We start from the raw sequence: 72,089 nt of genomic DNA on the forward strand, positions 1-72,089 counted from the left end.
TTTCAGCACTAAAAAATGTGCTGTTTTTCCAAACGGTTCCAAACCTTCCCAAATGATCTTGTAACTCCCAAAACACATTATTGTGGTTAAAATCATATCTCTAACAACCATATCACATATGACTTTATGAAATTCATCTCAATATTGTGTAACAACAAATTCACACAATAAAGGGTAATATTTGGAAGTTATAAATTTGTAACACCAAATATGTTACATTATTTGGATATATATCATATATCTAAATATTGTAACTCTCTATTATATGTACAATATGTGACACACTTTGTCACATTTATTTAATCTAAAACATTACATTATATTATAAAATAATATAACCATTTGTAGAGTCCATTATTGAGGGAACCCTTTAGAAGTATTTGCTTCGAAGTCTTGTCCTTGATAAGACAGCACACAGAGTCAAATTCAAGAACAACATTGTTATCCTTAGTGAATTGAGAAATACTTAACAGATTTTTGGTTATACTCGGGACATGAAGGATATCTTTTAGAAGTAATGATTTGGTTGGGATATAGGTGGGAACACTGTTAGAACCAACATGTAAAATAGAGAGAGAAGCACCATTACCTACAACCACTTTTGCTTTGCCTTTGTAGTCAACTGTGTTGGTGAGATTTTGATCATCTGTGGTTAGATGATTCGTGGCTCCTGTGTCAAGGTACCAAGTTCCAGGAGATTCTTGAAGAACCGATGACTCAATGAGATTAGCTTGAGGATCCTCTAGAGAAGGAGAGAAGCTAGAAGCACCAGGGGAGTGTGGTCCAATGTAGGTGATATCAAAGCGGTGATAACATTTAGAAGCTGTGTGACCAGCACGTCCACAGAGTTGACAAATTGGCTTATTTCCTCTACCACCATGATTGAAGTAAGATCCTCTGCTTCCTCGATATCCACCTCTGTAGCCACGACCACGATTATTTCCATTTGGAGAAAGATTGGAAACATTTGCTTGAACATTAGCCAGTGCGGTAGATGAAAATTGTTGGAGACGCATCTCATGACTGTGAAGCATAAACTGGATTTCTTGAAGCGTGAGAGGTTCAGATCTGGAGGTCAGGTTGACAACCACAGCTTTGTACTCGAATCCGAGACCGCCAAGAATGTATAGAGCAAGATCTTCAACAGAAAGATGTTGGCCAGCCGCAGCAAGAGTATCAGCGTAGCCTTTCATCTTTAGAATGTAATCATCAACAGTGGACAAACCTTTCTTTGTTGATTGTAGGAGACCACGAACTTGCAGTGATCTTGCTCTAGAAGTGGTGGCAAAGAGATGAGCAAAGACATTCCAGATCTCCGATGATGTGCGACAATTTATCACATAACCAAGCATGTGTTCAGTAATCGAGTTCATCATCCGGTGCATCAAGAATTGATCTAAACATAGCCATTGAAGAAAAGCAGGATTAGGAACATCACCTGCAAGAAATTGAACTGGTGGAGGGTTGGTCCCGAGTATATGTCCATCAAGATTGTAAGCTCGAACTGCTGCTAAGACAAGTGAACACCAGAATGTGTAGTTTGATCGATCGAGGCGAAGATTGAGGGGAAGAAGATTATTATTGGAAAGAGCTGCCGGTGGAGCTTCATGACCGGCGATTGGAGCTCCTGGATTGTCATTTTGAGAAGAGGACACTGTGTCGTTAGACACCATTTTTACCGAAGGCTCTTGATACCATATCACAATTCATGATCAAGAAGAAAACTGGATAAAAGAGAGATGTGAAAATGAATGAAGCTCTCCCTCTGAACATGAAGGCTTAGCCTTTATATAGAGATATCGATTACATATACACGAAAGGAAGTTACAACTGTCTTATAACAGACTCATAAACAGTTGTAACCACCTGCTAACAACTAACAGAAAAATAACAAAAATGTAGAGGCCTAAGTTATTTCTGAGTATCTCTAACATTGACCAAATATATGCTTCTTTGACATACTGTAATTTTTCAATATGCCAACCTTAATAATTCTTACACTTATATACCCCCAACCATCCTTTAAAAATCTAGAATATGCTGTAATTATAATACGTGAATAGGCTATTTAATATTATATATTGTTAAAGAAAGAAGTCAAGGACAAAAAAATTGAGAAGGAAATAGGTTTGTAACATCTCAGTTCGAAAATATTATTTCTTCCTAGTTTCTAATATTATTAAGAAAAAAAAGTATAATAGATACTTTAGAAATGTGAAAATATTGCTAAAATTAACATGTTGAAAGTATATATAGTGTAGACATTTATGTTTTTAGACTTTCAACATCATCTATATCTCAACATACGATGACAGTTTTTTCATTCTGTTAAGTTAGTTAGGTAGTCACCCTTATAAATACCCATTTAACCATTTTATTTGTAACATAACACAATTTTGTTTTACAATCTAGAAAGAGAGTTAATTGTTAGAAAGATAAACTTCTCAATGCTGTGCGTTGAAGATTGAGAGCTTGAGTGTACTTGGAGTCAGGGATGGTCCGTAGGTAGTGGAGGCTTAAGACGAAGTAAAATTATAGGACTTTCTATATAAGTATGTATTTATTTTGATATATTATAAAAATGATTGTTTTCTAAAGTGTATATAAAAATGATATTTTAAAAAGTGGGGACACCATTTAGATGGGGACCCAAGGCCATCGCCTCCTCTGCCTATAGCAAGGGCCGACTTTGCTTGGAGTTTTGGAAAAAGAGAGATGAAGAGGTAGAAGAGGAAGATGACAAACTCAAAATAATAATAATACAAGTAAATAAGAAAAAAAAGAACAAAAGAATGAAGAAAACAATAATAAGAACACAAACTCTCACATAACCAAAGTGTAGAGTAGTGGAGATCACCAACTTGAACAAGGTTCAAAATCTTTATCCAAAAGCTTATTTCTCCCTATTCTCTAAGCACTGAGTGATCTCTCAAGGAAATAGCTCTTTGGAATTATCAAGCCTCTATGGAGTATTTTTCAGCCAAGTGTTTTGTGGATAGAAAATAATGTAGTCATACAAGTGAACATTAGGCTCCTATTTATAGAGTTTTGAGACACCATTTGAATTTCAAATTCCACCAACCCCCATAACTGTTACCAATGATTAATTGAATGTTTATAGAATTAAAAATAAATTTTGGGAGTTACTTGAGGTGTTAGAATCGTTCAAAGTGGAAAAAAGAGTTGAAAATTGGCTGCACACATTTCTTGCTGTGACCAATAGCATGCCTAGTCGTGGCTCACTGTCCACCAGGCTGCAACCACCAATGCTCCTGGCCGCAGCCATAGGCTATTTTCAGCACCAAAATGTTAGTTTTCCAAAAATGTCCCAAATCCTTTCCCACATAGTTTTGTACTTCCATACACGTAATAAGAGTTAAAAACATGTCTCCAACATCCATATTTCATAATGACTTTGTGAAATCCAAACTCAAATGTGTGACACACAATCTACACATTATTGGGTAATATTTGGGAGTTACAAATTTGTAATTGGTTTTGTAACTCCAAAATATGTCACATTTGGGCACACACATGTGTCCAATTTTGTGACTTTCAATAATATGTTACAAGGTGTGACAAATCACATTTTGTCACATTATTTAATCTACATGATATTTTAAAAATAATATAACATCCCTTTTGTGAAAGTACATGAGAAAGATTCTCAATTGTGATGATTGTAATTGTTTTGGCATTTATAGTAAAGATTGCGGTATTGATGAAGGATAAACGTTAGTCATGTTAAAAGAAGATTAACATAGGCTTAACAACATAAAAAATATTCACCCAAACAAGTTTAAAGTATTTTTTTTTTTAAAAAAAAGTTATAAAACAATGGACTTCATCAAGTTCCCATGTGACAAAACAATGCATAATCCAAACAAAGTAATTTCAAAAAGTCTTCCCACTTGTAGTGTCTTTGTTGAGATTTTGTTCTTTTTAGCAACTTTAGAATTTGTTGTACATGTGTCTTGCACAAATCTAAAATTTTGGGGACCAACTTGGCTAAACACATAGATATGTCAACAAAACTAACGCAAAATGACATTTTAAGACGGTAGAGGGTCACAGTTGCAAGGAAACTAAAAGTCCAGGGACTGATTTTTCTAAAAAAAAAAATTGGGGACCAACTTGGAAAAACATGTAATTTTAGGGACCTACCGTACAAATAAGCCTAATTTGGATTCTAAATTATGCATAACCAATTCTATTTTGTAGCCTTTTGATGTGGGTGGATTAAAGTTGAACACATGTGACTATTTCTAAGGATCATAAAATAAATTCTCTTTGCGTAGTTGTTTGACATCATCAAGGAAATGTTATTTCTAGTTTAGTTATTCCTATCATAGGTTTATTATTTGCTTTGTTCTTGGAAGCTTAGAGTGTGTCTCTTGCTCTTGCTTTGAAGCAATATTCAACTATTAGGTTGCTAATCACTCAAGTGGAGACTGATGCTAAGTTGGTGGTGGATAAAATTTGTTTTTTTTTTATCAAGAAGAAAGTATGAACTTCATTAATCAAACAACCAAGATTACAATACAAACAACTCAAAACCGGCTAACAAAAGCAAGCCTCAACAAACAAGAACACAGCAGCTACAGCCGAACCAAACCAGGGAAAACAGAGCAAAATACTAGCAAATTACATAGTAAATTGAGCAATTAAACAAGTTCCCTGAACAGATAACTTCTTCTTACTAATACTAATAAGCTTGTTCTGCATTAAAAGCCTAACTTCAGCAGCAATACTGGATGCAGTCCGAGAATAGAGATCATAAATACAACAATTTTGGTTCCTCCAAATTCAGCAGCGAACAACATGTTATAAATGTGAGATAGTAACCCATTGTTCCTGCTAGAAAGCCAATCTCTCCATCTGTCAAATTCATAAGGCCATAACCTGATATTCAGCCACTCAGCTAGGATCTCCAGAACCTTAACTGATAAAGAACAGTAAAAAAATAAGTGAGAGTGGCTCTCTTCACTAACACCACAAACTGGGCACATGACAGAATCAAGAGGCACTTTGAACCTCAACAGATTATCATAATTCAGTAACTGAGAATTTATGACCTGCCATAACAGAAATCTATGCTTAGGTAAGGATAATCTACACCATACATCTTTGTAGTATCCTACCTGAACATGATTCAAGGACTGAATATATAGATTGTCAGAGTTAAACTTCCCATTTAAACCAGCAGCAATGATATCCTCCCTACTGAATTTACTTCTGATATTGCATAACTTCCTCCAATACCAGCTGCTATCCTGAGGTAATCTACAGGACCAGAAATCAGAGTCTTTCAGATAAACTGAGTTGATCCATTTTACCCACAATACATCATGCTTTTCAGAGACAGCCCAAATATACTTAGCTAATATAGCATGATTCCAACGCTGGCCATTTCTGAAACTGAGCCCCCCAAAAGCCTTAGGCAAACATACTTTGTCCCAAGAATCCATATGAATCTTACACCTATTACCATTGAGACCCCAAAGAAAGCCATGACATAGCCTCTCAATTTCCTTGATAACACTTTGAGGAAGAACAAAAATGCTCATCCAATAATTCCTCAGACCAAACAAAACAGAATGAATAAGTTAAAGCTATTTTAATTTCTCTTTTCTATTGATCTTATTTAAGACATTAAAAATTCACTGTCTTAACATAACCTTTTGTCATGTTGTTAGAAAAGCTAACACTTTGGGTCATTCTATTGCTGAAGGTGCATTAAGGGCTAGACAATGAATTGTTGTGGAATGGTAATGACTTCGTTTGAGCTCTTTTAATTTCGCTTTTCTTGGTGATCTTATTCTAGATATTAGAAATTCATTGTCTTTCTTCCCTAATGTAACATTTTGTCATGTTGTTAGAAAATCTAACAGTTTGGGTAATTCTATTGCTAAAGGTGCTTTAGGTCTAGGCAATGAATTGTCGTGAAATGATAATATTGCCATACTCTTTATATAGATCCTTGTACTTAGCTTTGGTTTTTTTTGTTTAGGCTTAATTGTATGGGAGGCCCCTAAATTTTACATGTTTTGGCAAGTTGATCCTTATACTTTATTTTTGGGCAAATTGACCCCTAATATGGAAATAGTTCTCTAGAATAAACAAGTCTTATGGTGTATTTCTAGTCAAGTGCTCTAGTGAATAGAAAATGGTATGTCTTAAAAGTGAGCAATATGCTCCTATTTATAGAGTTTTGAGACACCATTTGAATGTCAAATTCCACCAACCCCATGACTGTAACTAATATTTAATTGGATGTTTATGAAATTAAAAATGAGTTTTGGGAGTTACATGAATTGTTAGAACCGTTCAAGATGGAAAAAAGAAATTGGAGTTGGATGACAGCGTCCTTGGTCGTGGCCAGAGATGTTCCTGGTTGCGGCCGCTAGCCTCGGTTCTCTAGGCCGCAATTTGGAACACCCGTGGCCGGCCGTGGCCACAACTCCAATTTCAGCACAACTCAATTTTGCAATTTCCAAACGGCTCTATCCTCTTCCCACATGAATTTGTAACCTCCAAACACATTATGAGAGTTAAAATCATCTCTCCAACAATCATATCACTTATGAATTTGAGAAATTCAAAATCAAAATGTGTAACATAAAATCTACACATTATTGAGTAATATTTTAGGGTTACAAACTTGTAACTGAATTTGTCCAAGGATATGTTATTGATGATTTTTGGTGTGTGTTGTGTGAATTGTTTTCTCTCTTTCTAGATTTTCTATTTTGTTGTGTTGTATGAATTTTTGGTAATATGAATGATTTGATTTTTAAGGAAGAAGAACAAACAAATGATATTGAGCTTTGATTTTGATTTTAAAATGGGGTATGATTATTATTCTAAAAAAATAAAACAACTGGCATGAATATATATTAATTCAGTCAATAATTCTTAAAAATAAATAATCATAATAAATGAAAGCATAAGCATGGACACACAAATATTTAGCTTAAATATTGTAAAACAGTTTCATTTGTGTCTATCTTTTTCTTTTTATTTCAGCTTTCATATATTCAATCTTGTCATTTAATTTTTTTGAGACTTTTTTTTTCTTCTTCCATTTTTTGACTTTTAATTAAAAGTATAATCAAGCTAAACTCTGTAATCCAATCAAGCTAATTATCAAAATCATCACTCTATAATTTATGCTCATGACTAAAATTTAAATGGGAACCGATCTTCATATAGTCTATGCTCATGACTAAAATGTTGAATAGCAGCAAAATATGTAAAATCATATATATATATATATCATTAAAATGTTGCACGAAGAGCGTTATGCCACCTCCTTGTGGTGTTAGGCACAACTGATATCCTTTAACAATTCTCTTAATTAAATAAGTCAGTAACTTATAATAATATATAACAAATTAAAGTGGAAAATTATAACAGAAATTAAGCATTGAATGTTGTATTGAAAATTGGAAGATATACTGACCACTACCCTTTTAGCTACCTAAATTTGGGGTTAAAAGATAAAAAATGGGCAGTTTTATAAATAAAATGTTGAATTAATTATTTTGTCAAATAAAAAAGGGTTTATACCTTTTTGGACCCTGTCTTTTGTCTCATTACCTGTTTGGACCCTGTGTTTTGACAACTTACTTTTTGGACCCTATGTTTTGTAAAATAGTTAAAATAGAACCTTAAACTCAATTTTGATGAAAAAAAATTGAATATAATAACACAGTTTTTAAGCAGAATGATTTTATTTTTGTTCTGAATTGTTAGTTTGGTAAATAATTTGTGATTTTAGTTGAGAAAACATTGACCAAAATCAGGTTTAGGGTTCTATTTTAACCATTTTACAAAACATAGAGTCCAAAAAGTAATTTATCAAAGCACAGGGTCCAAACAGGTAATGGGAAAAAACACAAGGTCCAAAAAAGTATAAACCCATAAAAAAATGTTGAATTGATAGAAAACATCTTTACTATGAATTTGGGTTAAAATGAAAAAGTTTACCCATTTTATAAGCAATCAATATACTATTATTCTTTTTTACATTCTTTATCAAAATAAAGTGATATAACATTCTTTTTATTTATTTGATCAACCTTGTCTCTATATATGTCTAATTTGAACCTAACAGCTTCAGTACTAGAGAAAATTTTATCCTAATTTTTAATAATATACAGCCCAAACCCAAATTCTTGTTTTGATGCATTTTGTTTTTAATTTGCTTCTCAATTCCACACATCTTTTTTTTTTTTTTTTAAATAAAAGATAAAACTATTCTTATTCATATCAACTTTAAATACATTACAAATTAATGGTTAATTTACCCATTTCTTAAACAATTCATAATTCTCATTTCTTTCTAGTTTCTTTTTTTACCAAATTAAAGTGATATTTTACAATTTTTCTCATTCACCAAGTTACATACATACATACATTCTTTTTTTTTTTAATCTTTTAACTTTACTATATTCTTAACTTGCAGTAGATAAATTCTGATTCTATTTTTCTCATCAAAAGTAGTAATATATAGTTCAAATTCTTCTTTTTTTTCCCTTTGTGTTAAAACCTTATATTATGCATTTCTGTTTTGCTTCTCAATGAGTTAAAGACTATCTTTTTCATGATCCATTTATTATTAACCAATCAGTATTATTGGTATCATAAGTAACCAAAAAATTACTTTTTAAAACTCAGAAAAATGGAAAATTCATAACTCCGTGAACTTTTCCATTTCAAGTATATTACTTTTAATATCTGGTATTTTTTGAAAGCGTGAGATGCTATTTTTGTAAATAAAATTCAATAGGGTATTTTTTTGTAATTATTTTATATTTCATATTTCATATTTCCTTTTGTTTTTTTATTTGTTTTTCATCACATGCCAATTATTATTATTACTGAGCTTTGAAAATGGGAAGAATGAACTTGTGCAAAATAATATGATTTTGAGTATATTGAAAAAGACAACATGCAACACACATATATATGATTTAAAATATAAAACAAAAATAGAAAAAAAAAGCATGTAACATAGATAGAAAGTACACACACAAAGAAAAAGAAAAAGAAAAAGAAAAAGAAAAAGAGCTTGACAATTAATTTAAATTGTCTGCCAAGTTATCAAAAAATTCGCCACCAATTGTGTGCTTTGGATTTGTTTGTGCAGAAATTGTTGTGATTTGACTAATGCCCAATAAAATCAATAGTTGTAAAACCTTATTTTATATATATTTTTGTAAATTTTTGTTTCTCTTTATTAAAGATGACGAGACTTCTTATTCTTATTGGTTTTGTTAAAATGAAAATTGTTTGCCCATTTCATAAGCAACCAACAATTCTCATTATTTTCTTATTTCTTTTGACATTATACATAATATATTTATTTATTTATTATTACTTTCTTATTTGACCAACAAAAGTAATTCATAGAAAATTATAAAGATAAAATATTCAACGTGACTCCTTCTTATATTATTATTATTATTATTACTTCTCAATGACTTAGAAGACTATCTGTTTCATCTATTTATTAAACATAAAAGATAGAAATCCTTTTTATTCTTATTAGCTTCATAAATACAGTACAAATTGTTTACCCATTTCATAAACATTTTATAGTTTTCGTCTTTTTATTTTTTGTTTCTTTTTGGCATAATTAAGTAATATATTTCTTTTTTTATTACTTTCTTATTTGAGTAAATAGTAATTGAGGTTCCCCAAACTTCATCAATTGTATCACTTAGGTTCACAACTTTTATATTTTTATTATATTTTAATTAGTTTATTATTTTTAATAAAAAAAATTACATAATTTAAATTTTATAAGTATAAAATTTATTAAAAGTATTTCTATCTCTAACATCATTTTTTTTCTTACTTCCCACATATTTAAACTCTTCATATATTGAATATATAAGCCTTTAGTAATTTTCTACTATAATATATATATTTGACTAGTTCATATAATAGAGAAATCATTATTCTATTTTCTCATCAAAAGCAGTAATATATACTTCAAATTCTTTTTCTTTTTCTTTTTTTTTTCCCTTTTGTGTTAAAACCTCAAATTATGTATTTTTTGTTTTGCTTCTCAATGACGTAGAAGACTATATTTTTCAAATTATATCTTTGCTTCGACCGCGTAGTCAATTGCAACCAAGATGCGGTTGAGTTGGCTCGTATGCTATCGCTGCCCTCCTTGGCCAATGTCGCCACTTTGGAGGAGGATACATCAGTATACCAACAGAGAATAACAAACAAGAAACTAAACAAACTCATGGTTGACTTTGATAATAGTCTTATTCAGCTTCACTAATTATATAGATTGTCTTCTTATATGTTTAGGATCTGTGCAAGTAACTCAAATGCCATTAAAAAACAGGTAATTGTGATACTGGAATGGAACCAAGAAAGCTTTCCTTATTAGTTGTTTTCGAAAGAAAATATGTAAAGTACTGAACTTTACATATTCTTAGCTTCAGTAGAGCAATTACAAAATAAAGAAAGAAAGAAACATGAAAAAAAAATGAAAGCACACGATGCACACACACAAACACACACACATATTTAGCTAAATCTCTTATCTAAAACCTCAAAAAAACTGTCACCAACAGTCTTGTGCTTTAGTTCCGAAGCAATGCTTACAGAGAAGTCTTCGTCAATGGCCATCTTCTTTAGCGGCAAAGCAATAGTTCTCAAGAAGCCATTTATGTCTATCTTCTTGAACTCGTCAAGATTCTCCTCCAATCTTTTTGATTCAACTTTCAAATATTCAATCTTCTCTTCTATAAGATTTTTGTAGACTTGTTTTAATCTTATGACTTTGGAAGTCCAATACTTTCGAACGAAATTCTCTCTCAAATCCCACAAGTATGGGCAAACTTTAAAATCTGCAATCCAATTAATGACATCTAGATAAAAATACCATTGTTTAAGATCATCCCATGTGACGTCTTCAATTTTGGTTCTACACATTTGGTCAATGACAATTAGTAGTGATGTTGCAGTTACACTCTTCATTGCAGAGCTCAAACTTGAATCACCTCCAAGATCTCCTCCATAGCTGTCGAGCAATGTTTTCAAAATAGGAGCCAATGTGTTGGGTACCTTGTACTTAGCATCCACTTTCCTAACATTTTGCCTTAAATACTTCTCCTCTATCTCTATACCTTCTTTAGGAGTATAGTAATACAACTCCCAATAAAAGTCCATCCAAGGCAAATTATCGAACTTTTGAAAAAAATTCTCTAATTGTTTCAAAATATTCAATAGATCCCAATTGATGAATTCGAGAATTAGTATTTTTGTAATAATCATACAAATTTCTTCTCAAACTAAAATTATCTCCCCTTAGAGTCCGTGGTTGAAGTAGCTTTTCCTTTTTTTTTTGGGGTTAGATAATTCATTAAGTCTCTAACGGTCTCTTTTTGAGTATTATTATTATAATCTTTTTCATCAGTTGCAATGTTCCACTTTCATCGATTTTCTCCTAAATCCCAAAGTTCCACATCATTACTAATGTCATTGACTCCTTTGATCAACTTCATATTCTGATACATAACATTAAATGTAAGTATCTTGTAATAAAAATATGTATAAAAACTAAGAAAATATATATATTGATTTTTTTTTAAAATACCTTCTACGCTTAAATCACATATTATTAAATTATTACAATTATCTAAATCGATACTATTATTTTTTATTTACATATAAATTTCTATTATTCTTTATAAAATTTACAATTTCATTGTTTGGAGCTTAAAGAATACCGTAATATCTCTATTTTTTTATAATACAAATTTGTTTATGTATATATTATAAAAATTTATTCATTTTTAAAAAAAAATGTCAGAATACTATTTCATGTGAAAATCTATTCGTATATATTATAATATTTGTTTATTTACAACACTATGTTTTTTTTTTAAGGAATACTATTTGTTTTTCTATGACAAACACCCAATTTATTTATTTGTTTTTTTATCATTAATTTTGCAAATTGATTTTTTCTTAAGATGCTTTTTGTATTGAATATTTATAAAAATATTTTAATTACAAAAAAATTTCTTCTATACGAAAGTTCATATTATAAATAGTTAAATTGCTCTTTTTTATAACTACGTAATCAATTGGACTTCTTTTTAATTAAAAATATAAATATATGTTAAGTTGGTAAGTGACAAAAATCATGTGTATGTAAATAATAGTTAAATAACTTAGAAGTAAAAAATAAACGCAGTGGTTAATTGACTTGATATATATTTTTTACGATGTGGAATATTTTTTCAAATTCAAAATCACTTAATATTTCTAAAAACAAACACTACTCAATTAATACTAAATCATATATGAATATTTGCATAGTAAAAGAGATATTAAATGATGTATCAACCTAAAATAAGACATGTATATATCTAAATGTTATTTAATAAGAGATTTTGTACCTGAGGGACCAAACAATGTATATGCGCTACATATCGGCAGTTAGAATAGTTGTAAACACGAAAATCTGAGTTCCTTTCTTCTTCGCACACATCACAATAATATTCATGACAATTATCCTCAACGACTGAATCAAGAAGAGTCAAGCTGTGTATGTGGTACTTGTATTTAATAGTGAATGGCAATGGACCACATATAAAATGAAGGTTGAAATTACATTCCATGCAACGAAATAGGAATGATCGAGTCAACTGAATTTCAAATGTAGCATGATTGTCCAACTCTTTATAAGATTTTTGACAAGCATCACACTTGATATCGTCACAAGATGCTCCTTCCGCAAGACAAAACAAATGATCATGACTTCGACATTTTACAATTGTATAAAGAAATGCACATTCGGTACCAATCTTAAAGATACACCCGATTTCACGACAACTGAAAATGAGTCTGCAATCCTTTTTACAACAAAGATCACAAGATTGAGGCTTACTGATTTGAAGAGAAAGAGATTTGTGTGAATGAAAATGGTGTTGAACTTTTCGAGATAGTTTATCTACACACGTCTTATGAAAAAAATTTGGACATGAAAGTGATGTGCAAGAGTAGGCTGGATATGACCAAGGTAATTGACATGCTATGCATTTCTTACCTATATTAATATCTTCTTCATCACTACCATCTCCAGGCTCGACTACAAGTGCCATTGGATGTTGATGACATGAGAATTGAATGAAGTCGTCATCATCATCTTCACCATCACTAGTAGTGTAGCTGCTTATTATTGTGGGTTGTGGAATCGAACCACATTTGGCATGCATGTAGAAAGCACAGTCGTCCTTGCAAGTGTAAGCATATTCTTCTTCTGTAAATGATTTGTCACAATAAAATCAGCGAATAGAACTCTCGAATGATGATCTAAGGAGGCTGAGGTGGTGTAAATGCAACGAGTTATTGATATGCTCTGGGAACTCCGCACATATTTGTGGATTGCACACCAACATTGGCTGCAACAGAAAAGACTTTTCGGATGCAATGATTAACTGATTGCATATTTTGCAACTTAATGTAAGTGGTATCACAGATTCATGTAGGCTATGCTCATGACTAAAATGTCGAATAGCGCCCACCATCAATTCTCACACAATTTGACTAGTTCAGATAATAGAAGCAAAACATGTAAAATCATATGAAGCTAGCTATGCCATTATATAGTATTACTTTGTGCACAACTTTTATAATATGAAATGTTTTTCATGCAAGATTATCCAAAAAAAAAAAAAAGTCATCAAATTATTTAATACAACTTTTTACTGTATGTATGAAGCATATATTTTGAGAACAATTATAATAATTTGATATCAATAAATATTTGCCCATTGATAATACATTGTTGTGTATTTTTTTCTTTTGCAATTCTCTCAATTTATTATTAAAGAATTAAAATAATTAATAGTCCTTTGGAAAAATTTCTATATATTCAAAAATTAAAAATTTGTAATATATATAATTATTTCTTATATGTATATTTTAAAAAAAATTCTGTACTTTTGTAAATTTTTGTTTCTCGTTGTTAAAGATGACGAAGATTCTTATTCTTATTGGCTTTGTTAAAATGAAAATTATTTGCCCATTTCATAAGCAACCAACAATTCTCATTCTTTTCTTGCTTCTTTTGACATTATACATAATATATATATTTTTTTTATTACTTTCTTATTTGACCAACAAAAGTAATTCATGGAAAATTATAAAGAGAAAATATCTCATGCGACTCCTTATATATATATTTGTTTACTTCTCAATGACTTAGAAGACTATCTTATTTTATCTATTTATTAAACATAAAAGATAGAAATCATTCTTATTCTTATTAGCTTCATAAATACAATACAAATTGTTTACTCATCTCATAAACATTTCATAGTTTTCTTCTTTTTATTTTTTGTTTCTTTTTAGCATAATTAAGTAATATATTTCTTTTTTTTTATTACTTTCTTATTTGAGTTAATAGTAATTGGGCTCCCCAAACTTCATCAATTGTATCACTTAGGTTCACAACCTTTATATTTTTATTATATTTTAATTAGTTTATCATTTTTAATAAAAAAAATTACATAATTTAAATTTTATAAGTATAAAATTTATTAAAAGTGTTTCTATTTCTAACATCATTTATTTTCTTACTTCCCACATATTTAAACTCTTCATATATTAAATATATAAACCTGTAGTAATTTTCTATTAGAATATATATTTGACTAGTTGATATATTAGAAGCAAAATATGTAAAATCACATTAATGTGTTATTGTAAGATTTTATAAAACAAAATAATAAAAGATCATAATATCAATATTCATGCGAATGCTTTTTTTTTTTACATAATATATAACATTAATATAAATTTTACATAGTTATATTTTTTAATATTATTATTTGGCTACAAATCAAGAAAATTACAATGATGCATACACAAATTTAATTTTTCTAATATTGGTGATATTATTGTATATAACTGAAATATTAGATGTGTTTAGAGAAATATTCCTATTAAATAATATAATTTTATTGTTAATAGTTTAGGAGGAGATTGGTGTTATTTTATAAAAATATATATTTTTTGGAATAATTAAGGTTTGCTTCTAAACTACACCCATAAGTGTTTTTTTCCTTTTTAAATAAACATCTCATGTATTATTAAAATTTATTTTCACATGTTATAGATTATTATTACTACAAAATTACCATGGATTATTTCTTAAAAAGAAATTCTCTCTATAATATATTATACAAAAAAAAAAGACACCCTTAATTAAAAATGATAATTTTTTGGTGATAGAAAACTTGAATCATATTTTTTAATTTTATATTTTCAATTCAAAATAAAATTAATATGCAAAAGGCAATTTTTGTTGATAATTTTTAAACAAATAAGCCACACATATGTATAATTATATTTCTATAAAAATAAAATATACACATGTAGATGATAATTGAATAATTCTCTTCCATAGATCTATAACAATTTAGTCATCAATTTTTTTTCCTCATATGTAAATATAGTAGAAAATTTGTAAAATTAAAGTTTTATTCTTTCAAACAGTTAAAAGAAAAAAAAACATAAATATAATTAAAAAAAATTAATCATCAATGACAAATTATAGAAACATCTTTATTAAAGATAGAAGCATCTTTACCATAAACTTGGTCTTTTTCACATTCTTTATAAAAAAATTAAGTAATAACATTCTTTTTATTTATTTATCCACCTATCTCTAATTTAAATTTTGTTTTAGCTGAGAAAATTTTATTCTATTTTTTAATAATATATAGCTCAAATTTCTTTTTTATTTTTTCTAATGTGTGTAAAAACTTACACCAAACATTTTTTTATTCACATCTCTTTATTGAAAATAAAAGATGAAACCATTCTTATTCATATTAATTTTAAATACAATACAAATTAATGATTAATTTACCCATCTATTTCTCATTCATTTCTTGTTTCTTTTTGACCTAAAGTGATAATTACAACTTTTCGCATTCACCAAGTAACATACATTCTCCTTTTTTTTTTCTTTTAATATTTTGCCCTCTACTTTATTCTTAACTTGCATCGAGAAATTATGATTCTATTTTCTCATTAAAAGCAGTAATATATACTTCAAATTCCTTTTCTTTTTCTTTTTTTTCTTTTAGTGTTAAAACCTCAAATTAAGCATTTTTTGTTTTGCTTCTCAATGACGTAGAAGACTATCTTTTTCATGATCTCTTTATTATTAAAGAAGATAGAAATCATTATTATTCTTATAAGCTTTAATAACATTTGATAAAGAAGTAAATAGGTATGTATAAATTATGTGAAAGGAAATATTATAAAAAAGAAAAATATTAATTTGATTTCTGTGTTTTACCTGAATATTCAATTGGTATTTATGTTTTGTTAAATGACATTTCAGATCTAATCTTTTGCAAAATGGACCAAAATAGTACATATATCATTTTTTTTTTCTTTTAATCTTTTGCCCTCTACTTTATTCTTAACTTATAGTAGAGAAATTATGATTCTATTTTTCTCATAAAAAACATTAATATATACTTCAGATTCCATTTCTTTTTTTCCTTTTGTGTAAAAACCTCATATTATGCATTTTTTGTTTTGCTTCTCTAATTTAATTAAAATCTACACATAATTTTTTTGGAAATATGCTATGCTAGTACCCTTTAGTTTGTCTTAGAACTAAGATAATTCCTTATTATTTAATTAATACTCTTTTACTACCTCTTGTTTGTCTTACCACCAATTTAGTAATTTATTGTTTTAATGCTAAAAAATGAAGAACTTATTGTTCAAAAATAAAAATTGGACACGTAAATGATACCAATGAGATAAAATAGGCATTGTATGTGCTATCTACTATAGATATGCCTTGGTAGTAATAATCTAACAGAAGCTGCTAGGGACTTTCAAAAGTCCACCACCCAAGTCGGTACCTGGCAGCTTCAGTGATGACTCAGTAAGTAAAAGTCCCCACGTGGTCCCAACCCACAACAAAGGTCAAAATTCCTGATGAAGAAGTGATTTGATGGAAGTTAAATGCTATCCATACATTTACTAATATTGATCTTAAAAGAGAAAACTAATCTTTTCTTTATTGTTCTCTTGTTTTGACTATTATTCTTATAACAAGTTTTCAAAGAAATTTTTTTGGCAGAAACTGAACACATGGAGCTTTTTTCTTCAAGGTAGGAGGATGGTCTCATATCATTTATATGGACTGGAGTGACATATAATTAAATTAATTTTATACGCGTAAACTAGTCCTACTCTACTTTGATTATTCTTTAAAATTAGTAAATGTATCAATCAACATTTATGTGATACTAATTAATTAGAAAGATTAGTCAATAGTGAATGGTCAATACTTGCTTTGGCTATAGTGTAGTTGATTGGAACTTGCCTGAATGGTTAATGGTAAAGAAATTGGCATTATTGATGAAATGATATTGCTGGTGTAGAAAAAAAGCCTTCTCTGCTTCTCTGACCAGTCTGTGTTGTGTACCAAAGGGAAAGCGAAGATCTTCTCTACAAGATTTTCCATGGGTAACCTTCTTTTTCTTATGATCATCCCCTTCTTATTGTTCCTTACAACTACCCATGCAAAATCAAATCATTATTGTCCACCTTCTTCTTGTGGTGATATCACCAACATAACCACTTCTTTCCGACTTAACACCGATCCAAAACACTGTGGCTACTCCCCTTTTGAGCTTTCTTGCGAGAACAATCTTATGGTATTATACTCAAATTCTGTGAAATATTTCGTGAGGTCAATCAATTATGCCGATTACACCATTAGAGTTGTGGACTCCAATCTTAAAAAAACCAATTGCTCCTCTCTCCCAAATAAAAATCTGGGAGAATTAGATTGTTCAAAGGTTTCAGGTCTTACAACATCAAAACAAAGACAATAGTTTTTTTGAAATGTGAGAGTCCAGTAAATTCCTCTGATTATATAAACACTGCTCCTTGCAACATTGGTGGTTCTTTAGCTTCCCAATATTCCGAAACCAAAACTACTACTGCTGCTGATCTTTATTATTATTATTATGTGGTCGATGGTGACTTTAAGGTTTCTGATTTGGCGATTGGGTGCCGCACGGAGCTAAGGACCTTCCTATCGAATCAGATAGTGGTGAATGGGAGGACTACTTCTTATATGGACATTCACAACCACCTTGCTTATGGCTTTGAGCTTTCATGGTTGAACTCATATTTCAACGATGGGGATCTCTGCTTCATCAACTATTCCAACGAGATGCAATGTGGTAAGTAGTGATCTTCTTCGCTTTCTAATGAATGAACTACTTCAACTTTCTTCTCATCAGCTAATGTTGAATTTATATTGGATGATTGCAGGTCCGTGGGATTTGCCTCCACCATTAAGTAACAATTCTTTCTTCCGCACTTGTTATAAAATTGTTTTTAATTAACATGTAGTGTTTTAGAACTTAATGTTTCATCACATATATTTTTCTGATATTCATTGTTTTCTTGCAGTGATTTTCTTGGACATAATATCCCTTTTAACACCACTTGGGCTGGGTACGTAATTAAAAGAGCTCTTACTTTTAGAATAATGGAAAATTTATTTTATTTAATAGAACAACTTAACTAATTTAAAAAGAATTAATATTTGAAAAGTATGATTCATTCACAGAACTTTTAAAACATAAATCAATAGAAATTTATTTTTTGGTTGATAAAACTTTTTAAATGTATTAATTTAATTTTATTATATATTTTAATTTTTATAAATATTTAAAATATATAAACATAAACATATTAAAAAAGAAATAGACCAAAACATTCTCTATAATTTAAAAAAAAAAAAAACATTAAACTAAGAATTCGTTAGATACAATACTTTTTATATATAAAAATATGGTTTATTCTAGTTTTAAAATTAAATATTTTTTAACAAAAAATATCTATAAATTTCATATAATAAAATATTGAAAAAAAATCAAAATTAAAACTATAATTTAAAATTGTATATGATCAAATTTTAATTATTTGATTTAAAAAAAATTAAAGCGAACAAAAAGTTATATATATAAATATATATTATATAATTAATGACTTGAGTAATTAAAATAAGTAATTTCTTATTGAAATAAAAATTAAACATCAAAATAAGAAAATATGTTTATTTATTATTTATTTCACTATTACATACACGTTTGGATAAACAAAATATGTCAAATTACAAAAGAAATAAAATAAAAAAAAACTAAAGCACATAAATTTTTTCTGTTGTAGTTTTGAAAACATAATTGATAAAATGATTTAAATACTTTAATATGAAATTTTAAAATATGTGATGATAAATTATTATGGCTCATTTATTACTTTTTATTTTATATTATTTAGATGAATTTATTATTTTTGATTTATTTACCTTATTTAGATAGTTTTAAAACTAACGGTGTTAGAAAACAATAAAAAAGTGTTAAATCTAACGGAAAACAAAAATTTCCATTAAACTCACATTTATAATATATAAAGATATGTGTTATTACAATAGGAACCTTATTTTCTACCTATTGGTAGAAATTTTATTTGTTTTTGGCACGTGGACAAATTGTAGCCCCAATTTTTTTATATGGCGGTGTAAATTGTAGTTATAGAGGATCTTCTACAAATTTTCAAGAAATTATGAATAATTTTAGGTGCCAAAATTAAGATTCAAATAGTTTGTTGCACACATGTTTGTTTTGTTTTTCTTATGCGCGCATGAAAAAGCTATTTGAATTCTAATATTGGCATCATAAATTATTCATAATTTTTAAATAATTTGTGAGAGGTCTTCTATAATTATAATATATATCATCATATAAAAAAATGAAATTACAACTTAAACTATGGGATGGGGCATATTATTAGTGGTCCCTTTGGTAGATCTCTTCCCAATGCTCTTGCCCTGAATGTCAAGACTCTTTTCCCAAAATGAAAAGACTATTTCAATTTTTTTTTCTAAGCGTCAATCCTCTTGGTATCTTTTCATAAACTTAGTATAAAACTTTTAAGTACTTAGTATAAGATGAATTCTTAGGTGAAATCAACCTGATGCATAATTATGAACTAAAGTCAAAAGTTTATTTTGGTAAATGCAGCAGCACATGCATGACTAAAATTTATATTGGGGACTCCATTTGTAGTTGCTTTTTTAATCTATAAATGGCGAAGGCGTCATTTATCAATGTATAATTCTATTGAGGAGTTTCTTCATACACAAAATAACCTCATTCCTATAAGATACTCATTCAGAGAGATAAAAAAGATGACCCGAAATTTCAAGAACAAATTAGGTGAAGGAGGTTATGGTTCTGTATTCAAAGGAAAGCTTCGTAGTGGTCGTATTGTTGCAGTTAAGATATTGAGTAAATCCAAAGGAAATGGGCAAGACTTTATCAATGAAATTGCTACAATTGGAAGAATTCATCATGTTAATGTTGTTCATTTGATAGGCTTTTGTGTCCACTCCTCAAAACATGCTCTTGTGTATGATTTCATGGCTAATGGATCTTTGGAAAAATATATATTTTCTCAAGAAGGAGGAGTTATCTCATTAAGTTGCAAGCAAATTTTTGAAATTTCACTTGGCGTGGCACGTGGAATTGAGTACATGCACCAAGGATGTTACATGCAAATTTTACACTTTGATATTAAACCCCACAACATTCTCTTGGATGAAAATTTTATTCCAAAAGTTTCTGATTTTGGGTTAGCAAGATTGTGCCCATTAGGAAATAATACTATGTCCCTAACTGCAGCAAGAGGAACCTTAGGATACATAGCACCAGAGCTATTTTACAAAAATATTGGAGGAGTTTCTAATAAAGCTGATGTGTATAGTTTTGGAATGTTACTGATGGAAATGACAGGTAAAAGAAAAAATATAGACGCACTTGCAGAAAATACTAGCCAAATTTACTTTCCTTCATGGGCACATGATCAATTAAGTCAAGGAAAAAATGTAGACGTAGCAACAACAGATACAGATGGCGAAATTTCAAAAATTATAAAGAAGATGATTATAGTAGCATTATGGTGTATACAACTAAAGCCAAGTGATCGCCCTACAATGAACAAAGTCATAGAATTGCTTGAAGGAGAAGTTGAATGTCTACAAATGCCTCCTAAGCCTTCCCTATGTGAATTAGAGAAGCCGATTGAGCATGTCCAAGAAACATTGTATTCAGTTGAGTCAACAATACCATCATTAACACTCCCAAGATAAGTTCAAATCTACATCCAAACGATTGGCATTTGCAGCCTTTGCACTATTTTTTAAAAAAATTTTTTATAGATATTGTTGGTTTTTATCTTTGCTATGTGCAAAATATTATTGCAAGCTTGGAAGAATTTTTTTTTTATAGGTAATTTGTGTGACAATAAATAATAGATTGAGTAGTTAAATTAATATTTCAAATAGAAGCAATCAGTCATAGTATATTTTATTGTCATTTGTGATTTATTTTTTCTAATGTGTAAGTATATTTTGTTTTCTTGATTTAACTCTGATTTGTAGGATTGAGATCAATTCTTATATAAATATCATTTGATGTAAATTAAATTCTATATTTACACATAATTTTTGAGATTTTTATTTTCATAAAAAATGATAACTCATATATTTATGCCATTATTATTTTGTTTTAGTAACATTAAGATATTCCAGTATAAAGTGTAGTGACACTTGAAACGACACTATTATTCTTTTTAGCAATATTTGGAAAATGTCACTAGTTACACTTCAAATGTCACTAAATTACGTAGTAGAAATTAGATACAGTAGCCACTTTTACGTAAGCCCTTTCATTTTTATCTACAATTTTTAAGTCTTCATATAATACCTACTATTTCAATCAAAATCCCTATTATACCCCTCTATTCCTACGATTTAAACACCCTCGTCTTCCTCTCCTCAAACACTCACAGGTCACAGTAGTTCGACGACTCCGACCATCCTCTACCACTCCGACCACCATTAGCTGCATGCATTACATAGCTAGACAAAATCTAGCCATATCCCTAACTTTCAACTTCTTCCTCCACTAAATCATATCTGAATTCCCCCCACTACCTTCTCCATTCCGACCCTAACTTCCTTCGAGCTTCCCCACTCTCCGGCGTAGACAATTCTTCGGTAATCGCGCAAGGATTTCGACAGTGCTCCACCACTCCAGCGCCTCCATCGAACCAAATCCTTTCATTGGCAGTCTCTAGCACCTTAATTGAACTAGATTTCCCTTCATTTTCTTCTTCCACGACAGATCCGAGCTCCTCTATTTTTGCACCAATTTCCAAGCCATTTTGGAAGCTTTCTTTGTTTTTGTTATCACCTAGTTTATCTTGTAGTGAGGTATGTAAAAGAGGTTTGTTTAATATATTGCACTCCATTTGTTTAATGAAAGTCCTCATTAAATATCAAATGAATAATTTCCCTTCTTATCTAGTGTTTTCATTGCTTGTGTTTGTTTTGATGAAAGTCCTCATTGATGTTCATTTTTTTTCTTTAAATATGAATGTTGGTCTTGTATTATGTATATACATATATTTGTATGAGAATGTATAGGATTTGTACTACTTATTGTGTCTTTGATGAAAAGAAAAATACCAATAGATAAATTAATGATTCTATCACACTTGTCCAATATTCCATCTAGATATGAATCTGCAATGTAAGCTCCCTTGTCAGGTACAACACTAGATTATCTTGAACAATCAATAATGAATAATGCAACAACTTTGTCAGTCAAATGTTTTTTAGAGACCTGTTTCAGTAAGACACCAGTGATGAGAGACAACATGCTTCTTAAATTTACAATGCATGAATCAAACCAAAGCTCTAAGATTTAATACATAAATATAGTTAGTTACACTAGATGACTATGTATTTACCATTTTTGTTCATAATATTGAACATAAAAACATATTAATTTGACTTCCAAATTGATTTTTGATAATACATTAATTACTTCTTGGATTAGTAGAATGATAATTTATGAAAATTAACACTCACATTAAGAAGTATAACATAAAAAAAAAATATAAACTACAATAGTTCCATCATTGATATGTATTGTTCCACATGTATAGATTCTTAAATATGTTATATTTATCATATTGTAACAGCTGGAACTTCTTAATAAAATTCTCATTTAATCCTTAAAAAAAAAAAAAACAAGATCCACACTGCCTTAACAAATAAAATTACATAAAACACTTTTGAAAATGAGTAATATGATGATGAAAATTTTGAAATAATGAAGGAATTTTTTTTTTTCAAAACTACACAACATTTGTTCAAAAAGTAAAACTATATCAACAAACTAAAAACAAATTAATTCTTCGGAACCAAAATCCTCACCCAACCCTTTTGTTAGCTTTACATAAGTTTACATATATATATATATATGCCGAACATAATAATAACTCAAGTCCATCCATGAATAAAAATAAAAAAAAGAAGAACCTAATTTTCTTATTTCTTATTGAAAATGCCAAATATGGACTTGATTGCATTGATGACATTCTCATTGATGAATGATTCATCAAATATTTTTAGCAAAGGGTCAAATTCCTCAGTTGCTCTTAATTTTGAGTAAAGTGTTATATTCTCCTACTATTATATAAATGATCCACTAACAAGGCTTTCCATGTAGTGAATTCCTAGTAAAAGATAAAAAACCATGACATTATATTATGCTCTATAGCTTAAAGTTATAGTTTAAAGAGACATGGTTTAGATTTTAAGCCCAGGGGTTTAAATTTTAAGCATTGTGGTTTAAATTTTAAATTGTTTTGGTTTAGATTTTAAACGTTATGCTTTATAGTTTAAAGAGACGTGGTTTAGATTTTAAGCGTAGTGGTTTAAATTTTAAGTCTTGTGGTTTTGTAGAGTCCAAAGAACTTTACTTAGCTAGTTAGATAGTAGTATAATAGTAATAATAGTATTATTGTTATGACTGTGGATTTTTGGTTCAGACTGAGATTTATTTGGACACTCATAGTAACACTTGTAGATTTTCTAAGTTTAACCTATAGTTTAAGAATATTAATTTTAACATAAGGTTTGATTAATATGACTGATATTGAGGGTAATATTTATTATATTATAAGGTTTAAATAAGACCCAATAAGATAATAGCACATGTCATGTATAGGTTTAATAATGATTAAGTATTTTGAGGAATAAATTTATGAAGGTCAATATCTGAATATCCTAGGGTCTATCAGCAGCTTTGAAAACGTTGGGGGACTTAGTCAAGGCTATTTACTCAATTCAAATTAAGCTAAAATTGTATAATTTCGTGTTTAAATATTCAGCGTATGCTGATATATCGCAGCTATAGGGGGCGATATATCGTAGGACGGGGATACGAAAAACACGAAACGTTGCACGATTGCCTCGAGCATACTGGCCCAGGCGATATATCGCCTCCTTCAGGGCATTTTGAAACTTTTTGAAAATGTTCTCCATTCAAATCTTCAACCTCTTGATAAGTCCAGCATCTTTCTGAACAAGTCTTCAGCCTCTGCTGAACGATAATTCAAATATTTTTCACTTAAAAAGCCATTATTTTTATTCAAGTTAAATGAAGATCTTTTAATTCCTAAACTCTATAAATAGGACTGTTACACCCAGATTTCGAGCCTTGAGAATTGTGATCTCGAAAGCTGGATTCGTCAGGTGTGAGCTCGCAATATCTAGAATACGTGTTCGCAACCTAGGCGCCGAACCTACAAAGCAGGTGGCAACCCGAAGATGGGTAACCTCGAAGTCCTTACAAGCTTGAAAGACAGACATCAGAGTACGTCTATCCTCGGGTGGCCTCGGATCTAAAGTTCCGAGCTTGACATAAGTATGAGCTCGAAACTATGTGGTCTTGGAGAAAATATTACTTGAAAGTCACTCAGAGACCTGGGCTGGCATGATGCTAACGATGTTGATTGCTGACTTCGAACATCTTAGTGAGTCACTTGGAGAGACGCAGTCTACATTTATTGTTGTAACTTCCCTATAATAAAGGGACATTTATTATTCAGTTATATGCCCCCTGGTCTTCAGGGGACGTTTCCTTGTATATAGGAGTTACAGGCTTTTAAAGCCATTAAATTTATTGACATAAAAAATAACTTCCCGAAACGTGTGAGATTGTATTATGAGATCTCCTCTATAAATAGAGATGTCATATACCTTTGTAAAGGACCGAAATTTTGTGATCTTGGGAGAATTTATGGAGAATTCATCTCTGAAGAATTTCCAGAAATATCTTAAAGTTCTAATAACAAAGACTCGTGGACTAGGCAGAATTAACTGCTGAACCACGTAAAAAATTCTATTTGTCTCATTATATTTTTCTGGTCATAACTATTTATTGTTTACGTGCTCTATTTTCACTGTTGCTGAAAATCGACGTCAATAGTTTGGTGCTCTCGTTGAGAGCCTTAAGCATTCAGTCCCTGAACAAGTTATGGCCGCAAACGATCGAAACATTCCAGAAGAAAACTATCCAAGACGCCCTGGGAAGCAGTCAATGGTGAACCCGGATGCTGAAGAGAGAAGCGAGTCCTCCAATTCTCGGGGACCGCCCCACGAGACCCCGAAGAAGTACCCGTGCCAAGGCTCCGGTTTATCCAACTGTGGAGGTACTAGCGGGAACTGAGAACAACCGAGCCCCTACAGAGGCTCGGACTCAAATCCCTGGAAACACACAGAATGCAACCAACCCATCTCAGGCAAACTCCGGACCGTCTAGGCCACGAAATGGGTGGCAGCCACCATCGCCCATACGATTCCCTCCATTGCCTATAAGATACCCTTCACCTCCTCGCAGGAATGCTCAACCAGTTCAAGATAATGAGGAAAGACACGCAGGAAGGAGGCAAGGGAATAGAGAAGCTTTCCGGGAGCGGAGAGGCGCCCCATCTGAAAGAAGTCAAACATCCCGATCTTGCACTGCAGAGACGAGGCGACAAGAAGGAAACCCATCTCGAAATAATCGTGCGACAAGTCTTACTAGTGACGACTCTGGAGATACTAGATCAGTCAGTATGCATGATCGAGGTCAAAAGAATACTGGGAGCCGCAAGAATCGCTCCGACCTGTGAGAACACTTGAACCAGAATCGGGGCAATGTTAACTCGGCAAACCCGGACCTGAGGGATTGCCTAAATAGGCGTAAAGACCCCTTGCTGAGGCGTGAACCTGGGATTGTGATCGACGACAACCAATTTCAGGCAAGACCCCTCGCGGACCTGGTCCAGGAAAGAATTGATCAGTTGGAAAAGGCCTTCAGGCTTTTGAAGAATGAGCAAGGTCAGGGTCGATATGAAGATTCTGACGAGGATCTTGAACCGTTCGCTCCCCATATTTCCAATACTCCATTTCCTCAAGGATTTCAGATCCCTCAAGTTCCAACTTTTGAGGGAAAATCCGACCCATACAACCATTTGAGTACATTCAACACCATAATGAAAGCAAGTAATGTGGGTTATGAGCTCAGATGCATGTTATTGCCAGCATCATTGACGGGACCAGCCAAAAGCTGGTTCGAAAAATATAGAAGACACTCAATCACTTCTTGGGATCAGCTGTCTAAGGACTTCAAGAAGCAGTTCAGAGCCATGATGGGGGTTAGGGCCGAGGCATCGACTCTGACTAATGTCCGACAGCAGCCACGCGAAACGTTAAAAAGCTACCTTACGAGGTTTCACTTAGAAGTTGTCCGGGTTCGAAATGTGGATGACAGTGGTCATCTAATGGCTGTCCAAGCTGGGTGTAATGACCCAACTACTCTAGACTTTTGGACCATTAACGAAAACTATACATAAATACTAATCCTTAATAAATCTTTACAAGTGAAAAGACCATAACTTTATTAAGAAACTTGTAAAAATAAAAGTTAAACTTACATAAAATATCAAGTAGGATATGGGATCCTATTGTTTTAAAATCAAAACATGACATAATTAAAAAGAGATTTACATAATAAAATGCGGAAAAATACATGTAAAAACCATAAGAAACAAACTACATCCTCGAATCGAAACGCTTGAATCCATTTTGCCTCAATACACATTCTCCAAGCTTCCAAGAACCTTTCCCGCCACTAGCACTATTTTCCTGCACATATAAACAAAAAGGAATGAGCCTAATGCCCAACAAGGAAAATCTAACATATAGCCATACACATAAAATTCATAAGGTAACATAAAACATACTATAACACTTATGTCACGTACATACTATAATGGCCATTATTACTTGGGGTCCCATAGACTAAACAAGTCATATGCCCATTAGATTAGTGGGGTCTTGCTAGCTAAGCAAGTCATATGCCCATAATCTATTTGGGGCTTGTTAGTCATATGGGTCATATGCCCAAGTCTACAATCACACTTATCATAACATATTGCATAACATAAAATCATAAGATAACATACAAAAGCATATAACATATAAATTCTATCCTATTTTCCTTACAAAATTACCGGGATATGAGGACAGAGTTGGGACTTTGGACACTCCTAAAAACCATTTGCAACAGAGTGAGTACTTTGAAGAAAAAAAATGAAAGGAATGGGAGGACTATATCATTGAGAACATACTTACCAAAACTTATGTGCAAGTTCTTAGATTTCCTAACCAAAATAAAGAATAAGGTTAGAAGGCTGAGTAGAAGACTATGAAAACTTAAATAAAATAATACCAATGAACTAGAGTGTGGAAATACCTTGAAGACTTGTAAGACCAATCTAAACCTTGAACTGAAATGCTATAAAATCTTACTTCCCAAGTGTTTGATGAGCTTATGATGATCAACCCAAGTGTTTACACTCTCACACTCACCTAGCAACTTGCAGCCTCTGACCTTAGAGTAATAGATGAATAATGGCTGGGTACTAGGTCCTATTTATAGAGTTTAGGAATGAAAAGATCTCATTTAACTTGAATAAAAATAATGAATAAAAATAATGGCTTTTTAAGTGAAAATAATTTGAATTATCGTTCAGCAGAGGCTGAAGACTCGTTCAAAAAGGTGCTGGACTTGTCAAGAGGTTAAAGGTTTGAATGGGAAACGATTTCGAAAACTTTCAAAATGTGCTGAGAGGGGCGATATATCACCCCCTGTAGGCGATATATCGCCTGGGCCAGTATGCCCAAGGCAATCGTGCAACGTTTCGTGTTTTTCGTATCTTCGTGCTGCAAAATATCGCCCCCTATAGCTGCGATATATCGGCATACGCTGATTATTTAAACACGAAATTACACATTTTTAGCTTAATTTGAATTGAGTAAACAACCTTGACTAAGCCCTCTAATGTTTTAAAAGCTGCTGACTGACCTTAGAGTATTCAAATTTTAACCTTAATAAATTTAATCCTCAAAATACTTAATCATTAATAAACCCATACATAACATGTGCTATAATCCTATTGGTTCTTATTTAAACCTTATAGTATACTAAATATTATCCTCAATATCAGTCATATTAATCAAACCTCAGGTTAAAATTAATATTCTTAAACTTAGAAAATCTACAAGTATTACTACGAGTGTCCAAATAAATCCCGGTCTGAACCAAACATCCACAGTTATAACAATAATACTACTATTAATATTATACTACTATCTAACTTAGCTAAGTAAAGTTCTTAGACTCTACACTGGGGTAATGCCAGGGAGTGCTCTTTGGGATGACATGCAGAGAAAACCGGTGAGGTCCCTGACCGAGTTTAACAAACGAGCATAGAGGTTTGTCAATGTAGAGGAAGCGAGGTCGACACTTAATGTGACCTCCCAGCCCGTAACAACAACAATAAACGTAAACTCTGCCTCAACCTCGACGGACCCACCAGCTTCAAAGCTTGCCGCGGAAAACCCTTCCAAGAGAAAAAAGAACGAAGGGAGTAACCTCGAAGCCGAGGGAGGAAAGAAAAAGAAGGGGGAGAGATATTTCTCCGTGTACAGAGTGTACACCGAGCTCAACGAGTCTCGGGAGAACAATACCTGGCTAATGAAAACTAGGTCCCCTTCAAACATCCAGACCCAATGAGAAATCAGAAGTTCAAGAGGGACTCCAGCAAATATTGTCGATTTCACAGAGACACCGGGCATACTATTGATGAATGTCGGCAGTTGAAAGACGAGATCGAAGGATTGATCTCAAGAGGTTATTTCAGACAATATGTCAAAAACTAGAATATTAATCAGGCGTCTATGAGCCAGAGGGCAGCTGCGCCACAGCATGCACAAAACAACAATTCCCGAGCTAGGGAAGAAGATAGGCCTACTCCGATAGAAGGAGAAGATGTGATAACTATCTCGAGAGGGCCTCATCCCGCGGGCATGGGCAGAAATGCCCAAAAAAGATATGTGAACGAGCTAAAGACTGGGGACGGGTCTCCTTATGAACCCGAACCAAGAGCTCCAAAAAATCAAAAGATTGAATCCCAGCCAATAACCTTTACTGAAGACGACGCGTCCCATGTTCAGTTTCCTCACCATGATCCACTGGTCATCACCCTCCAGCTGGCAAATAAGAAGGTTCACCGGGTTCTCATAGACAATGGGAGCTCAGTTAACATTCTCTATAATGCAACCCTAGAAAAGATGGGACTCTCCCTTCGCGACCTGAAAGCATGAAAAGATGGGACTCTCCCTTCGCGACCTGAAAGCATGTGTGACTACACTATACGACTTTTCAGGAGAAGGAACCGCCTGCATGGGATCCATCGAACTCCCCGTGACATTGGGAGACTACCCAGTCTCAACAACCAAGATGATGGAGTTCATAGTAGTAGACCTACCTTCAGCCTACAATGTGCTGCTCGGGAGACTAGCCCTGGTTGTGCTGGGGGCAGTCTCATCTGTAAGGCATCTGGCCGTTAAGTTCCCGACCCCTAGTGGCATCGAGACGTTGAAGGGAGATCAGTTAGCTGGAAGGGAATGCTACAACATTTCCTTAAGAGGAAAGAAACAGACGAGCGCACAAGCACTCGTCATTGTTCAAAACAAAGATGGGATGGTCTTAGAGATTGATGAAGAAATCGATCCAAGGGTTGAGGAGAAGGTTGATCTCGAACCATTAGAAGAGCTCGAAGAGTCAAATCCCTCGAAAAAGGTAAAGGTTGGAAAACACCTCCAGGAAGAAACAAAATAGCAACTAATTTGTTTTTTGAAAAGGAACCAGGATGTCTTCGCGTGGTCCCATTCGGACATGGTAGGAATAAGTCTGAACATAGCAAGCCATGCACTGAATATTGATAAAAGCTTCCCACCGAAGCAACAAAAGCGAAGACAACTAGATGATGACAGAAAAAAGGCGCTGAAGGAGGAGGTCGACAGGTTAAAAGCAAACCGGTTCATTAGGGATGCTTTTTACCCTGACTGGGTAGCCAATCCGGTGTTGGTCCCGAAGCCAAATGGGACGTGGCGAACCTGCATTGACTATTCAGACCTCAACAAGGCTTGCCCAAAGGACTGTTTTCCTCTACCAAGGATTGACCAGCTCGTGGATGCCACGGTAGGGCATGGACTGATGTCATTCATGGATGCCTATTCTGGATATAACCAGATTGCCATGCATGCCCCTGACCAGGAACATACGAGCTTCATAACGGACAAGGGGCTGTACTGTTATAATGTCATGCCATTTGGGCTCAAAAATGCTGGGGCAACTTACCAGCGGCTCGTAAACATGATGTTTTCGGAGAAAATAGGGAACAACATGGAAGTTTATGTTGATGACATGCTAGTCAAGTCTCAACTTAACGATAACCATGTTAACGACCTCGAAGAATGTTTTGCCGTGCTCCGGAAGTATAACATGAAGCTTAATCCACAGAAATGTTCCTTTGGGGTGTCATCCGGAAAATTTCTAGGCTTTATCGTAAATGCTCGTGGGATAGAAGCTAGCCCAGACAAGATCCAGGCCCTAATCGACATGCCCTCACCTCGAAGGCACAAAGATGTCCAAAGTTTGACCGGTAGGATGGCAGCACTAAGTACGTTTATCTCGAAATCTACGGACCATTGTCTTCCGTTCTTCAACCTATTGAGGGGAAGCAAGAAATTTGAATGGACGGAAGATTGCGAGCTGGCCTTCCAGGAACTTAAGAAGCACCTCGTAGAGCCCCCCATCTTATCAAAGCCTGTTACGGGCGAAGTACTATACTTGTATCTTGCCACTACCGAACATGCAATAAGTGCAGTGCTCGTGCGAGAAAAAGACAAGGTACAGAGGCCCGTATATTACATCAGCAAAAGATTACTGGGGGCAGAGTCGAGATACCCCTTGATGGAAAATCTAGCTCTCAGCTTAATTCATTCATCTTGAAAACTTCGACCCTACTTTCAGGCGCACCCTATCCATGTATTGACTGATCAACCACTTAGGCAGGTCTTATCCAAACCAGAGGCTTCAGGTCAACTGCTTAAATAGGCAGTGGAACTCGGGCAATTCGAGATCACCTACCACCCGAGAACAACCATTAGAGCACAGGCACTGGCGGACTTTATAGTGGAATGTACCGACATGACCAACGATGAAGTTATAACCCCAGCCCACGAGCTGTGGAAACTTTATGTCGATGGGTCATCTAATGAAAATGGATCGAGGGCAGGGATCATTTTGATTACTCCCGCAGGGAGCAGATTTCATTCTGCCTTAAGATTCGACTTCAGTGCATCGAATAACGAGGCCGAATACGAGGCTTTACTGGCGGGACTTCGTATGGCTAAAGAACTCAAAGCTAAAGCAATACATTGCTATAACGACTCCCAGCTTGTGGTTAACCAAATTTTGGGAGAATACCAGGCTCGTGGCACAATAATGGCAGCTTACTTAGAAAAGGTAAAGTCCGCATTGGAACATTTCAAGTTTTACACGATCGAACAGGTACCCTGAGAGAAAAACTCAAATGCAGATGCCTTAGCTCGGTTCGCTACTTCCACCGAGAATGATGAGCTAAATGTTGTGCCAATTTAACACCTCTCGGCACCTACCATAAGCGAGCCGGAGGAGGAAGACGTCTGTATGATTGATTTCGAACCTACCTGGATGACCCCGATAGTCGAGTATCTCGAAATTGGAGTCCTTCCAAAAGATGGGAACCAGGCTCGAAAGTTAATGTATCAACTTCCCCGTTATACCATTCTGGAAGGAAAGCTGTATAGAAGGGGATATTCCATTGCCATTACTTCGGTGCGTAACTCCACCCGAAGCCAAGAAGATCATAGCAGAAAATCATGAAGGGTTCTGTGGAGAACATACTGGGGGGCATAGCTTGTCCAAGAAAATCATACGCCAAGGTTATTTCTGGCCTACCATTAAATCAGATTCCTTCGAGTACGTAAAGAAATGCGATAAGTGCCAGCGGTTCACCACGATCCCTCGAGCTCCACCATCCGAGCTGACCATGATGACCTCCCCATGGCCATTTGCGGTGTGGGGGATCGACCTCATAGGCTCTCTCCCAACTTGCAAGGGCGGTGTGAAGTACGATGTAGTTGCCGTAGATTACTTCACAAAGTGGACAGAGGCTGAACCATTAGCAACAATAACTTCCAAGAAAGTCCTTGACTTTGTGGTAAAAAACATTGTGTGCCGATATGGGATGCCGAGGAAAATTGTATCCGAAAACGGGACCCAGTTCGACAGCGATTTGTTCACCAACTTTTGCGAGAAAAATGGAATAATAAAGAGTTTTTCGTCAGTAGTTCATCCCCAGGCGAAGGGTCAGGTCGAAGCTGTAAACAATACTCTAAAAAGTTCGCTAAAGAAAAAGTTGGAGGAGGCAAAAGGATGATGGCCCGAAGAATTTCCCCATGTCTTATGGGGATATAGGACTACAGCTCGAACGTCAACAGGACATACCCCGTTCTCTCTAGCATACGGTTGCGAAGCTATGTTGCCTATTGAGGTCGAGATACCCACAATCCGAACTCACGCTTATGATCAAAGCTCGAACCACACTCAGCTTGAAGAAACCTTAGATTTGATCGAAGAAAGAAGAAATGAAGCTCAGCTAAGAAACGCTACCTACCAGCAGCGGGCTACCAGATACTTCAACAAGAGAGTTCGGGATTGAAAGTTCGGTGTGGGAGATTTGGTGCTAAGGCGTGTATTTTTGGCAACGCGAGATCCAGCAGCTGGCGTGCTAGGGAAAAATTGGGAAGGACCCTACCAGATAGAGTCAGTCATCCGACCCAGTGTCTACAAGTTAGCGAGATTGGATGGGAGCCTGGTACCGCGAGCATGGAATGGCGAACACCTAAGACCTTACTATCAATAGTATAGGAAGGATGTTGCCTGTAACCATGCTTGTTTTTCTGTACTGTTTTGTCTACTTTTGGATTCTATCAAATAAAGATTTATTTCGTTCAATATGTTACGTTTTTCTTTATTTTTGCAATCTCTCTTAATTTAATAACCTATGGTCACAATCATAGGATATTAAGGGGGCATCATTGATATATATACCAGCAGCTTGAAAAATAAAATAACATACACGAAATACATGCAAGTGTTTGGAGATAACCAAATGCGCCAGTTGGGATGGTTTGGTAAAACCAAGCTATCAAAAACATACAAGTATTTGGATATAACCAAATACGCGAGCTGAGAAAGTTTGGACATAACCAAATTTTCAAAAGATAACAATGTTTGGATGTAACCAAATATGCAAACTAGATTAAACATTAAGTGTATGGATTACTAACCTAACACGACCTTAACAGGTTTGGAACAAACCAGCTAAAATGAATCGGCAATAGTTTCGAACATAACCTCCTTCGGATAAGCCGAGGTCAAGGCTGGAGTATCTTACAAAACAATAGTTTCAATCTCATAACTTCGGAGAGATAACCAAGGATGAGAAAAAGTAACTAAAAAGTAAGATATAACTAAACTGTTGGCATTACATACCATATAAGTACTACAAGTGCATGGTTAAAGTAATATCCGACCTTGACAAATAACGAGATCGGAAGCGGATAATTCGAGCAAACTGTGCATGAATGCATTGAACCTCGAGCCTAAATCCAAATTATGTTTGTGCGAATAAACAAACATACGCGATTCTTTAATATAAAATGTGCAAAATATTTCGAATCAAGAAGTGTAAAGCATATATATTAAAAGAAAAGAAAGTGAAATTGTATCAGCCTTACGGGCATAAGTTAAAACAATTACAAAAATAAAGGGACGCAACCCTGAGATGGGATTCAAGAAGGAGCAGTCTCCTTAGCCTTTTCAGCACCAGCCACACTAGACTCCTAAGCAGCATCCCGAGCAGCCTCCTCCGCCTCAAGCCGAGCATTCCACTTGTCTACGAGCTTCGCCTCAAGAGGACCTAGGAAGCTGGTATCGAGGTCCTCATTTTTGGCCCACATGTACATGGCCAGATCAACCGCTTGGTCCTTATTCTCTTTGTACTCAGCTAGGAGGCGAGCCTTTTCGCTCTCAATTATATCAAAAGTGGCGGCCTTGTCTTCTTCGAGCTTGGTATTAACCTCCGTGAGCTGAGCGTTCTCCTTCTCAAGCTTCGCTAGCCTAGTAGTTTCCTTCTCAAGCTTCGCGACCCTAGCATTCAGCTTCTCAAGCTCGAAAGTCTTGGCCTTAAGCTCCTCGGCTCTCGCCTCAAGATTTTCCTTTGTTGCCTTTAGTTCATCACTTAGTTTGAGTTGAAGATCCTTCGCCTCCTGAGCATAGGATTTACTTGAATGGATCTCGTTATTCAACTTATAGTTGAGCTGGGCAGAGATAGCAAGAACCTGGCATGTAAAGAAATCAGCATTAGCATACGGACTGTCTATAAATATAGCTAATAGCGAGAAAAGAAAATTACTGAGGCTGTAAGCTCGACACTCTTCTCGTAGAGTATGTTGCAGTCTCGGGCGTTGTTCAAAAATTGCCAGTGAGGAGCATCAAAACTGCTAAAGCTCTGGCCCATTCGGGACAAGACGTTCGAGCTCAGCGTAGCCTCATGGGACCCAGCAGCATTGTCGACTACATACTCCTCAACGTGAGTAGAAACCGACAACCTGCGGGTTAAGGAAGCAGAGGGTTTTTTAGGAGGTGGACCGAGCGTCGAGTGGACTAGGATGGGAAGTTGAGGCTCGACCACAGTAGACGCCCCGACTTGTGGAGTCGAGGATGCCCCGACCTGTGGGGTCGACCCCACAGCGAGGCTTGTAGTAGGTGGAGCTGGTGGGGGAGGTGTCTTTTCAGTCCTCTTAAGGACCTTGGCGGGCCGGTCAGTTTTTCGCGACCCCCTGGGGCGCTTGCTCCTTTTGGCTCCGGTGCTCTCGAGAATATTTTCAAGGTCGGAGTCCATCTCACCTACATAGTCACACCACAATGTGAGTTATAACAAAAAAGAAAAAGTATATAAAGTGACTCAGCATCGCGCAGATATACAAAGTAATGAAAGGACGAGTGGAGAGAAACCTAACTGGAACTCTCCTCCGAGCTTGAACTCGGAGACCATGAAATTCCCCCATCTTCAGAAGAGGCGGGGGGAGTACCTTCCCTATAGGTGGACGTCAACCTCGTAAGGTCCTTATAGTCATTGGTCCCATATTTGACAGCTATTCCGTCCCATACCTCGTTCAGGCTGTACATAGTGTCATACTTCTCGAGCCAACTATCAAACTTATGAACCCGTTCATCTACCCAAGTCCATATATAGAAATGGTCCTTATCGTCCTCGCATAATACTAACCTATCAGGTTTGTGTTTTAATAGGGTGGGGGACCACATTTTCGAGCTTAGGATGACTGTACCTTGATCATCCGAACCTGAGCTCGAGGCTTCATCATTGGCCTCGTTCCTTGATTGCGGGCTCCGTTGGCGAACCGGAGGCGGGGGCCTCACCTCTCTCCTTGGAGGGAGGATGCCTGTTGGCAAAGGCACGAGCTCCTAGTGGTCATACTTTTTGTTTGACCAATCCGAGGTGGACTGGCCATCTCCTAAGAGCCCGCAAGCTCGGAGCTTACTTTCATGCAAAAGGTATGAGAGAGACCTCCTGCCATAAGGGAGTTGGAGCAGAGTCTCTCTATGCTCCTTCATCACGTCAGTAGGAGTAGGACGATGATAGTTGGCTGGAAAATAAAACACATTTCAACTAAGTACGAGTCTACAGAAAAAAGTCCGAGCACAGAGACAAAGAAGGTTGGGGTACTTACGAATCCGTCTGAATGAATAGTATCGAGACGGGGATAGGCCATCTATCCAGAAGAAGGCCTTCTTAAAGTCAGGAGGATGGTTGGGAAGATCCTCGAACACCTTTTTCTCCTTGGGGTAGCTCGAAAGATAGTAGAAGCCGTCTCCTCCCCGAGCTCGGGAGGGATTGCTTTTCAAACAGAAGAGATACAGGATCTCCTTTGGTGATGGTCCTTCCCATTTCAACTCGTGGTATAACGACCTCTGGTGTAATGACCCAACTACTCTAGAATTTTTGGACCATTAATGAAAACTACACATACTAATCCTTAATAAAACTTACAAGTGAAAATACCATAACTTTATTAAGAAACTTGTAAAAATAAGAGTTAAACCTACATAAAATTTAGGTTAGGATATGGGATCCCATTGTTTTAAAAACAAAACAAAACATAATTTAAAATAAAAAGGGATTACATACCAAGTGCGGAAAAATACATGTAAAACCATAAAAACAAAACTACATACTCGAATCGAAACGCTCGGCTCTTGAATCCATTCCGCCTCAATACACATTCTCCAAGCTTCCAAGAACCTTTCCCGCCACTAAGACTATTTTCCTGCACATATAAACAAAAAGGAATGAGCCTAATGCCCAGCAAGGAAAATCTAATACATAGTTCATATTCATAAATTTTATAAGAAACATAAAAACATAACATAACACTTATATCATACACATACTATAATGGCCATTATTACTTGGGGTCCCATAGACTAAACAAGTCATATGCTCATTAGATTAGTGGGGTCCTACTAGCTAAGCAGGTCATATTCCCATAATCCATTTGGGGCTTGTTAGTCATATGGGTCATATGCCCAAGCCTACAAACATACATAGCATAACATAACATATTTCATAACATAAAAACATAAGATAACATATAAAAAGCATATAACATATAAATTCTATCCTATTTTCCTTACCAAAAATACTGGGATGTGAGGACAGAGTTGGGACTTTGGAACATTCCTAAAACCATATATGAAAGGGTGAGTCTATTGAAGAAAAAGAGATGAAAGAACTATACTTTTAAAAATATACTTACCAAAACCTTTTGCTCAAGAACTTAGATTTCCTAACCAAAATAAGAATAATGTTAGAATGAGTAGAAGACTATGAGAACTTTTAAAGAAAAGTACATAAACGAACTAGAGTTTGGGATACCTTGAAGACTTATAAGACCGATCTAAACCTTGAACCGAAATGCTATAAAATCTTACTTCCCAAGTGTTTTGATAAGCTTATGATTCCCAACCCAAGTGTTTACACTCTCACACTCACCTAGCAACTTGCAGCCTCTGAACTTAGAGTAAAAGATGAATAATGGCTGGGTACTAGGTCCTATTTATAGAGTTTAGGAATGAAAGGATCTTAATTTAACTTGAATAAAAATAATGGCTTTTTAAGTGAAAATAATTTGAATTATCGTTCAGCAGAGGCTGAAGACTCGTTCAAAAAGATGCTGGACTTATCAAGAGGTTGAAGGTTTGAATGGGAAACAATTTCAAAAAGTTTCAAAATATGCTGAGAGGGGCGATATATCGCCCCTGTAGGCGATATATCGCCTAGGCCAGTATGCCCGAGGCAAACGTGCATCGTTTCGGGTTTTTCGTATCCTCGTACTGCGATATATCGCCCCCTATAGCTGCGATATATCAGCATACGCTGATTATTTAAACACGAAATTACACATTTTTAACTTAATTTGAATTGAGTAAACAGCCTTGACTAAGCCTTCAAACGTTTTCAAAGCTGCTGACTGACCTTAGAGCATTCAAACTTTACCTTTAATAAATTTAATCCTCAAAATACTTAATCATTAATCACCCATACATAACATTTGCTTAAAATCCTATTGGTTCTTATCTAAACCTTATACTATAATAAATATTATCCTCAATATCAGTCATATTAATCAAACCTTAGGTTAAAATTAATATTCCTACACTATAGGTTAAACTTAGAAAATCTACAAGTACTACTATGAGTGTCCAAATAAATCCCGGTCTGAACCAAAAATCCACAGCCATAAAGATAATACTATAATTACTATAATACTACTATCTACTAAGCTAAGTAAAGTTCTTGGACTCTACATCAGGGCAGATAGAACCCTGTAAGAGTTAGTGTTGAGCTGGAATGGAGCCAACCCAATGAAGTTTGTGAAATCCTTGAAGAAAGACTTCAAAGGCAGTAACGCTCCTGCCTTCATATGCTCCTGGCTCCAAGCAGCATACCTCAGCTTGTTATCAGGATTTCCATCTCCTGGGGCATAGCAGCTTCGCTCGCTGGAAGTAAGGGCTCGACACCTTAAGGAGCCTGACGGTTTGAGACCGTGAAAGGCCAGGATATCATTTATCTGACCTAGCGAGGTAACCGAGCTCCAGTAGTGCTCGACCTCGAAGAACTCCCTCTGTGGCTGCGAGGTAGAAGGCTCCCCCATCAGTGAGAATTGGAGCTCTCCTGGGTTGTACGCGATGGTCACTTTTAACCTAGGATCAAGGGGGATCGGCCTGGGCCCTGAATCAGATTCCGGATAAAGGGCCTCTCGAAGGATTCTTCTCTTCTTTTCAATGACCTCGACGATTTGGCGGTGATAGAGAGCTCGGGTTTCTTCCTGTTCGCGCACGAGATCATATTCGCGAATCAGACATTGGTTTCGAGCAAACAACGATTCTGGGCTCGGAGTTTATGGCGAATACAGAGTTGCAAGCAGCGACCCCCACCGTCTTTCCAGATTCTGTGACATCTAGCAAGAAAGAAAAAATGGTGAGGGCCATGCAAGCATGGAATTAAGAATATCGAGCTTGGTGAAACAAGCTCGGGAATGCTTGGGTATGAGATGAGTTCGATCTTGGAGACCCGATTAAGTGTCACGACGTGTATTTCACGAAAAAGGGAAGGAAATGGATTTAATTTTTGAAAATCACAAAATATCAGGGAAAAAGGTGGCGGTTGTTCAAAAATGGTATTCTTGGGTATCGTGCATTCTTTAAAACCAAGATTTTGTACCCAATATCTTGGTGTGCAAGATACGTCTTTTAAATTTTGAAAACCCAGAAAAAAAGACCATGTTTGGGTTTGTTCTACATATAAAATGGATTTAGAACTAGTAATGGGAAAACCTAAACCTAAATACCCATTGGTCAAAGCGTCCTAGTATATCAAACTACAAAATGAACCAATGCATTCCCAGGAACTAAAAAACAGCAAAGCCAGAAACTGATAAAATATATATATATATATCAGATACTTACGCAATGAAGATGACGATTGCAGAGAAATCGTTGATTGAAGAAGAGGGTGCAAGTATAATCTCACGGTCTCGAGCAAGCTGGTGGTCTTTTGCTTCTTTGGCTGGGAAAACATGCAAAAGCAAGAAGTTTTCTGGGATAGCCTTTGGTTTTTCCTTTCTTTTTTCTTTTTTCCTCTGATGAACGTTAAAGTAAAATGAGGAAGATGGCTAAAGCCTTATATATAGACAATCAGAGGTAGAAAAAAGGGATAAATCCGAGCCATTGGTCAGGATTCTTATTAAATCTCACGGTCAGGGACAAATGACATGATGGCGCCGAAAAGGTGGCAGGCGAACGATCGTGGGCAGGTTTCCAAGGTACTCGAGTACCTTGAGTGAGCAATACCCAACTGGCACGTGTCCATACTCAAACATGTGTGGCGGTGCAGTTCCCGAGAAAAGTAGTTCAAAAGTTTCCTTCTCATAGGATTCGAACAAATACTTTTGAGGGGGAAAAATGTTACACCCAGATTTCGAGCCTTGAGAATTGTGATCTCGAAAGCTGGATTCGTCAGGTGTGAGCTCGCAATATCTAGAATACGTGTTCGCAACCTAGGCGCCGAACCTACAAAGCAGGTGGCAACCTCGAAGATGGGTAGCCTCGAAGTCCTTACAAGCTTGAAAGACAGACATCGGAGTACATCTATCCTCGGGTGGCCTCAGATCTAAAGTTCCGAGCCTGACATAAGTATGAGCTCGAAACTATGTGGTCTTGGAGAAAATATTACTCGAAAGTCACTCAGAGACCTGGGCTGGTATGATGCTAACTATGTTGATTGCTGACTTCGAACATCTCAGTGAGTCACTTGGAGAGACGCAATCTACATTTATTGTTGTAACTTCCCTATAATAAAGGGATATTTATTATTCAGTTATATGCCCCCTGGTCTTCAGAGGACGTTTCCTTGTATATAAGAGTTACAGGCTTTTAAAGCCATTAAATTTATTGACATAAAGAATAACTTCCCGAAACGTGTGGGATTGTATTATGAGATCTCATCTATAAATAGAGATGTCATATACCTTTGTAAAGGACTGAAATTTTGTGATCTTGGGAGAATTTCTGGAGAATTCATCTCTGAAGAATTTCCAGAAATATCTTAAAGTTCTAATAACAAAGATTCGTGGGCTAGGCAGAATTAACTGCTGAACCACGTAAAAAATCCTATTTGTCTCATTATATTTTTATGGTCATAACTATTTATTGTTTACGTGCTCTATTTTCACTGTTGACGAAAAACGGCGTCAACAAGGATCAAGTACCCATCCATTTATTCATTCATCAAATTAAGTTCAGAGGCTGCTAGTTGCTAGGTTATTATGAGAGTGTAAACACTTGGGTTGGGAATTATAAGCTTAATCATTATAAGCTTACCAAACACTTGGGAAGTAAGGTTTATAGCATTTCGGTTCAAGGTTTAGATTGGCTATAGAAAGCATTCAAGGTATTCCACACTCTAGTTCATTTGGTATTATTTTCTTTAAGTTCTCATAGTCTTCTACTCAGCATTCTAACCTTATTCTTTATTCTTGGTTAGGAAATCTAAGATCTTGCACATAAGTTTTTGGTAAGTATATCCTTGATGGTATAATTCTTCCATCACTTTCATCTCATTCTCTTTAGTATACTCACCCTTCAATTTATGGTTTTTAGGAGTGTTCCAAAGTCCCAACAACTGTTCTCATATCCCGGTAATTTTGGTAAGGAAAATAGGATATGATTTATGTGTTATATGATTTTATATACTATCTTATGATTATGTGTTATGTAATATGCTATGTTAAGTATGTTTGTAGACTTGGGCATATGACCTATAAAACTAACAAGCCCCAATAAATTATGGGCATATGACTTGCTTAGCTAGCAAGCCCCACTAATCTAATGGGCATATGACTTGTTTAGTTTATGGGACCCCAAGTAATAATGGCCATTATAGTGTGTATGTGACATATGTGTTATGATATGTTTTATGTTACATTATGAAAATTATGTATATGGTTTATATGTTAGATTTTCCTTGCTGGGCATTAGGCTCACTCCTTTTATGTTAATATGTGCAGGAAAATAGCTTTGGTGCCGGGAAAGGTTCTTGGTAGTTTTGGGCATGTGTATTGAGGTGGAATGGATTCAAAGAGCCGAGAGTTTCGATTCAAGGATGAAGTCTTTACTTATGGTTTTATGTGTATTTTTCCGCACTTTATTATGTAATCCCTTTTAATTACAATTATGTTATGTTTTGATTTTTAAACAATGGGATCCCATATCCTACTTTAAATTTTATGTAAGTTTAACATTTACTTTTTTTTTTTTAAGTTTTTAATAAAGTTATGATCTTTTCACTTGTAAGTTCTATTAAGGATTAAGGTCTATGTATAGTTTTCGTTAATGGTCCAAAGTCTAGAGTAGTTTGGTCATTACAGGTTTAAATTTTAAAGAGTTTTGGTTTCGATTTTAAAGGTTATGCTATAAAATTAAAATTTATAGTTTAAAGAGACATGGTTTAGATTTTAAGCACAGTGGTTTAAATTTTAAGCCTTATGGTTTAAATTTTAAAGAGGCATGGTTTAAATTTTAAGTCTTGTGGTTTAAATTGTAAAGATTAATGGTTTAAATTTTAAGCATTGCGGTATAAATTTTAAAGAGTTTTGATTTAGATTTTAAACCTTATGCTTTAAAGTTTAAGGGTCGTGTTTTAGATTTTAAGCCAAGTGATTTACACATTAAGCTTTGTAGTTTAAATTTTGAAGAGTTGTGATTTAGATTTTAAGCCTTAATGTTTAACTTTTAAAGGGTCGTGGTTTAGATTTTAAGCTCTCAAGAAACTCGCAATCCAGCTAGGAGGGCCTCATATTCAGCCTCATTGTTTGAGGCGTCAAACCCAAATCTTAGGGCATGGTGAATTATGTGCCCCTCGGGTAATACCAAGATTAGTCTTACTCCAACACTATTTTAGTTGGATGACCCGTCCACATACAACTTTCATATTGGCCCAAGAGAAAGAGATTTTCCGGGCACTTTAGTTATTCCAGTGCACTCTGTGATAAAGTCTACCAACACTAGTCCTTTGATGGCAGTCCTGAGATGGTATGATATGTCGAATTGAGTAAGCTCAATTTCCCATTTAAGGAATCTCTCGGAGGACTCTATATTTTGGAGGACTTGTCTTAAAGGCTGGCTGGTGAGAACTTTGATGGGATGTGCTTGGAAGTAGGGTCTGAGCTTCCTTTAAGCTATCATCAGACAAAAGTTCAGCTTCTCCATGAGCGAATATCTACACTTCACTCTAAGAAGTAATAGACCGGATGTTAGGAGCGGTTGTCTTTGCATATCAACTTGTCATTGATGGCATGCTCCGAGACGACCCGGTAGAGGAGCAAGGTTTATCCGTCTACTGGATTTGATAATATCAGAGGATTGGCCATGTGTGCCTTAAGCTTTTGGAAAGCTTGCTCACATTCCTCCGTCCATTCGAATCGCTAATGTAATGACCCAAATTTCCTAATAAGGTTTATGACCTTGATTAGGAGGCCGGGAGGGCCATAATTGATTTATCATGTTATTTAATGATAATATGCATGTTTAGGTGTATTAAATATGCATGTGAACCCATTTCTGATTAATTGGGTGATTTTCATATTTTGGCTATTTCGGGCATATTTGGCATATATGTGATATGTGTGTGGTGCTTTATTATTATTTGGTTATGCCAAAGTTACCTAGCATAAGACGATCCTAGGAGGTAAGCTAGTGGGAAAGTCACAATGGGATTTATTATTGACTCGGAGTGAGTCAATGAGTATTTAGTGCATTACCGGGTTACTGGGTAATGTGAATAAGTATTTGATGATAAATTGGGAGTTAGTAAGATCAGGGGGAAATTCTGGATGTTTTGACTATTTTGTCCCCAGGGGTGTTTTTGGGACCCCGAGCGTTAGGATTTGTTTGAGGCTACTTAAGCTTTAAGTAACCTTTTAAGAAATAAAAAGAACGTTCATAACGTTCTCTCTCCCTCTAAGTTCCATATTCGTCTCCCAATCGCATTTTTGAAGGAAACTTGAGTTCTAAGACTCTGATTCAAGCGAGGATCGAGGCATAGCGATCCTAGGAAAGATTAGAAGCTTATTAGCCAGAGGATTTAGTTGGAAACAACTCAATTGGAGGTAATTCAAGTTTTAAGTTCTAAGTTTTTTTAAAGTTTTTAAGCTTGAATTGGACTTTGTGTTTTGATGAGTTTTTGCTAGATTTGAGACTTGGGTTTTGTTGGTTTTGGATCATGGGAATGTTTGGGATATTTGTTATGCTATTACTACGTATACAACTCTTGAAGTGTATATTTATTTTAGGGATATTTGCGGCATAAATACCACATGTTTTTAGTTTTATAGACTTATATACCACATCTTTTTTTTTTTACGAATTAAATACCAAACGTTATGATTTGGGCAATTCCGTCACTACCACTCCGTTAAATACTCTTATCGCAGATTAGGATGGCAAGGTGTCATGATCTTATTAGTTAATTTCATATTAATTTTTTTTAAAATAATTTCAACATTATTTACAATTAGAAAAAATAATTAAAACATTAAAAAAATATTTTCAAAAAAGAACTGCCTTTTTTGATTAAACCATATTATATATTTTACAATAATTTAATAAAGTTAAAAAAAATTAATTTAACAACATTAATTTAAATTAAACCAAATCAGATCCAAATGCAAACAATTGAAAGACACACACCTGAATAATTCCCAAATCCATATCCTAAATCAATTTAACAACATCAATCCCATTTTAGAAATCAAATATGCCAAGATAAAACCTAAAAATCACAAAACCCAAATCAATCCCAGAAATCTCAAAAACAAAAATCAAATCTCAGATCAATCTTCCTAGATTTCGTTCGATCCGAAGAAGTCGTCCCTTGCCTAAAGGTCTGCGCCCCTCATCTGAAACTCCGCGACTCTCGCCTGAAGCTTTGCGCTCCTCGTCTAAAGCTCCGCGACCCTCGCCTGAAGCTCCGCCCCTCGCCTGAAGCCACCTGTTTCAACATAGGGAAGAAGAAGTAGAATAGATGAAGAAGGGAGAATAAAGATCTGGAAGAAGATGAAGAAGACGGGAGAAGAGAGAGAGAGACAGGAAGAAGAGAGAGAGAGAGAGAGGAAGGGGGAGAGAGAAATATCGGGGGGAGAGGAAAAAAAATCAGAAAAGTCATTTCTTTTTTTTAATGTTTTAGGGCATGATTGGTATATGATTCAAATGTGATTTTATGTTTTCAAAAATTAAAAATTGTGGGACCTACAAATAAAACTTGATTGGTTAAACATTTTTGGAAACTAATTCAAAAAACAACTTCAATTCTAATGAAGGATTTTGAAAACGAAAATTTCACGTTTTCAGTATGATCTTACTTTTTTTAAAAAATATTTTTTTTCTTGCAAATATTTTTTTATTTTTCTTACAGTCTTGATTTTTTTTCTTTTGTTCTTTTTACAAGTCAATCTACTTTTTAAATTTTTTATCTATATAAATTTAGTAAAATAATTAATTATAAAATCATATAACAGAATATAATTTAATTCTAATTTACAATATATTTACTAAAAAAATTCATTGATCAAATAAAAATTATAACAAATAAATAAAAAAAATATTTTCACTTCAATTATTATTATACCAAAAAAATATATATATAAATATTACATATTCAATTTTTAGATTTTCTACCAAAAAATTATTCAATTTTATAAAACTCAAAAATAGTTAACGGACAATACATTCAATCACATTTTCATAAACATATTTTCAGATACTAAATCTAGATTCTTTTTTCATAATCATACTTTTCAAAATACAATTTTTAAATCACTAATCAATTTTGCCCTAAAAAAATATAACTTTAATTTATAAAAAAAATCAAAGTTAATGACAATGCAATCTTGTTATGAATTTAATTAATACACTATTATTAAATTTTAATTTATCAATATAATTAAATTTTACTTTCAGCTAAATCAATCACGTATTCAGTTTCTGTTATATATTTAAATTTAATCCCAATCACAGATTCAGTTTTATAAAACTCAAAAACAGTTTACTGACATTGAACCAATCACATTTTCAGAAACATGTTTTCAGTCACTAAATTCAGATTTTCATTTTAGAATCCAATTTTTCAAAAATACAGTTTTTTAATCGCGAACCAATGAGACCCTTAATTATTTTTTCTGATTTTAAATAATGTTGAAATTATTTTTTAAAAAATTAATTTGAAATGGACTAATAAGATCATGACGCTTGGCATCCTAATCAGCTATAATAGTATTTAACGGAGTGGTAGTGACAGAATTGCCCAAATCATAACGTTTTGCATTTAATCCGTCGAAAAAAATGTGGTATATAAATCTATAAAACTGAAACATGTGGTATTTATGCCGTAAATACCCCTTTGTTTTATTGTCTTCATATGGAAGTAAAATCTCTGTTTTTGAGTCGATTAAGCAAAAGCTTGAGAACATCGTCAAGTGATGAATGAATGACATATGTACTCAAAAGAAATATGTAATATTGACTTACAAGTTACAACATGTCATACTATATTTGTACTATTCATTCCATATATGTGTCTTGTGCAGTATCATTCTCTGTATCATCAAAGAATAAAGTGTTTTTCAAACAAGAGTTTCAGATTGAGAGACGGGAACTAAGAATTGCATCGAAGGTCAGTGTTTTCCTGCTTTATCTTTCTGCTTCAATCAATGCTGTATATCTTTCTACCACCATTTTCTTATATATATAAAAAAATATGTTATTAGGTACCTGAGATTCTTACCACTGGTTCCATACTGGAAAACATCATTTTTGAAATTGTCAACTCTGAGGGTATTGTTGATGAAACTATCCACGATGAAGAAAAAACTGGTCTATCACATATGATCACAATTAAGGCTGATTGGCTTGATATGGAGGAGTCCACCCGATATACTTTCAAGCAATTTAATGAAAGACATAATAGGGGTGGTTGCTCTACTTGGTAGAGTTCAATATAGCCAGCTTAGCAGGTCAAACATCTTGTATTTCTTTTTTCTCAACCTAAACTCTATCATTTCAATTGATCGTTTTCTTTATTCTGTTTTAAATTGCTGTTTTGTCTACATGTAGGATATTGTCAGAATATTTGGGTGTAGATCAAATGCTAGCTGTTGTCACCAGATCTTTTGAATCTGCTGCTCATCTTGAAATGTATACACATACTGGTGAAGTTGATCGCAGCAATGCTCTTCATGCTGAAGCAGCCATTCTTGGGAAATCCATAAATGGTCGATTTACTGTTATATGCCTTGACAATATAAGGTGACACCAGAATCTCGTTGACTACGATTAATTCTGACTCAACATTATCTTTTTTGTCTTATCGAGCTTATTTAGAAAATAATAGTAATAATAATAATAATAATAATAATAATAATAATAATAATCTCTGTTCTTTATCTATTTTTCCCTTGACAATCCATACAGAGGTGGCTTTGAAGATCACCCTCAGGGGAAGCTGGCTTTACCACTTCCTTGTTTTATTGATGGAACTATTCCAAAAGGTTTTCTGGGATTTGCTGTAAATATGATTGATTTAGATGAAGATCAGCTATCCATAACAAACAATTCAGGCAATGGTCTTAGAGAGACGGTATTCTATCGCCTTCTTGGTCAGCTCCAAGTTTACCAAACCAGGGAAGACATGCTAGCAGCCAGTGCTTGTATAAAACACGGCGCTGTATCACTAGATGGTGGAATCTTGAAAGAAAATGGTGTAATGTCTTTTGGATTTAGGTATGTTTCTCTTTTCTTTCTTTTCTATATCTCACTTGTATGATTTTTGTTACGTTAAAATGATTTGTCCTCTGATTGTCCTCAGTGACCCCGGAGTATGTTTTCAAGTTGTCACGACAAACAATGAAATACCTCTTTCTCAAGAAAATTTGAAGCTGCTCCAAGACCAGAAATCAGAGTTGAAAACCATCGATGATAAGATAAAACAAAATGCCAAACAGCATGGGCAAGTTTTAAACTATTATGCAAAGACAAAGAAAAAGTTAAGCAAGTTGATGGACGATGTGGAACGGAACCTATGATGAAACAACGATCCAACACAGAATAGTTTCTACATTATGATGACAAATCAAGTCATACCTTCTCTCCACTTTTAATTTAATTTAGGGGTGTATATATATGTATAGATGAAGTACTTTGGGGGTTTTACTTTTCATCATATATTTATACGTACAATATGATGATAAGGAAGTTATACTTTTTTATAGTTTTTTTTTGTTTTAATTCTATCCAGGAATACTATACATATTGTATGGTTATCTAATTTAGTAATCTGTCTAGAAATTAATCTATCGAAAAAGTAGCCTTTTTAGAGGAGTTTGTTTTATGGGAAATTTTCATAAATATGACTTTTTAGCTATAATTGTGCAAAAATATGGGAATCAATCTTTTTATAATATGTATGGAAGATTTTATACAAGGAAAACTTAGAATATGGGAAAAATAAGTACATGCCATAATTGAAATTTAAACAACAACACATCAGCACAAATCAGGGGTACACATGTAATTACCAATCCAATCCTCCTCTGCTCATTTGCTCATGCCTGAAACATGATAAAAAAACCACGATACTATTTCTTCCATCTCCGGCACGCAATTCTCCAGTGATAGCTTCCTTCTCCGGCAACGACTCGTATCTCCGGCGATCACCACAACAACCGACCAACTCTAGCAAAGGTTTGACCTCATCTTCTGCCAAAAAAATGCAAGAAAAATCTGATCACTAAACAAATGGTCCCTTTCTGCAGAAATCAAAGAAATTCCAACATTCTTCCAATCATACCAGCTGCAATCTTTGAAGATTCCGGCGACCTGCATATCCACTACACAATCAAGAAAACAAGGTTTGCAAGAAACCGTTTCCTCTGTCAACTCTGTTCTGCTGTCATTTTTTTTTTTTTTTTGCAAACTATGTTCAATCTACTATATTATTTGCAACTATTATCTTGATTATAATAAAAATGATCATGATCAAATGTGCTTGCTGGAAAACAGAAACAATTTATAAACTAAAAAATAGAAAAAAAATATCGAAGCTCACTGGTTTGTATACATTGATTAACCAGAAAAAAAACAAGAAACAATAACTCTGAAATTTTTACATCTTAATTTGTATTTACAATAAAAAGAATAATTTGATATTAGTGTGAATTTTAACAGCCAAAACATTCAGAAACATTAGGACAACCAGTTACTTGGAATAACATGCAATAAATTCAACTAAAATGTTTCAGTACGGTATGCAACTACAGATTAAGGGAACCAGTTACCTTCCCACTAGTTTTTCTACATTCATTAACAAAAAAAAAATAGACAAGAAACAAGAACTCTGAAAATTTGACACTCTAATTTATCTTTACAATAAAAAAAAAAATTATTTGATGTAGCTGGGAAGATTTACTACAAAAACAATCAGTAACAATAGGGTAACCAGTTACCCTGAAAAACAGACAATAAATAAAACTAAGAGGAAATTACAACTATATAAAACTAAGGGTAAAAATAAGAAATATATGATTCATTATTAAGGTAACCAGTTACCCTGCAAAAAAAAAAAAAAAAAAACAATGTGTAAAACTAAGTGTAACAAGTTACCCTGCAACAACAATCAATATATATAACTAATTTGAAAAACATAAAATATATAAAACTAAGTGTGACCAGTTACCCTACAAAAGCTAAATGTTTCAGGAGAATAAGTGATTAAATATTAAGTTAACCAGTTACCTAGCCCATTTAGAACCAACTAACTGCTTAAAAAATTACCAACTTTTACAGATATGGACAATATTACTTCTTTGGTTCAATATGGAGGCAATTGGAATGAAAACAACGAGTACCAAGGATACACAATGACTGGGATATTAATACCACCAAATTGTTCTCTTGACAACTTGGTGAATTTGATAAAAAAGGAGATAAAGGAAAAAACAGCAACTATTGAAGTTTCTTATCAAGTAGAAAAAGGAACACCACCAATGAAGGTTGTAACAGACAATTCAGTGTTGTTCTTCCCGGAAATAAAGAAAAAAGTTGCTGCTAAAATAACATACTTACCATTGTGTGTCACTATAGTTCAAGAATCAAGCAATGAAAATGACCTTCTTCTACTAGCAAATCAGAAAGCTACAACAGAAGAAATGGAGGTGGGGACATTATTAATGCAAGCAAATCAAGCTTCCATCAATGAACAAATTTTACTTGAAGAAGGAATGTCAAGCACAACAAATGAGGGCATAAATGTGTCATACATACCCCATTTTGCTGAAGAAGTAGTTGATTTCATAATTGAGGACAATACAAAAAGAAAAAAGAAGTTGGATGAAATCCAACTAGTAATATCTAATTACAGAGTGAACACAATAGAGCAAGGACAAATTTACAAGGATAAGAACATAGTCAAATCAGCTCTTAGCTACTATGCAATGATGCATAACTTCCAGTTCAAAACAAAAAGATCAGAACCTAGAGAGTACCTAGTTACTTGCGCAAATGAAAAATGCAACTGGTTGGTGAGAGCATCTAAGTACAGAAATCAAGATTTATTCAAGGTACGGAAATGCAATCCAAATCACACTTGCTCTGTTGAAATTGTTTTGGAAGACCATAGGCAAGCAAAAAGCATCGTAGTTGGGGAATTAATAAATAATAAGTACAAGTCAATCAAAAGAAATTACACTCCAAATGACACCATGAATGATATGAATGATGACTTTGGAGTAACTATGGGATACACAAAAGCATGGAGATCAAGAGAGAAAGCTTTGCGTCTAGTAAGAGGGAACCCCGATGATTCATATCAGAAGTTGCCAATATATCTTTACATGTTGAAGCAAACAAATCCAGGAACAATAACACACCTACTCACAGACAAGGAAGATAGATTCAAATACCTATACATAGCTTTCTCTAACTCAATCAAGGTTTGGAGATACTTGAGGCCTATAATTGTTGTTGATGGAACTTTTTTGAAAAATGCACATGGTGGTACCCTATTTTCAGCATCAACGATAGATTCAAACAACAACATTTTCGTGTTGGCTTTTGGAATAACAGACTCTGAAAATGATAACTCATGGCTATGGTTCTTCTCCAAACTGCGAGAAACCTATGGAGAACCCGAAGGTATGATAGCTTCAACGATATATTCTTGTTTACAAACAAATAGGAACATTTTACCAAAACAAAATACACAAATACATGCTATTTCTTTTAGAATCTGACCAAAGTAACTGGTTACCTTCACCAAAATAAAAAAAATAAAAAAATTTGAAAAATACTTAATTTTTGTTTTTTTATATTAAAATATTTGTACTCCACAGGATTGGCTATAGTTTCTGACAGACATAAGAGCATAGACAATGCAGTACATATGGTGTACCCAAATGCTTTCCATGGAGCTTGCATGTTTCACTTAATAATTTGAAAGGCAAGTATGGGAGCCATGGAGAAGAACTACAAATGAAATTCATTGCAGCAGCAAAAGCATACACACAGACAGAATGTGAAAACTACATGAAAGGCCTTGATAGAATTGATAGACGCATTGGCCCTATTTAGAAAAAGCCAAGTATGAAACTTGGGCAAGATCATACTCGCCAACAAAAAGATACACCATGATGACATCCAACATCGCAGAATCACTCAACGCTGCACTAAAAGCTGCAAGAAATCTCCCCATTGATATCTTGGTTGAATGCCTTAGAAGTTTGGTTCAAAAGTGGGTTTGGAACAACTCAAATAATGCAAATGGAACATTCACAAAAGTCTCTACAGCAACAGAAAATGAATTGAGACATGACATTGTTTCAAAAATGAAGTATGAGGTATGCAACTAAACATATTCTTACAAATCCTTATTCTGTCAATAGATGGTAACCAGTTACCTTCCATAAGAACAGGAAATTTTTTTTTACACAAAAGCATAACTAGTTACTTTAAATCTTAAGTCTAGTTAAAATGTTTATTATCTGATTCTATTTCATGACAAACTATTTTTAGGTCTTGCCTTTCAACACAATAGAATACCAAGTTCGTGATCAAAATGGGATAAATTTCACAGTAAATATACATAATAGAACATGCACTTGCAATAGGTTCCAAGAAGATGAAATACCTTGTGGCCATGCAGTAGCTGTCATTGCAAAAAGAAACTTGAGTGTCTATGATTATTGTGCAAAATTCTACAGAACAGAAACGTTGAAAGCATTGTATCAAGAAAATGTTCATCCTTTGCCCCATAAAGATGAATGGAATCTCCCACAACACTTGGACATAATAGTGCTGCCTCCAAATGCAACAATCCCTGCAGGAAGACCAAGAAAGAAACGAATAAGATCAAGAGGGGAAAATAAGGTAATAATCACCTGTGGGAAATGTGCACAACCAGGACATAACAGGAAGACTTGCAGGAATCCTCCATTTCAGAAGCCAAATAAACAGAAAAAGCCAAAGACATAGATTCATATTCTACAGCAAAACAAACCTTTCATAGCTTTACTCATTGAAAGAGAGACTTTCATATTCATCAAGTATCATTCAATATTTTAATAAGATTGTTTCAAAATGAAGCACATTGATTGGTTATGCAAACTTATAAAATCCTTTCAAAATAATTTCTTGGATTTGTTTGCTTCTATTTTTTAATGCTACCATCACTATAAATAAACCATGACGAAAAAAAAATGATCGTACCCAGTTACCAATAATTAACAACAAAAACAACGATATAGGTAACTGGTTACCCTGAAGTTTCAATACAAGATAAATTACCCCACTATAACAATCTAAAAGCCAAAAAAAAAAAATTATAACATTTATTTTCTTCTATCACAAACTCGTCTATATATAATATTAAAGTTAATTTAATATTAACTTAATAAACTGGTTGCATAACTATAAAAAAAAACAAGCTTAGGGGGAAAATAAAAAAAAAAAACACTTAAGTAACCAGTTACCCTCGGAATATTAGGAAACAAACAGCCTGAGTACCTAGTTACCCTCAAATATCACCAATAAAATTAGTTAAACAACCCAACTAGGAACTAGTTTCCCTCAAATTATTCCATAAAACAGTGGAAAAAAATACAAAAACAAACAGAAAACTAGCTACCTGATTTAAAGTGTTTTCTAAAAAATATATTAATAAATGTAATTAACAAACAACAAACCAATGGGGAAAAAATTAAAATAAAAACAATTAAGTAACCAGTTACCCTTGGTATGTTAGCAAATAAACAACTTGGGTACCTGGTTACCCTCTAAATCATTCTTCCAAAAGCTTACAGCAAAAGAATTAACAAAACGATATACTAATATGTATATATAAAATGACCTTAAGAATCCCAATGTTTTACATAAGAAGAAAATTAAAAAAGCTAACTGTTAAACTAAAAATTGATTCATCATTTAATTACAGTTGTAGAAAAGATAAAAAACCAAAAGAAATATAATATCACTAAAAGCCTATGCAGCAATTTTCATTCTTTTCTGTCTCCTCTCCAGAAGCTTCTCAGTGCATCGCTAGTTAAGTATCCCTCAAGTTCTTTGTTCTTTCCATGATAGTACAAGCTGACAGCAATGTCTTTGCGAAGGAGACGAACATCAATATTTTTAGGCATCTCATTCTCCTTCCCAAGAATTATTTGCTCAGCAAAATAAGTAGAAAACACCCCACAATCACTGCATAATAGAAAAAAGTAAAAAAAAAAAAACAACTAAGAACATATAAACAAAATAGAACACAAAAAAAAAAAAAAACTAAAATCAAATAAACATACTAACCAATCAGTCTGTTGAGGAATGCCTTTAGCAATGCTCAACTTCAAAGCCTCATTCTCTGCCACATCATACGGGCTAACATCAAGATTAATATCTTTACGAACATAGAAATCAATCATCTCCAGTAGAAGAGGAATCAAAACAGCAAATGCCTCAACGACAGGTAAAGTCTGATTTTCATGCTTTGCACCAGACATTGAATCATACACCGTAAGAGATCTCTGCTGTACATTAAAGTGCAACAAAATCCAGTGCATAAGACCATTCACATTAACAGGCATGACAACATCATCAAGAAAATTCCAATGAGTTGCACAAAACATGGATCCCCCCTTCATTATCTTTAAAGCAACGCAGCTCTCATCTATTTTAAATGCACCACTACCTTTTTTCTTAAAATCTTCATACATAAACACTATGTTTTGCCCAAAACAAGTGTCAGTCGTAGATACTCTTCTCTTCAAATCTTTAGACAATTTAACCTTTCTCCTCAAGTAATACATCATCACATCAATATGCTGCATAATAAAAAAATACATGATTATAAAATGATATGGGTAGAAACAAATCTACTATGACAGTAAATAAAACTTTGTCACACAAGGGTAACTGGTGACCATCATCAACACAAAAACCAGTTACAATGTTTGGGTAACCAGTTACCCAATGAACTACAACAAAGCAATCAGTAAGGTAACTGGTTACCCAATAACATCATAATATATAGCATAAATAGATCACCAGACTTATTACCTTGTAAAAAAAAAAAAAACTCCAACATGAAAAACCAGATAAATTAAAAAGTGAGAATCTCACTGATGAATCAACGAATTGCCCAGAGAAATAAAGGCTATGAAACCAAGTCTTCTCAGAAATATGAACAAAAGTGAAGTTAATTGGAGGGTCCACAGAATTATCATCATATTTTTTGAACCTGAAAAATACATTAAAGAACAAAATAAAAAGGTTAACAAATTAATCATACATATTACACATATAACAAACTTTAAAACAAATAATGGTTGTACATACTTGTTCCTTTTCTTCAAACCATGATTAATCCAGGAATCAAACTCAGACAGTTGTTCTTTAGTGTGATTATCACCAAGTTCATTGGAAAAGGGACAAATATTATCCAATATCGTCCTCTTTCTTTTTTGTTTCACTCCAACTTCAGAAGATCCAAATTTTGTTAAGAAAGGAGATTTTACAACAGCGCTCGGCTTCGCTTGTCTTTTCCTTCCCAAAATCAGTCCAGTATCAACTGCTTGGGCATCATCATACATCACAATTGACCACTTACTTTTATCCTCCAAAGAACTACTCTCTTTAAGTGGCCTCTCAACCGAATCATTAATAACTCTCCATATTGCATTAGAGACATGAAATGTGGGAGTTCGAGGACTTGAGCATACACTTGAGTCAACTTTAATTGGCTCCTAAAAAAGAAATAAAAATATACAACCAGAACTACATTACAAACAAGAAAACACAGAGGAAAATAAAACAATTGCTTAAACAAATAAAACGAAAAATAAGATCTTACTTTAACAGTAGAAAAAAATTGTGAAGCAATCTGAACGGAATCCTCCAAATCAGCCCCCAACTCCTCACCAATATCAACATTTTGGTAACCCCCAGAGGAATGGCCATAAAAAGAATCCTAAAAAATACAAAAACTAGCAATTCTTAAACAAAATAGAACCAAAATAGACATCATAAAAGTGAAACACACAACACAAAAGAAACCAGTTACCTCAGAAGAAGACTCAGCATGCATAGGATCTTCAAACTCTCCACCAACATTATGATTACCAGCTGTCATAGATGCCTTAATACCATCCAACAAAGATATAACAGAAGCAAAATCAGATGCAAAGGATGCCTTCAATTCAGAAATTGCAATCAATATAGACTTCTGGGAATCTTGCACTTCAACCAATTTTGATTGAATGGCAATAAGATCCTGATGCATATCTGAGGAACTAGCAGCATCGTCATCGGGTGGAACTGTTGGCAAAAACGTGCTTTCAAAAGACAACCCTCTCAGAATAGGCAGTCTCATTTCTTCAGTAGTAGGCATTATGACATTAACACCATACTGCAAGAATCAATTTTAAAAAAAAAAAACAGGCGACACAAAAATAACTGTGACAAAGTAACTAGTTACCCAACTATAAAACAAACATAATAAAAAATAGAAAGAGAACGACAAAAAAAAAAATTTGAAAAAAAAAACAAAATCAATACCTCTTCCTCCAACAAAACGTTATCAACCAAATATTGATATGACACACTTCCCCAGCTTGTCCAATTCAGAATCCTTGGAAACAAACAATTAACCCGTCTACACAAAGCTTGAGAACAAGAGGGAATTGTCTCATATATCCATATAAGGAAAGCAATAGGGAAACCATAGCACTTATAACTATAGTTATCCAGTGACCCATCAGCTTTCCTAGGAACACAATCATACATGGCGTTCCTATCTTTCAAAATTGCCCACATCACACACCTAGTTCTTTGCCACAACACTTTCCCAAAAGCAAACTTCTTCATCTCAGTAAAATTAGAATCAACCATGGCAAAGAAAGAGTTATCAACACGAGTCTCAATTTGTGTCCCGAACAAAAAATTGGCTAACAAATGAACAATAGCCAACTTAACGACAACCTCATCACCTTTCTTCTTCAAGTTTTTATCATTAAATGCACATGCAACCTCCTCTTTCCTAAGTTTTTCTTCCTTCCTGGGTTTACCTTCGTACAACGGAAAAAGAGATTTCCTAAGCCCTAAATCAGCCTCTTTGAACATGCCAAAGTCAACACTGCCCACACATTTCAAACCAGTAATGAGGGAAAACTCACTGATTGAGAACCTAACTAATGTGCCACCCAAGTTAAACCAAAACTCGGATTCTTCGTTTTTTTGATAAACCTCTCGAAGCAAAACACTATGAAATAACTGTGCCTTAAATGTAATATCAGGCATATCCAAAAAGTGACTGAATGGAGTTCTTCGAAACATTGCTTTTTGTTTCGAACTTAAAACTGCCTTAATCTCACTAATAACAGACGGCTTATTCCACTGTTGGACTTTACTACCAAAACGCCTGTCAGGTTTAATTCTGAAATGCGCATCCTAAAAACAAACATGAGAATCAATTACACACTGATAACATAACACTGAACAGAATAAAGAAACTATGAATAATATGAAGGGGGGAAAACAAACAAGGTAACTAGGTACCTATTATAAAATAATAAACATAACAACTAACTCGGTACCTATAAATCCAACAAAAAAAATATAAAAAATAAAATAAAAAGAAAAGTGGAAAACATACAGAACAATGAAAAGTTAACATTAAACTAAACAAAAATTATACAATAAAATCAACACAAAAGTAACTAGGGACCACATGATAACACATTACAAGACACTAAAACTTAAGAAACATAATAATACGATTAAACCATAAAAAGTAAACAGGAACCACAGAAAGAAAAGCAAGGCCAAACACATATAAACTATTAACTTTAAAAAAAAAAAATACTAAACATCAACAACTAACTAGGAACCTAAAAAGGCCAGAAAAAATTATAAAAAAAGAAACAGTAAGGGCATAACATAGATAACAGGGAAACTTAAAACATTAAAATAACAACAAATGATAAAAGTAAATCAATTGAAAAAAACTAGGGACCACATGAGAACACATGACGAAAAAACTAAACATAATCATAGACTTAAACCATATCAAAGAACACAAGGCACCACAAACAGAAAACAATACCTCTAGAATGCACTTTGAACTTTGTTTTATATGTATGTTTTTCTAGTTACCTAGTTACTTTGAACTTTGTTAAATGTCGAACTGGCAATGAATGAAATCAGTAGTATACGTCAAGGAGTATGAGCAAGTTTTATCATTATTTAATTGACAAAACCACACACAAACACACATTAAGATATTTATATATATATATATGTTGACGCCGCTTTTCGTCAGCAGATAAAAGAAGAGAGCACGTAAACAATTTAAGACAATGGCCAAAAATAAACAAACGAATCAGACACGGTTTTTTACGTGGTTCAGCAGTTAAATCTGCCTAGTCCACGAGTCTCTGTTATAACCTCAAGATTATCTCTCAAGTATTAGGATTTCGCCTCTTTACAATGGTGCATGCCTTCTCTATTTATAGAGAAGGATGCAGAATACTATCCCACATATTTTGGGTAGTTACTCTTTTGTGAATAAAAATAAATGGCTTTAAATGCCAATAATCAGATATTAAAGGAAACGTTCCCCAAAGATCAGGGGGGCGTATAACTGTATTAAATAATATCCCACAATTCTTGGGGATTTACATCAATTAATGAGGGCTACATCTCATAGTTATTATACTTGTAGGTACTCAAGGTGGTTATAGCGTATCTTCAAGGCTCCAGCACTTCTGGTCTCATGTCATTGTGCGAGCCACTGACATCTCCCAAGCTAACGTTTCTTTCGAGATGGGATATCGAGCTCAAGAACCATGCTCCGAAGTTCCTGAAGATGAAGGTGTTCTCGGAGCTACCTTTCGAGATCGAGGTCATTTCGAGATCACCGCATTCGAGATCATACATCATACTTTGCAGGCTCGACTTACAATCCTAGATCACTCTAATCCTCACGAGACCATTTGTTGCGAACTCAGCTTTCGAAGTCATATTTACTATGGCTCGAAATCTGGGTATAACATTTTGCCCCCTCAAAAGTATTTGTTCGAATCCTAAGAGAAGGAAACTTTTGAACTACTCTTTTCGGGAACCATACCGTCACACTCTTGAAGATGGACACGTGCCAGATGGGTATTGCTCACTTTAGGTACTTGAGTACCTTGGGAACACGCCCACGATCGTTCGTTTGACAACTTTTCGGCGCCATCATGTCACCGATTCCCATCCATTCGATCTGTTGAGGAATTTAATCAACGCTCCTGATTAATTTAGTTTTCCCACCTATATATACAAGACTCCCTCTTCGTCTTCTTCACATTTGTTCATCACAAGCCAGAAAAAAGAAAAACACTCCCTAAACTTCTTTCCACAGTTTATTCTCATTGCATGTTTTCTAGGCCGAAGAAACAAAAGAATCCTGGTTTGTACGAGTCAGTGAGTTCTTTTTTGCAACCTCTTCTCCACTCGACGATTTCGCTGCAATCACCATCACTGTGTAAGTACGCCATTTTTGTTGTTCTTTTTATACTGTGTTTGCTGTGTATGTTAGTTTACGTTCTTAGCATGATGCGATAGGAGGTTTTGAACCGATAGGTTTTTAGGCTTTCTGGATTTTCACTCTGGATGTTCGTCTCTGGTTTATACCCAGTTTCGACGTTTGAATGTGGTTCCCATTTTCTGGGTTTTGAAATTCTTAGGCAGCGTTTCTTGTGCATTAAGCTTTCGGATAAAAACATGGGCTTTGACAAATACACGAAACCCAAAAATGCTTTTCCTGGCTAACCGCCACTCTCCTTTCCCTTGAATTTCAGGACTTTAAAAAAAAAATCATCCACGCTCCTTTTCCTTTCCTGTGGAACACACGCTCTGACCCCTTAGTGAGGGTCTAAATACTTAGTTTCTTGTCCTTAGATCTCCGAGCTCATCCATCGAGCTCGTGATTCTTGCATGCATGGCCCTCACCATTTTTTCTTTCTCTTTAGATGTCACAGAATCCGGAAAGACGGTGGGGGTCATTACGAGCAATTCCTTACGAGCCCAAATCTCCGAGCCCGGAATCGATCTTTGCCCGGAACCAGCGTCGGATTAAAGAATACGAGATCGCACGCGAGCAAGAAGACATTCGAGCCCACTATCGTCGCCAGATAGACGAGGTCATCGAAAAGAAGAGAAGGGTTCTTCGGGAAGCCATCTATCCGGAGCCTAACCCAGGACCTAGGCCAATTCCCCTCGACCCTGCGTTAAAAGTCACGGTAGCATACCACCCGGGGGAACTCCAGTTTTCCTTAATGGCGGAGCCTTCATCTTCGCAGCCTAGGAGGGAGATGTTTGAAGCCGAATTCTACCAGAGCTCGGTTACCACCTCCGACCAAATAACTGATATCTTGGCCATCCATGGCCTTAGCTCGTTGGACACACTGAAGTGTCGAGCTCCGACAAGGCATGAACGGAGCTGTTTCGCTCCTGGGGGCCGCGATTCCAGTGTGAAATACGCGGCCTGGAGCCAGGAACATATAAGGGCAGGAGCGTTGCTGCCCCTGAAGTCCTTTTTCAGAGACTTCATCGATTTCGTTGGGTTGGCTCCATTCCAACTCAACACCAACTCATACAGGGTGCTGTCTGCCCTGAGGTCCTTATTCCACCAGCTGGGGTGGATAGGACCTTCACCCCAAGAGATTTTATATCTCTTTTGTTTGAAGAGTAATCCCTCCCGAGCTCGGGGAGGAGATGGTTTCTACTATCTTTCGAGCTACCCCAAAGAGACGAAGATCTTTGAAGATCTTCCGAACCACCCCCCTGACTTCAAGAAGGCTTTTTTCTGGACAGACGGTCTGTTCCCGTCTCGACATCGTTCGTTTAGGCGGATTCGTAAGTATTCTCGTTACTTTCTATTTTTGAGCTCGAATTTTTAGCCCTTGAATCCATGTTTAGTTGAAGTGTACCTCGTCTTTCAGCTAACTTTCAGCGTCCCACCCCTGACAAAACAATGAAGGAGCACAGAGAGGCTCTGCTCCGACTCCCATACGGCAGGAGGTCTCTCTCATTTCTATTACATGAGGACAAGCTGCGAGCTTGTGGGTTGTTGGGACAGGGCCAGTCAACCTCTGACTGGTCCAGTAAAAAATATGAACGCTGGGAGGAAGTGCCACTGCCCACAGGCATCCTTCCTCCAAGGAGAGAAAGGAAAGCATCTTTCCCAATTCGCTCGAGAAGTCCGCGGTCGGGAAATGAGGCCAATGACGAAGCTTCGAGTTCGGACTCCGGAGGAGGTAAAACTCTTCCTACTTCGCGAATGTGGTCCCCCACTCTGTTAAAACACAGGCCCAATAGACTAGTCTCATGCCCACAGGATAGATACCACTTCTACATATGGAGTTGGGTAGACGACTGCGTCCATAGGTTTGATAGTGGGCTCGGGAAATATGATACCATGTACACCACAGACGAGGTGTGGAATGGGATAGCGGTGCAGTATGGGACCAATGACTATAGGGACCTCTCGAGGTTGTCACCAACTTATAGGGAAGGCACTCCCCCCGCCTCTTCTGAAGACGGGGGAATTTCATGGTCCCCAAGCTCGAGCTCGGGGAAGAGTCCCAGTTAGGTTTTTTCTTTAACTGGTTTACATCTTTTCCCAAAGTTATTATCATTGTTTAACCCATTGTCATTATGCAGGTGCCATGAATCCTGACCTCGACGCCGTGCTCTTTAGTGATGGGGGAGCTGGCGCCCAGAAGAGAAAACGCCCGAGGATACCAAAGAGGCCCGACCGACAGTCCAAGGTATCTAAACGTCACGAGACGACTCCCACGGCCCAGATCACTGCGGACACCTCCAAGGAGCCGACTGCCCAGGTCGATGGGTCAGGCTCTACTGCATCCATCTCGCAGCTTCCCACCGAGACCCGGTTAATAGTTGCTCGGCCTCCGAAGAAACCTTCTACCTCAACGGTTCAGCTGCCAACGGCCCGAACTCATACTGAGGAATATGTACTTGATGGCGTCGCTGGGGCAGAAGGGGCGCTTCTCAGCTCAGACGTCCTTTCTCGGGTGGGTCAGAGCTTTTCTGGCTTTGGTGCCGACCATTGGGACCTCGTGCGCAAGGCCTCGGACTGCAATACTCTTTATGAGAAGAGTATCGAACTCTCCGCCGCGGTAGCCTTCTCAATTCTGTTTAGAGTATTTATGTCTTAGAGTATTTATGTCTCTAATTATAATTCTGATTCCTTCTTTGTGTTTCAGGCCCTTGTTGTTTCAGCGCAACTCAACTACAAGCTGACCAACGAGGTGCAAACGAGCTTATCTCTGGCTCAAAAGTCGAAGGATCTCGAGCTGAAGATGGTAGACGAGCTCAAAGACTCGAAGTCTGAAATTGAAAAATTGAAGACCCGTCTCGAGGAGCTTGAAAAGTCGAACGCTGAGCTCGAGAAGGCCAAAGCCAAGCTCGAAGAGGAGAAGTCTGCCACCTTCGATTTCATGGAGAGCGAGAAGACCCGCCTCCTGAATGAGTCTAAGGAGCAGAGGGAGAAAGCGGTTGACCAGGCCATGTACAAACTTTGGGCCGACAATGCCGATCTTGACACCAGCTTCCTGGGTCCTCTCGAAGCCACATATGTTGAGCGGTGGAATGCCCGTCTTTTGGCAAGTACAGCTGCTCGAGAGGCGGCCCAGCAGGATAGTCATGCTATTCGTCCTGGAGGGTCTGGTGATATTGATGCTGAGAAGGCCAAGGATACTCTTCTTCCTTTAATCCGATCTCGGAGAGATCAGTTATCGGGGCTGCGTCCCCTCATTCTTAAATTTGTGCCCACGGGGCTGACACAATTTCTTTAACTTTTTCTATTATATGCTTTACATTTCTTGGCTCGAAATATTTTGCATTTTTCTTGCATTGATGAGTTATGTTTATTTAATTCATACAAACATAGTTTAGATTTAGGCTCAAAATTCGATGCATTCATGCATAGTTTATTCGAATTATCCGCTTCCAACCTCGTTATTTATCAAGGTCGGACATTACTTTAACCATGAACTGAAAAGTACTTATATGGCATGTAATATGAATGATTTGGTTATATCTCTTTGTCACTTTTCCTCATCCTCAGTATCTTGGCTCCGAGGTTATGAGTTCGTAACTATTTTTCTAAGATATTCCAGCCTCGATTTCGACATATTTCGCAATAGGTTTAGGCTCCCATTTATCATTGATCGATAATTTGGCTGGTTTGTTCCAAATCTGTTGTTTGCACATCTGGTTAACTCCAAATATTTAGGTTTTTTGATGGTTCGGTTATGTCCGAACTATCTAAGATCGCGTACTTGGTTATGTCCAAATACTTTATATTTTTGATAATTCGGTTACGTCCGAACTATCTAAGATCGCGTACTTGGTTATGTCCAAATACTTTATATTTTTTATAATTCGGTTATGTCCGAACTATCTAAGATCGCGTACTTGGTTATGTCCAAATACTTTGTACGTTTTTGATAACTCGGTTATGTCCGAACTATCTAAGATCGCGTAATTGGTTATGTCCAAATACTTTGTACATTTTTGATAACTCGGTTAAGTTCGAACTATCTACGCTCGCGTATTTGGTTATATCCAAACACTTAGTATGTTTTTGATAACTCGGTTAAGTCCGAACTATCTAAGCTCGCGTATTTGGTTATATCCAAATACTTCATGTTTTATTTATTACTTTTTATTTTTTAAGCTGGTGGTATGTATACCAATGATGCCCCCTTAATATCCTATGAGTGTGACCATAGGTTATTAACTTAAGAGAGATTGCAAAAATAAAAAATAAATTACATGCGGAACAAAGTAGACATGTTATTCAAAAACAAAGAAACATAGATAGAAAATCATGGTTACAGGCAACACTTTTCCTATACTATTGATAATAAGGTCTAAGGTGTTCGCCATTCCATGCTCGTGGTATCAGGCTCCCATCTAATCTTGCCAGTTTGTATACGCCAGGTCGGATGACTGATTCTATCTGGTACGGTCCTTCCCAGTTCGGCCCGAGTACTCCAGCCGATTGATCTCGGGTTGCTAAGAATACGCGTCTCAATATCAGATCTCCCACTCCGAACTTTCGATCTCGAACCCTTTTATTGAAATATCTTGTGGTTCGTTGCTGGTAAGCAGCATTTCTTAGCTGAGCCTCTTCCCTTTTTTCTTCCATCAAGTCTAGGGTTTCTTCGAGCTGAGCGTGGTTTGAATCCTGATTGTAAATCTGAGTTCGAATCGTTGGAATTTCGACCTCAATGGGCAACATTGCCTCGCAGTCGTACGCTAGAGAGAACGGGGTATGTCCCGTCGATGTCCGAGCTGTAGTTCTATATCCCCAAAGGACTTGAGGTAATTCCTCAGGCCATCGTCCCTTTGCTTCTTCCAACTTTTTCTTCAAAGAACTTTTGAGAGTTTTATTAACGGCTTCGACCTGACCATTCGCCTGAGGGTGAGCTACTGACGAAAAACTCTTTATTATACCATTCTTGTTACAAAAGTTCATAAATAAGTCGCAATCAAACTGGGTTCCGTTGTCAGACACAATCTTTCTTGGCACTCCATATCGGCATACGATGTTCTTTATCACGAAATCTAGGATCTTCTTCGAAGTTATGGTTGCCAATGGTTCAGCCTCCGTCCATTTTGTGAAGTAATCAACCGCGACCACAGCATACTTTACTCCTCCTTTGCCAGTTGGGAGCGAGCCTATGAGGTCGATCCCCCACACTGCAAAAGGCCATGGGGATGTCAACATGGTCAGTTCGGAAGGTGGAGCTCGGGGTATCGTGGCGAATCTCTGGCATTTGTCGCACTTTTTCACGTACTCGAAAGAGTCTGTTTTAATGGTTGGCCAGAAATATCCTTGGCGTATAATCTTCTTAGATAGGCTATGCCCCCCGGTATGATCTCCGCAGAACCCTTCATGAATTTCTTCAATAATCTTCTTTGCCTCGGGGGGAGTCACACATCTGAGCAATGGCATGGAATACCCTCTTCTGTATGGCCTTCCATCCAGGATGGTGTAACGAGGAAGTTGATACATTAGTTTCCGAGCCTGATTTCGATCTTTTGGAAGAATTCCATTTTCGAGGTACTCAACGATCGGGCTCATCCAGGTCGGTTCTGTCTCGATCATACACACATCTTCCTTGTCTGTCTCAGTAATGCTGGGTGCTGACAGGTGTTCTATGGGTACAACATTCAGCTCCTCATTTTCGGCGGAAGTGGCGAGCCGAGCTAAGGCATCTGCATTTGAGTTTTGTTCTCGGGGAACCTGTTCGATCGCATAAAACTCGAAAAACTCCAATGCGGATTTTTCCTTCTCCAGATAAGCTGCCATTTTTGTGCCACGAGCCTGGTATTCTCCCAAGATTTGATTTACCACGAGCTGGGAGTCGCTGTAACAATGTATAGCTTTGGCCTTGAGCTCCTTTGCTATTCGCAGTCCCGCAAGTAAAGCCTCATACTCAGCTTCATTATTAGATGCTTTAAAGCCGAACCTTAAAGCAGAGTGAAATTTTCTCCCTGCAGGAGTGATCAGAATAACTCCTGCCCCTGCTCCATTTTCATTTGACGACCCGTCGACGTAAAGTTTCCACAGCTCGTGGGCCGTGGTTGTTACCTCGTCGTCGGCTGTACCGGTGCACTCCACTATAAAATCCGCCAACGCTTGTGCCTTAATGGTTGTTCTCGGATGGTAGGTGATCTCGAACTGTCCGAGCTCAACAGCCCATTTAAGGAGTCGACCAGACGCCTCTGGTTTGGACAAGACTTGCCTTAGTGGTTGATCTGTTAGTACATGGATAGGATGCGCTTGAAAGTAAGGGCGGAGCTTGCGAGATGAGTGGATTAGGCTGAGGGCGAGCTTCTCCATCAGTGGATATCTTGACTCTGCCCCCAGTAATCTTTTACTGATGTAGTAGACGGGTTTCTGTATTCTCTCTTCTTCTCGAACTAGCACCGCGCTTATCGCGTGTTCAGTTGTTGAGAGGTATAGGAACAGTACTTCTCCCGTCTCAGGCTTCGATAGGATGGGTAGTTCGGCTAAGTGCCTTTTGAGCTCCTGAAAGGCTAGTTCGCACTCATCTGTCCATTCGAACTTCTTACTTCCTTTCAATAAGTTGAAGAATGGGAGACCGCGGTCCGTTGACTTCGAAATGAACTTGCCCAGAGCTGCCATCCTGCCAGTCAAGCTTTGAACATCTTTATGCTTCCGAGGTGAAGGCATATCGATCAGGGCCTTTATTTTATCGGGATTAGCCTCGATTCCACGAGAGTTGACAATGAAACCCAGAAATTTCCCTGAAGACACCCCAAAAGTGCACTTCTGAGGATTCAACTTCATGTTGTACTTTCTGAGCACGCCAAAGCACTCTTCGAGGTCATCAACATGGTTTTTGTTAAGTTGAGACTTTACAAGCATGTCATCAACATAAACTTCCATGTTGTTCCCTATTTGCTCTGAGAACATCATGTTTACGAGCCGCTGGTACGTGGCTCCGGCATTCTTGAGTCCGAATGGCATGACATTGTAGCAGTAGAGCCCTTTATCTATGATGAAGCTCGTATGCTCTTGGTCGGGGGCATGCATGGGAATCTGGTTATATCCAGAATAGGCATCCATGAACGACATCAGACCATGCCCCGCCGTGGCGTCTACGAGCTGGTCAATTCTCGGCAGGGGAAAACAGTCTTTCGGGCAGGCCTTGTTGAGGTCTGAGTAGTCAATGCACGTTCTCCACGTCCCATTGGGTTTCGGGACTAATACTGGATTGGCCACCCAGTCCGGGTAAAAAGCGTCCCTTATGAAATTATTTGCTTTCAGCCTGTCCACCTCCTCCTTTAGTGCTTTCTTTCTGTCTTCATCCAGCTGCCTTCGCTTTTGCTGCTTCGGGGGAAAGCTTTTGTCTATATTCAATGCGTGGCTCGCTACATTAGGGCTTATTCCCACCATGTCAGAGTGTGACCACGCGAAGACATCCTGGTTTTTCTTCAGAAAGCAAATTAATTGCTATTTTGATTCGTCTTGGAGGTGTTTCCCGACCTTCACTTTCTTTGAGGGATCAGCTTCCTCGAGCTGAACCTCTTCGAGCTCTTCCAAAGGTTGGAGGTCAACCTTCTCCTCAATCCTCGGATCGATCTCCTCATCAATTTCTAAAAATGTCCCATCTTTATTCTGTATGACAACGAGTGCTTGCGCGCTCGTTTGTTTCTTTCCCCTTAAGGAAATGCTGTAGCACTCCCTTCCTGCCAATTGATCTCCTTTAAATGTTCCAACTCCGCTTGGAGTTGGGAACTTAAGGGCTAGATGCCTTACAGATGAAACTGCCCCCAGCCCGACCAGGGCGGGTCTCCCGAGCAATACATTGTAGGCAGATGGTAACTCTACTACCACGAACTCCATCATCTTGGTCACCGAGACTGGATAGTCTCCCAAGGTCACAGGGAATTCGATGGACCCCATACAGGCGGTTCCTTCTCCAGAAAAGCCGTACAACGTGGTTGCACAAGCCTTCAGGTCGTGAAAGGAGAGTCCCATTTTTTCTAGTGTTGCTTTATAAAGAATGTTAACTGAGCTCCCATTGTCTATGAGAACTCAACGCACTCTTTTGTTGGCAAGCTGTAGGGTGATGACAAGTGGATCATGATGAGGGAACTGGACATGGGAGGCATCCTCCTCGGTGAAGGTTATAGGCTGTGTTTCAACCCTTTGGCTTTTTGGTGCCCTTGGTTCGGGTTCATAAGGAGACCCGTCCCCTGTCTTCAGCTCATTCACATATCGCTTTTGAGCATTTCTGCCCCCTCCTGCGAGATGAGGACCTCCCGAGATGGTTATTACGTCCTCTCCATCTATCGGTGGAGGCCTGTCTTCATCCCGAGATCGGGAGTTATTATTCTGTGCTGCCGGAAGCGCGGCTACTCTCTGGCTGGCAGTAGCCTGTCCAGTATTCTGGTTTTTGACATACTGCCGGAAATAACCTCTCGAGATCAACCCTTCGATCTCGTCCTTCAGCTGTCGACACTCATCAGTTGTGTGTCCGGTGTCCCTATGAAACCGACAATACTTGCTGGAATCCCTCTTGGACTTTTGATTCCTCATAGGGTCCGGACGCCTGAAGGGGACCTGGTTTTCATTAGCCAGGTATATGTTTTCCCGAGACTCGTTGAGCTCGGTGTGCACTTTATATACGGAGAAATACCTTTCTCCTTTTTTCTTCTTTCCTCCATCAGCCTCGGGGTTATTTCCCTCGCTCTTTTTCCTCTTGGAGGGATTCTCCGAGGTAGGCTGTGGAGCTGCTAGGTCAGCCGAGGTTGAGGCGGAGTTAATGTTTATCGTTGTAGTTTCGGTCTGCGAGGTCGCCTTGAGCGTTGACCTCGCCTCCTCTACATTGACAAATCTTTGCGCCCGTCTGTTAAACTCGGTTATCGACCTCACCGGTTTCCCTTGCATGTCATCCCAAAGGGCACTCCCGGGTAAAACACCAGCTCGGATAGCCATTAGGTGCCCACTGTCATCCACATCCCGAGCTCGGGCGACCTCAAGATTAAATCTTGTTAGATAGCTTTTCAGTGTTTCGCCCGGCTGTTGTCGGACGTTGGTCAAAGTGGATGCCTCTGGTCTGACTCCCATCATAGCCCGGAACTGCTTCTTGAAGTCCCTAGACAACTGATCCCATGAGGTTATCAAGTGTCTCTTGTACTTCTCGAACCAACTCTTGGCAGGTCCGGCTAACGACGTTGGAAACAACATGCATCTGAGCTCGTAGCCCACGTTACTAGCTCTCATGATAGTGTTGAATGTACTCAGGTGGCTACATGGGTCGGTTTTTCCTTCAAACGCTGGGATGTGAGGAATCCGGAACCCTTGAGGAAACTGAGTGTTAGAAATATTGGGAGCAAACGGCTCGAGTGTAATGACCCACTAATCTAGACTATTTGGACCATTAACGAAACTATGCATAAAATCCTTAAAAGAACTTACATTTGCGAAAATACCATAATTTATTGAGTAACTTGCAAAATAAGAGTTATTTACAAAGAAACAGAATACTAAGAAGGATTATGGGATCCCATTGTTTTAAAACAAAAGATGATTTAAAAATGAAAGAAATTACATATTTGTTGCGGAAAATACACATAAAATCATAAAAATTTAAAAGGAGACTACATCCTCGAATCGAATAACGCTCAGCCCCTTGACTCCATTCACCATCGATACACATCCTCCAAGCGTCACGAATCTTACCGCCTCTAAAGCTTATTTTCCTGCACATAAACAGAAAGGAGTGAGCCTAATGCCCAGCAAGGAAAATCTAACACATAGTCATACACATAAATTTCATAATGAACGTAAAGACATATCATAACACATAATACACTTATTATAATGGCCATTATTACTTGGGGTCCCATAGACTAAACAAGCTTATGCCCATGAGATTAGTGGGGTCCTACCAGCTAAATAGGCTTATGCCCACAATCTTTTTGGGGTCTTGTTAGTCAAATAGGGCATATGCCCAAGCCTACAACATACACATCAATAACATATTCATAACATATGAAAACATAACACATAAAATAGCATAAACATAAACATATAGATTCTAGCCTATTTTCCTTACCAAAGTTACCGGGATTATGGACTGAGTTGGGACTTTTGGAACACTCCTAAAACCATAAGAAAGAGTGAGTCTAAAGAAAGGAGATGAAATGAAAGAGATGGAAAGACTAAACCATAAAAAAAAACATACTTACCGACTTATATGCTTAAGAGCTTGGATTCCCTAACCAAAATAAGAATAAGGTTAGGGGACTGAGTAGAAGGTTTTGAGAAAGGAAATAACATAAAATACAGAAAGGAACTAGAGTTTTGGGTTTACCTCAAAGATTGCAAGATCACTCTAACCTCCACCGAAATACTATAGAACTCACTTCCCAAAGTGTTTGATAAGCTTATGATGTTTAAGCTTATAGTTTTTCCCCAAACCAAGTGTTTACACTCTCACACTCACTTAACACTAGCAGCTTCTGAACTTAGAGAAAATGGTGAATAATGGTTGGGTACTAGGTCCTATTTATAGAGTTTGGGAATGAAAATATCTTGATTTTACTTGAATAAAAATAATGGCTTTTTAGGTGAAAATCATTTGAATAATCGTTCAGCAGAGGCTGAAGACTCGTTCAGAAGATGCTGGACTGTTGAAGGGGTTTGAATGGCTGAAAGGAAAAGAATTCAAAAGTATTTGAAAACATGCTGGTGGAGGCGATATATCGCCCCCTATAGGCGATATATCGCCTGGACCTTTGTTCCCGAGGCGACCGTGCATCGATTCGTGTTTTCCGTATCTACGTGCTGCGATATATCGCCCCCTATAGCTGCGATATATCGGCATACGCTGAATATTTAAACACGAATTTACACATTTTTAGCTAAGTTTGAATGGAGTAAACAGCCTTGACTAAGCCCTCAACGTACTCAAAGCTGCTGACTGACCCTATAACATTCAAACTTTACCCTTATTTAATTTAATCCTCAAAAATACTTAATCCTTAATTACCATTCAAAAAATGTGCTTAAAATCTTATTGGTTGATGTCTAAACCTTATAATATAATAATATAATCCTTAATATCAGTCACATTAATCAAACCTTAGGTTATACTTAATATTCTTAAACTATAGGTTAAACTTAGAAAATCTATAAGTACTACTATGAGTGTCCAAATAATTCCCGGTCTGAACCAAAAATCCATAGTAACAAAGATAACACTAAATATACTATAATACTACTAACAATTAGCTAAGTAAAGTTCTTGGACTCTACAATTCTCCCCTACTAAAAAGAATTTCGTCCTCGAAATTTACTTACCAAATAACTCCAGATACCGGCTCTGCATGTCCTCTTCCAACTCCCACGTTGCCTCGCGTTCAGAACTATTGCTCCATAGGACTTTAACTATAGGAAAGCTCTTGGACCGTAACTGCTTCATCCCTCTATCTAGGATGCTAACCGGTCGTTCCTCGTAACTTAAGTCTTTCTGGAGCGCTATGGTATCGTACTTGAGGACGTGAGATGGGTCTGACACATATTTGCATAGCATCGAAATGTGGAAGACGTTGTGACTATCGGCTAGTGCTGGCGGTAGGGCTAGTCTATACGCAACTGGTCCCACTTTGTCCAATATCTCAAATGGACCTATGAATCGGGGACTAAGCCTGCCTTTCTTCCCGAACCGCTTGACACCCTTCATAGGAGATATCTTTAGGAAGACTTGATCTCCAACTTGGAACTCCACATCGCGTCGCTTGGTATCCGCATAGCTTTTCTGACGACTTTGAGCAGCAAGCATACGCTGTCTAATAAGCGTTACTGCTTCTTGAGCTTGCCTAACAGCTTCGGGCCCTAGAAGCTGCCTTTCTCCTACCTCGTCCCAGTGCAACGGTGATCGGCACCTTCTTCCATATAGCAACTCATAAGGTGCCATCTCGATCGTCGACTGGTAGCTGTTGTTGTACGAGAACTCGATCAGCGGTAAATACTTGTTCCACGATCCTCCGAAGTCAAGTACACATGCGCGTAGCATATCCTCTAAAATCTGAATCGTACGCTCTGACTGCCCATCTGTCTGAGGATGGAAAGCTGTACTAAGACTTAACTTAGTACCCATGGCTTGCTGTAAGCTTCTCCAAAATCTTGACGTAAACACTGATCCTCTATCTGATACTATCGTCTTGGGGATTCCATGCAATCGTACAATCTCTTGGATGTAGATGTCTGCATATTGGTCTGCCGTATAAGAAGTCTTAACAGGCAGAAAATGAGCCGACTTGGTTAGTCTATCTATGACTATCTAAGCAGAATCATGCTGCTTATTTGTCTTTGGCAGACCCGTCACGAAGTCCATGGCTATATCGTCCCACTTCCATTCTGGTATGCTAAGCGGTTGCAATAATCCTGCAGGCCGCTGATGCTCCGCTTTCACTTGCTGGCATACCAGACACTTAGATACATACTCCGCTATGTCCTTCTTCATCCCTGGCCACCAATAGACTGCCTTGATGTCATGAGTCATCTTGGTAGACCCTGGATGAACTGAGTACGGAGTATTGTGCGCTTCTTCTAGGATCGTCTTCTTAATACTCTGATTGTCTGTCACGCATACCCGATCCTTATATCTCAATAAACCTTGACTGGATATTGAGAAATCTGTAGTCTTGCCTTCTCTGACTGCATCCATGTGCGTTGCTAGTGAATCATCATGTCTCTGACCATTCCGTATGTCTTCTAGCAGATTCGATTGGATAGACAAGTTAGCCAGCTTGCCTACAACCACTTCTATTCCGGCACTGATAAGCTCCTGTTGCAGTGGCTTTTCTATTCCGGATAAGGCTGCTAAGTTCCCATAACTTTTTCGGCTAAGTGCATCGGCAACTACGTTTGCCTTCCCCGGGTGGTATAGGATTTCGCAGTCGTAATCCTTTACTAATTCCAACCACCGGCGCTGCCTCATGTTAAGCTCCTTCTGAGTAAAGAAGTATTTTAAACTTTTGTGGTCCGTATAAATCTCACACCGTTCTCCGTAAAGATAATGGCGCCATATTTTTAACGCAAAGACCACCGCTGCCAACTCCATATCGTGAGTTGGATAGCGTTGTTCTTACTCCTTTAACTGACGTGAGGCGTAGGCTATCACCTTGTCATTTTGCATCAGTACGCATCCTAATCCTAACTTTGATGCATCACAGTAGACAACGAACTTGTCGTTGGGTGTTGGGACACTAAGTACTGGGGTTGAGCAAAGCTTATCCTTAAGCAACTGGAAGCTTTCCTCACACTTATCATTCCAGTTAAACTTTTGTTGCTTCCGGGTCAGGTTGGTGAGTGGAGTGGCTATCTTAGAAAAGCCCTCTACAAACTTTCTATAGTAA

General features: G+C 36.1%; 4 protein-coding genes across 5 annotated transcripts; 2 read left to right on the forward strand and 2 right to left on the reverse strand.

Annotated features, from left to right (window-relative positions):
* Nucleotides 1–4,644: 4,644 nt before the first annotated feature.
* LOC133778863 (uncharacterized) lies at nucleotides 4,645–5,468 on the reverse strand. Its single transcript, XM_062218882.1, has 3 exons — nucleotides 5,142–5,468; nucleotides 4,846–5,075; nucleotides 4,645–4,750 (listed from the first exon to the last, which is right to left on the reverse strand). Exons 1-3 carry the CDS (start codon nucleotides 5,466–5,468, stop codon nucleotides 4,645–4,647), a joined length of 663 nt encoding a protein of 220 aa, XP_062074866.1.
* Nucleotides 5,469–10,551: 5,083 nt separating this feature from the next.
* LOC133778864 (uncharacterized) lies at nucleotides 10,552–13,582 on the reverse strand. The gene is made up of 2 exons (XM_062218883.1): nucleotides 12,432–13,582; nucleotides 10,552–11,214 (listed from the first exon to the last, which is right to left on the reverse strand). Exons 1-2 carry the CDS (start codon nucleotides 13,248–13,250, stop codon nucleotides 10,552–10,554), a joined length of 1,482 nt encoding a protein of 493 aa, XP_062074867.1. The 5' UTR covers nucleotides 13,251–13,582.
* A 3,836-nt stretch (nucleotides 13,583–17,418) lies between these two features.
* LOC133834486 (rust resistance kinase Lr10-like) lies at nucleotides 17,419–41,871 on the forward strand. 2 transcript variants are annotated; one of them, XM_062264118.1, is made up of 5 exons: nucleotides 17,419–17,535; nucleotides 18,065–18,260; nucleotides 18,352–18,378; nucleotides 18,493–18,537; nucleotides 20,109–21,579. In XM_062264118.1, exon 5 carries the CDS (start codon nucleotides 20,195–20,197, stop codon nucleotides 21,233–21,235), a length of 1,041 nt encoding a protein of 346 aa, XP_062120102.1. In that variant the 5' UTR covers nucleotides 17,419–17,535; nucleotides 18,065–18,260; nucleotides 18,352–18,378; nucleotides 18,493–18,537; nucleotides 20,109–20,194; the 3' UTR covers nucleotides 21,236–21,579. The 2 variants fall into 2 exon arrangements, 1 of the variants encoding a protein (XP_062120102.1); XR_009893352.1 differs by lacking the exon at nucleotides 20,109–21,579 and adding an exon at nucleotides 41,591–41,871 and having other exon boundaries at nucleotides 17,448–18,260.
* A 4,218-nt stretch (nucleotides 41,872–46,089) lies between these two features.
* On the forward strand, nucleotides 46,090–48,727 carry LOC133778865 (protein DEFECTIVE IN MERISTEM SILENCING 3-like). Its single transcript, XM_062218884.1, has 5 exons — nucleotides 46,090–46,251; nucleotides 46,346–46,591; nucleotides 46,692–46,883; nucleotides 47,031–47,357; nucleotides 47,443–48,727. Exons 2-5 carry the CDS (start codon nucleotides 46,530–46,532, stop codon nucleotides 47,657–47,659), a joined length of 798 nt encoding a protein of 265 aa, XP_062074868.1. The 5' UTR covers nucleotides 46,090–46,251; nucleotides 46,346–46,529; the 3' UTR covers nucleotides 47,660–48,727.
* The last annotated feature ends 23,362 nt before the right edge of the window (nucleotides 48,728–72,089 follow it).

Source organism: Humulus lupulus, chromosome 5 (assembly GCF_963169125.1).
Source record: "Humulus lupulus chromosome 5, drHumLupu1.1, whole genome shotgun sequence".
Lineage (NCBI taxonomy): Eukaryota > Viridiplantae > Streptophyta > Magnoliopsida > Rosales > Cannabaceae > Humulus > Humulus lupulus.

Excerpts from the sequence above, each read along its gene's own strand:
- LOC133778863 (XM_062218882.1), bottom strand. The coding sequence starts at position 5,468 with ATGGATTCTTGGGACAAAGTATGTTTGCCTAAGGCTTTTGGGGGGCTC. Across the intron at positions 5,076-5,141 it reads AGTCCTTGAATCATGTTCAG|GTCATAAATTCTCAGTTACT; the intron begins GTAGGATACTAC and ends CTGTTATGGCAG. Across the intron at positions 4,751-4,845 it reads CTTTCTAGCAGGAACAATGG|TATTGCTGCTGAAGTTAGGC; the intron begins GTTACTATCTCA and ends GACTGCATCCAG.
- LOC133778864 (XM_062218883.1), bottom strand. The coding sequence starts at position 13,250 with ATGCATGCCAAATGTGGTTCGATTCCACAACCCACAATAATAAGCAGC. Across the intron at positions 11,215-12,431 it reads TACATTGTTTGGTCCCTCAG|TTCGATAATTTGCCTTGGAT; the intron begins GTACAAAATCTC and ends TTTTTTCAAAAG.
- LOC133834486 (XM_062264118.1), top strand. The coding sequence starts at position 20,195 with ATGTATAATTCTATTGAGGAGTTTCTTCATACACAAAATAACCTCATT.
- LOC133778865 (XM_062218884.1), top strand. The coding sequence starts at position 46,530 with ATGAAAGACATAATAGGGGTGGTTGCTCTACTTGGTAGAGTTCAATAT. Across the intron at positions 46,884-47,030 it reads ATATGCCTTGACAATATAAG|CCTTGACAATCCATACAGAG; the intron begins GTGACACCAGAA and ends TATCTATTTTTC. Across the intron at positions 47,358-47,442 it reads GTAATGTCTTTTGGATTTAG|TGACCCCGGAGTATGTTTTC; the intron begins GTATGTTTCTCT and ends GATTGTCCTCAG.